This window comes from Talpa occidentalis, unplaced genomic scaffold (assembly GCF_014898055.3).
Source record: "Talpa occidentalis isolate TD23 unplaced genomic scaffold, MPIMG_talOcc4v2.1 talOcc4.11, whole genome shotgun sequence".
Lineage (NCBI taxonomy): Eukaryota > Metazoa > Chordata > Mammalia > Eulipotyphla > Talpidae > Talpa > Talpa occidentalis.
In genome coordinates this window covers 85,256,591-85,328,679 of record NW_023601104.1, presented here as the reverse complement: position 1 = coordinate 85,328,679, position 72,089 = coordinate 85,256,591, and positions in this window count along the sequence as shown.

Genomic DNA, 72,089 nt, shown 5'->3' with positions numbered 1-72,089 from the left:
TGGCAAGAAAAAAAAAAAAAGGCTGCAAAATAAGAAAGGAAAAAAAAGAAAGCGCCACAAGGGTTATAGACTAAATATTTCTGCTCTCAAAATGCATATGTTGAAATCTAATTCCCAGTGTGATGATAGGTAGAGGAAGGGTCTTTGGGAAGTATTGGATAATAAGGAAGGGGCCCTTGTGGGCAGGATTAATGCTCTTAGAAGAATAGAGATTGCCCTTTCCTCTACATGAAGACACAGCAAGAAAACTGCTCTGCAATCAGTAAGTGATTTCTCACCAGAAACCTACACAACCAGCACTTTGATCTTGGAGCTCTCAGTTTCCAGAACTCTTAGAGATAAATTTCTATTTTTGATAAGTCATCATTTCATGGTATTTTGTTATAGCAGCTGGAAATGGAAAAGATAAAAAATAATGTGTCACCAAGAAAAAATGTAGTTCAGTTTTTGTTAGACACACAAGAAAATTCAAAGTCTGGCAGTATAAAATTTACAATACCCAGCACCAACTCCCCTTTCTAAAAAAGGGGAAAAAATGATAAAACAGGTTCCAGACATGATAAAATCCATATAATCCAAGATCATTTGATAGTTTTGTTTGTTTTCCATTAATAAAAACAGAAATTCTGATTTTTTTAAAAAAAATTTGTACCTTTCTCAGGAGTTTTCTGAACTTGCATGACAGTCTTTTTTCTTGAAAGGCCAGAAATATGCTAAATCCTAAATTTGATTTAAGATTCTGAGTTTTAAAATAAAGTGTGAGACTTTTAGTGCTAGGGAGCTTCTCAGCATGATCAAAATTTAGTAATAATAACTTATAATGGATAAACCACAAAGAGTACCAAAGCTTAACATAAATAAGCATGCATGCTCTTGGATACTTATTCTAATGTCTTTATTTTGGAATTGTCCCAAAAACAGCCTCTCCTGGGAGATAACTACCATTTACTAACTCAGAAGTGGTGAGAAAAATCATGAGAATCTGATTGCCATGTGACCTTCATAGCTGTTAGCTCAAATTGTCATCACCACAAAGTTTTCCAGAGTGTTTCCAATTCCCTATAACTCAAGTTTCAAGCTCAGTTATTACTCTGGAAATGATTCGAGTATTATCTTTATAAATTTACTTTCCACTAATATGATATTTCTGAAACTACATTTCTTTTGACTGTCTGCTTTCTCAGTAGGAACTATTCTGTCAGGCATCCAACAAAATCATTTTTAATCATGTTTGTAATGCCTTCCTGTAGTTGGGGAATACCAGACTTTGGACAAAGAAAATCAACACTCTGCCTCCCTTATACCAGCCATGGGATACCTTCTTTCTATAATGATATCCAGGTTGTTCTGCCCTTGTAAATAACACCAGTTCACACCAAGAATATGCAGTAGGTAGTCTTCCTCCTACTGATGCAATGCATTTTTCCTCCACATGGCATTGAGTAATCTACAATATAAATATTTTATTTCTACTGGTAACATGTACCTCAGACTGTGAGTTAAAAAAGAAAACAAAACAGAGTATAAATTAATCTGTTCCTTTGCAAAAGATGCCCTTGATGATATAAATGAAATGTAACATATTTGTGTGTTAGATGCATAAGCTAGAAAACAGCTTAACAAGAGACAATTCATTCTATATATTAGCTTAAATTAAGAAATATGAGTGTGAGAGTGATTGAGAGGGAATGTGTTGAACAAAACTTACCTGGAAAGCTTTGGCCTGTGAAATTTAGCAAATGAACGATTTTAACTAACTGAAAACAAATTCAGAAAAATTTACCAATTCCTAGACACTCAGCTTTTACTGACATTACTATAATTTGATATTCCATGAAAGAGAACTAATAAGTTGTTCGGTTCCACATAACAGATCTTAAAGAAAATCAGTAAAAGGATGAAACTGTTTCCCATAACAGAGCTCAAGAATATTTGCAGGAGTACAAAAATATCCAATATCCAACAAAGTAAGATTCAGAATTTCTGACATCAAATAAAAATGTACCAGATTGTAGAGAAGCCAGAAATACACTCCATGTTGAGGAAAAAAATACTGTTTTTTAATATATAAACAAAATTAGTGAATTGGAAAAAGGTTAAAAAAAAAAGATACACCTAGTTAACACTAAATCAATGCTGGAGTGGTTATATTACTATCAGACAAGTAACTTTCAGCACACATAATAGAAATAGATCAGAAGAGGGCCATTTTATGAAGATAAATAGTCCAAATAAGCAAGTAGATATACAACTCTAAACAGAGCTTCAAAATGTATGAATCAAAAACTAATAAAAGTGAAAGGACCAATACAAGAATCTGTGGTGGATTTGGGTACTTTGGTGGTGAGTGTGGTTTGGTAACATCCGAAGAGTTATGAACCTATACCCATAAACCAACATTGCCTGATTAAAAAAATAATACAACTGGGCCTCCCCGGTGGCGCAGCGGTTGAGCACTGGGTTGCGAAGCTGCCTGCAGCCTCTACAGCGCCGGTTCAATCCCCGGCCGCCGGGTGAGGGTCCCACATGGTGCGCATACCTCTCCTGCTGCCCGCTGCTCCCCTCAGCAGTGTACTTCGTCAGTCTGCCTGCTCTGCTCCCCGCTCTGGCCCTGCTGAATTCTCTCACCCTCCCGCACTTCTGACTGTACCCAGATATAAATAAATAAATAAATCTTTGTATAAATAAATAAATAAATCTTAAAAAAGAAAATAAAAACCCTAAAAATAAAATATTATCAATAATTAATAAAACATATACACAGGAAATTGCTTAGGACATAGAAACTTTAATAAATATTATCAATCAAATTGACCTGATAGTTATAGTACAATATGCTTGAGATCAATATCATATATGTACTTTTCAAGTACACATGTTGCATCATTTACAAAAATAAAACATATTCTGGTGCACAATCAAATCTCAACATAGCTAAAATGGTTCAAAAAATGCAAGGAATATTTTGTAATTACATGGGAGTGAACTACAAATCAATAACAAAAAGGTATCTGGAATATGTGCAAATGTTTTAAAAGCTGACTAGCACGCAGTTATGAAATAAAGAATAAATAAAAAATGAAATTACAAAGTATTATTGGCAGAGAAGAAAAATATTAACAATAGAGAAAATTTTGAAACCAAAAGCTGATTCTTTGAAAATAATAAAGTGGACACATACTGGTAACATGACATTTTCTCTTTATATGAAATGGTCAGAATATAAAAGAATTTAGTGATGGAAAACAGGCCATCATTTGCCTAGGTATGGGGGTGTCCAGAGTGTGAGAAGAGGCATTGGAAAAGAATAGCAGGAGGCATTTTGTTATGATAGACATATTCATTATCTTAACTGCTGTGATAATTTCAAGGGTGTAGATATACATTTGAAAGTTATCAAATCCCATGTTTTAAAATGTGTGTTTCATTGCAATTCAATAATAATGGGATATCACAGTAAAAAAATTTAATTCTTTTAAACTAACTTTTTGAATAAGGAGATTTGAAAGACTCACAAATCAAGGCATACACTGTAGTCGAAAGGTCATTTTTTTCACTTTAGAAATTTTAACAGAACTAGTAAAGAGGGATAAAGACTGCATAGACAAAACCCATGCTTCTGGTGTAATTCATTTTTTAAAAGCTATTTTAGAATAAATGACACAATTGCCTTTCTCACTTAAAATTAATAATACATGAGGGAAAACTAAATGCTTGTCTGTTTGAATGTTTTATTAACTTCTTATGATCAGCGACCATACAATATTAATACGGTTGCTTGCATTGTGGGCCAAACAGGTGATATTTGTTTTGTACCTTATGGGTTGTTACTGGATATAAAAGAAACCAAACTCAATGATATGCAATTGTTTTTTACTTCTTTATAGGATTTATATACTACTGTAAAGGATTTATACAGTCACTACTGTATATAGAATCTATACAGTAGTGGGAAGATTAACTATAATACAATTCAAAAGAAAATACTAAGGGTCTCCCTGATGGCAGGGGTTAAGTCTCAGCACTATGAAGCTATCCACAGCCACTGCAGCATGAGTTTGATCCCCAGCCAGGGAGGTGACCTACATGGCACAGCAGACCTCTCCTGCCTCACCCGCTGCTCCCCTCAGCAGTATATTTCAGTAGATCTGTCTGTTCTGCTCCCCACTCTGTCTCTGGTGAATCCTCTCACTCTGGCCTGTACTCCAATTCTTGTATGCATAAATAAATCTTTAAAAATATAAAATACCAACCTATAGATTAAAAATTTATAGATTATCCTTAAAAAGCTAAAAAATATACAAATATAGGACCCACAAATTCTGAAATGAAGAAGGAATCAGGACTAGGGACACGGGAGTTTGCACAGATGGATGTGAAGGATTTATGTCCACACAGGGATGGATTCTGATGTCCACACAGTAAGGATTCCAAAAAGTCCTTGCATTTGTGTGTAACTCTTAGCTGCCTCCTCTTCAGACCACTTTCAGTCTTCATCTGTTCTTGCCTTTTGCTTTCCTAAGGAGTATTGGAGCAAAATTAGCTAGTGCTTCAACTCAAGCTGTGTGCTCTTTATTAGCTGAACTTTGGAATAAGACACAGCAGAAAAGCTGAAGTCAGGTACTTCAAGCCAAGTCCTTAAATCATATAGATATAAAATATTCCAGAGACCATAGCAGTTCAAACTACACACAGCAGTAACTCACCAAGTCAGGTTTTTAATTACCTTGAAAACTTGAATCAACACTGAATGCTATCAAAAACAAAATGAATGTACATTAATCACAGAATATTTTAATCATATGACATCTTTCAACCCAGAAAAGTTCACAACCCCTGAGTCTGTTTCTCATCACACTTAACCTGAGGAAACAGAATAGCAAGTAGCTTTGAAGACATTGAATGGGAGAAGGTTGAGTGTTACATTTAGACAGAGGTACCTTTACTGTAGAGGGCAAGTGTTTTATTTGGGGTCATTTCTGGAGATGCTGTATTATCTTCTCTCTGGTGATAAAGAAGTCTAAAATAACTCATCTATATATCTATTAGCATTCAGGGCTCAATGTGAGTCATAAGAGGAATTTCTAATATACAGATATTTGAAAAGTTACTATTGGAAAATGTGATAGTTTATGTAATGAAAGATTCATGAATGTTTATTTTGACAAAATAATTAGTTTATTAATATCTAAAAAATACAATTATGGGAAAATTATGATAACTTTATATGATCACAGTAATTTTCAAAGTATGTCCTCTGGACCCTTGTGCCTTTACAGATATATTCTAAGCTTTCTGAAGATAATGGAGATTTCCTTCCAAAAAATAAAATTCCTTGAGAACTTTCTGGAATGATTTTATCCCTTTTTTAATTGAGGGTTCTTTTAAATATATCACATAAAAATCATCTACCGGAATTTGAAAAGTGTTCTTTTAGAAGAAAGATGTGTGTGATTTTTTTTTTGGGGGGGGAAAGTGTATGTATATTTGTTTTCCATAAATTGAATGAGTTTTGAAATAAATTGTGTGCTTGTTAAATTGTCTCCAAGATGATAATTGTCTCCAAGAAAACAATTCTTCTTTAACTTTATTTTTATATGAGAGACTTAATAAATTGTTTCTTGCCTGAAAGCATGGATGAAATTATGACTCCATAGTAAATTCAGGAATGAAACAGAAGATTGACTATTAAGTGATTCTGAAATAAAGAAACTTTATTGTCATCTGAACTCCATACTAAAGCTAACATTGGTTTGGTGTCTTTCTAGTAGATTTTCTAGAGAAATATGTATAAATAAATGCAATTGTGGCATTCTCTGGCCAACACTCAGGTGTGATGAAATGTTTCTTATTTTAAGTCAAACAATTTAATTTTTATTTCAATTCCTCATTCCCCTACAGAGATGATAACATAGAAAATCTAAAATACCTTATTATTTTTTGAAAAATGTTCTCATGTATTATTCTAATGATGAGAATGATAAGCTTGATAGGATTTATAGTCAGATTCATACATATGGTGAGTTGAGTTTTTAACTAAATATTGTCTAAAACTGAAGAAACTAACATAAGTTCATAAATGTTTCTGAGATTCAACTTTTCACCTATAAAATTTGGATAAGTATAAAAAGATAGGGTAGTTGTTATAATTTCTTAAAAACCTTAATATATTACCTATCAAAGTACTAAAAATGGTAATTTTGGATAGTGATTATCATATGAAAAATAATGCCCCCCTAATCAGTGGATGTGAACCACTTTGGCTATTATGAATTTTTAAGGAAACCACAATCAATCAAATCATTTTATGGTCTCATAAATTGAAAAAAACTGGAGAGAATCCAAATTGCCCACCTTTAGTATTAATTCTAATAATTAATAGACTTTTTTCATACCTTAGAGTAATCCAAAGCTTTAAGTGCAGAATGAATTAGCTATTTTTCACTTTTGGAAAGTTGACATTTGCCTTTTAGCTGAATGATTGGTAAAAATGTATTTATGATGAATTTAGAGGGAAACATATTTCCTTTTCTGAATGATACATTAATCTTCCTCAAAATTTCTAATCATACTAATATTAAAAATCATATTAATCATACATACACTCAATTTATTTATACTAATCATACATAGATACTCAAAAATCATACATATACTATCCATTTAATAACAAAATACAAACATTACTTTGTCAATTTTCCACTTTAAAAATTTGTTTCTATTCTAAGATTAATTTATGAAAACAGGTAAAAATGCCATTTTTTACTTCTCATATATCAAATACAGTAATTATTTTGATCAGTTCTAGTATAAAACTTAAACACCATAACCTTACCACAGAGGACTATATTTTATTTCAAATTAAATGCTTTATGATGAATGGTGCCATCGACCTTGGAAGAAGATGAGGATAATCTAAAGAATTTTGTATTATTTCCAAGCCTGAGACTAATAGGTCTTGAAATAGGAAAGTGACTGTTGATATAGTTCTTCCCTTAAAGGATCCAATTTTTTATGATGTATGATATGTCTTTCAAAATATTTTCCAATCAAACTTTCATCTTTATGTTTACTTTTTCATGAATGATAAACTGAACTTGACAATCCTCTAATAAATAACAATTTCTTATGTGCTTAGTTTTCTTGGTCAAATGACATTATAATCTGTCTACAATTATGATCGATTTTCTGGTTCAATGAAGAAAACTTGGAAAACACAAACTACCAATATTAAAGTTCTATTCCTTTGAGAACATGCTATTTGCAATTGTTTTCTAGTTATACTTTGGAGGTTAGTGATGGTTCATATTTAGTTTTCATATCTGCTTTTTTTCCTAAAAGATCACCTTTATTTATATATTGGGTACCTAAATGTTGCCAAACCCATGAACTCAGGGGTCAATTCTCAGTGATTATATTTGATATTTCTTCAACATTGATTATGCATTCTTTAAATATTTATTTTTTCATTTGAATGTTACATCTCTATACTCCTAGCTTTCTTGGATTGCTGATCACTCCATAAATCAGTTTTCTTTGTGGGAATCCTCCTCTTCATGTGCAACCTTTAAATCTTTAGGTGTTTCAGAACTTAGAGCTTAAATATGTTTTTGTCTCTTTTTACTAATTCTTTATTGGATTGTTTAACTTTAAAAATGTCAATGAATTCTGATTCTAATCTGTTTGGGCATCTACAGCCAACTATCTACCTGCTTAGCATTCTTATTTAGATGTTTAATGGATTTCTTAATCTATGCATTTAGTTTATATTTTGATATTCACACTCATTCCTGTTTTTTTAAGTATTTTCATTTTTTGAAAATGACACTATTACTTATATATACTGAGAATATTTTTATTCCTTTCACTGTTCCTTTCACAGATCAAACCATCAAACATCATCTTTTCCCTTGGTTATATAAGAGTTGTTAAATTAGTTTCTTGATTATGTAATAGTCTCTTAATTTTTCCTTCTTTGTATTTTTTTTCTCAGTTTGTAGTAAGCCTGAATATCTTTTTATTTTATTTTATTTTTATATTTTTTTATTTTATATATTTTTACATTATTTTTCATTTTTGTACAATGTATGCATTTTCATCTTGGTTATAGTCCCCATAAAATTCCCACCACCCTTGTTTTTATTCTACTCCCATTTCCCCCCCGAAGTGTGTTTCTGGTTTATAGTTGCCTATTTATTTTGATTTTTACTTTATTATAAATAGTTCTTTTCCTGATCCCTTATTTAGGTTTTCTAAATTCCTGCTATGAGTGAGATCATCCGGTATTTTTCTTTCTTAAAAAGATTTATTTACTTATTGCATAGAAGACCTGGGGTGTAGTTAGCTTGTATTTTATTTTGATATTCACACTCATTCCTGTTGTTTTTTAAATATTTTCATTTTTTGAAAGTGACACTATATTACTTATATGTACTGAGGATATTTTTATTCCTTCCACTGTTACTTTGCCAGATCAAACCATCAACCTTCATTTTTTCCCTTGATTATATAGGAGTCATTTAATTAGTTTCTTGATTATGTAATAGCCTCTTAATTTGTCTTTTTTTTTTTTTTAAGATTTATTTATATATTGCCTAGAAGACCTGGGGTGTAGGTCAGAGGTGTGAGGATTCACCAGAGACAGAATGAGGAGCAGCACTGGTGGATCTACTGAAATACACTGCTGAGGGGAGCAGTGGGAGAGACAGGAGAGGTCTAGGGCACCATGTGGGTTAGCTCCCTGGCTGGGTATGGAACTCAGACCATAGCAGTAATAGCACTGATATTTAACCCCTAGGCCACAAGGGAGGTCCAATTAATTTGTCTTTCTTATGCTAATTATGTTCCTATGCATAATTCACTTTTTCATACATTAATACAATTCAGTTTGAGCACTTTAATACAAGATTGGTTTTTTTAAAAAGATTTATTTATACAAGAACCGGGGTACAGGTTGGATGCGCGGAAGGTGAGAGGATTCACCAGAGACAGAGCAGGGAACAGAGCAGGCAGACTGACGAAATACACTGCTGAGGGGAGCAGCGGGCGAGACAGGAGAGGTCCGCAGCGCCATGTGGGATTCTTGGTGGCCTGCCGGCAGGCCAAGATCAAACTGGCACTGAAGAGGCTGCTGAGAGCTTCACAGCGCTGCGCTCAAATGCCTGCGCCACCAGGGGAGGGCCAAGATTGGTTTTTAAAGCTCTTAAATTAGCTCAATTTCTTTCCATGAACTGCTCTCTTCTTTATTTCTTTCTGCTCCACTCAAGAGCCAATTTTCATTTTTCTTTGGCTCACTCTCTTTCAACACTGCCTCTTTTCTGTACCTGAAACATACTTAGTATGTTTGTAGCTCTTCATGAAAATCTCTCTCTCTAGTTAAAACATAAGCCTCACCCTCATACCTCATTATGCCTCTGTTCAAATAGCATCTAATTCTCTCATTACTCCACCCAAAATAGTCACTCCTATTTATACTCTTCTCAGAACTCAGATTTTCTTCAAGCTACTTATCACTACTTGACATCACATTTATTTACATGTTTTTTTTTTTTACTCTGTTTTTTATTGCCTGTTTTCCTCACTAAAATGTAAGTGCGCAGGGCTAAGATGGCTGCACCACACCACACACCCTTTGAAGAGTAATGGCAAATGACTGACCGACTGACAGAATGAATAGATGAATGAATGAGTGAAAGCACAATGCTGACCACTCTTGCATCATTTTTCCTTTTGACTAGTTTCCTTGGTATTAACTACACCTTTTGAAGCCTAGTCTTGGCTAATTCTTATACCTTGAGAGTCAGGAATCTTAAAAATGGGACATAACTTTTCATCACCAAAATCATTTTTATGTGACTTATAATAAATAGCACTCCTACTGCTATAAAAACAACAATATGTTTATAGATTGACTATTTAAATGTGTCTACTTTACAGGAACAGTCACCAGGCACTTATTGTCTTAAAATAGGATGGTCACAATGTAAACAAAACTTTAATGTGATAAGGTGGGTGGATAGAACTTTTTTTGAAATATTTAAGATTCTTAAAATTTAGTTATTTTCCCAGAGCACTGAGGAATATTTTCTAAGTGTTAAATAAAAGTGCTAAATGCAAACATCTAAATAAAGCAAATAGTTTATGTGTCTGGCTCGTTTTCAAGGATTTTTGTGCCTTTGGCATAAATGAACTACTGGAGAATGTTTATCATGTTACTAGTATAGAGACTTTCAATATTAAGTAAGAAACATTACTGAGGGTTAATTATCTAGAGCACAGTGTCTTATAAATGGAATTTACCTGGAGAAAAATAATATTTGGTTAGCACTCTGTGAAACTGAACTTAGAGAGATTAAGAAGATCATTTCTAGACATCCTTATAAAAAATATAGAGGAATTAGATAAACTAAATGAAAATCCCTGGTGTTCTGAAGTTCCAGGAAACAGAAACGAACACAAATATTTCTTAGACAATCTTTTTTGGATGTTGGGTGATTTCTATTCCTTAAATGAAAATTAGCTATTCTGCAAAAGTTAGAAGCGCAGATTCTTTAAAGTGCACTCTTACTGAAACTCTGGACTTCACACTTCTTTCACTCAACTGCCAGGAGGTAAGCTCACAGCTTTTACCATGGAAAACCCTTGAAAAAGTGATTGCTCAACTTCATCTCTTGACTTTGTATATTATCATGCAAAGGGTCAGAGAATATTCCAAAGTTTATATGTGCCCTTGAGGTCATATATGTTACCACACACTTTTTTTTCTTTCTAGTTACAATTGTATTATATTCACAGTTACAAATCTTAAAGTAAATTAGCTCATCAGGATGGTTTTGAAATGCCAGAAACCATATTGTGGCGAGAACAATCTTCCTGCATAAATCTGAAAAATTTTTTTTTTGTCCTTCACGTTTCATCTTTCCTAAATGATTCAAGACTAAATAGTCTGTCCTATTTTTAATCTAATTATTATGGGGGCAAAGTAGGCACAATTTTTGCTCATTAGGAAACAGATTGCATTTCTAAAATGTACAAGAGTTTGCACAGAGCTAAGAATGGAATCCTCTGACCACCTTCTGTTGGTGTGAAATACGGAAATCCTAGTATTTAAATGTTAGTGAGGAACATGGGGTACTCCAACCTGAAGTCATAGAGTACTATATAGGAGTATATGCCTTTTATAGTAGCTGCCTTTTGTCAGTAGTAGTGACTGATAAACTCTATACCTATATACCCACGTAAAATTTTAAATGTTTCCAGGTTTTTAAAAATCAAATATTTTTTTTCTAAATATGCAATTATGCACATATTCAGACATAAGACACTTATTTTCATGTAATGAAGAATTCATTTCTGTGATCTGATGTGGCTTTTATTTGAGGAATCTCAAGGGAATGCTCCTTTCTTTGCATAATGCAGTTTACTTGGCACAACCAGCCAGCTTTCACTGGCTGATCAAGCTAATTTTTTCTTCCTAGCTACCCTTGGAAGTCTTTGATATCATAGAGCCACACAAACTGATGCCATAGGGAAACTTTTGTGAATCTCTGATATAAGATGCTTGCTTTAGATAAAAGAAGATAAAATCCAGAAGTGAATTTTAAATCCCTTTTAGACATTTTCTGCCAGCTGTTAATTCTATAGCCATCATTTTACCCATGATTTATATATGATGTACATCAATACAAGTTTTATGAGTGATTTTTAACACCTGTACCATCATAAATTAAGCCCTTTTCCTGATTATTATTGCATTTCAATTATTTCTTTTTGATTGCCAGTGTTTTAGATTGGTTTGAACTTACTCATTTAGATTCTTGTCCAGCTTCCTTTTTTTTTTCCTGAACAATTATGTATTGCTACTTGCAATACAAAACATGCTATGTTTATTACTGGTAATATGATAGTGGGTATTGTATTGTATATCTTTCATTTCTACTGTAGTTGAGACAGACACTAAAAATAACGACTTTGTTTATTTAAATAAAACTATTTTAAAAATGACAAAGGGGAAATCCATTTTATAATTTCTAATTTAAGTAATGGTATATATTGCTTGTTATGGTCAAAGATGACCACTGTTGCTCACTAGAACAATAGAATTAATATTACTAATCTCTTTATAATTTATTATTTTAGGGCTTTGCTTAAAATAAGTGAAGTCCACTGAAGCATGCATATGTATATATATATATGAATATATAGATATATAATAGAATTATATATGAATATATAATAGACAGTATATATATATGAATATATATAGATATATAATAGACAGAAAATGGATAATATTTTATGCAGTGATGTTTCACTTTTGTGGGATCTTTAGGTCAATCAAAGGTAATAATTTAGTGCTAGGCTTCTGAAGAAGATAACCATAACAAAATGGTTGGCAAACATGCTAACACTTATTGACTAGTGGCGTTAAGTTGAAATTAATGGAATATCAATGCACATTAAACTAATTCCACTTTTCAATTTTTGTTTATTTGTTTGCTTTTGTTATTTTGGATGATTTCATTGCCTTCATTGCAGCTGTAATCTCTGTAGGCATTCAAATGAATATTGGAAGATCTTATTTAATTTGTTCTGTAAATGACATGTCAAAAAAAAAAAAACAAAACCCGTTCTCTGCTATTATTAGAAAGTTTTATCAGTGGAGAAATTGCATTAATTTTTAATTTTAATTTTAATTTTGTTTATTTTTTAATTTTTTTATTTATTTATGCAAGCACTGGGTACAGTCAGAAGGGCCAGAGGGCGAGAGAATTCACCAGAGCCAGAGCTGGGAGCAGAGCAGGCAGAAGGACTGAAGTACACTGCTGAGGGGAGCAGCGGGCAGCAGGAGAGGTCTGCGCGCCATGCGGACCCTCCTCAGGTGGCCGGGGAGCAGCCGGGGATAGAACCGGCGCTGCAGAGGCTGCGGGCAGCTTCGCAACCCAGAGCTCAACCGCTGCGCCACCAGGGAGGCCCAATTTTTAATTTTTATTGACTGTGACATATTGAGCCCTTAACACTGAAGATAGATCTACCACTTAGATATCAGGTAACTTTTAAAATGCAAATAAAGTAAAATAAATATGAAGACTCTTAATGACATTTAGTCTTAAAGAAATAAATTCCAATTTGAAACTTTATAACCCCAACTTAAAATAAAACCCTTTAACAGAATTTTCAAAAGAATTTAAAGCGTACTGATAATCCAAGATAAATAATTTTGTGGAGAAAAAACAACAGATACCAGGGTCCCTTCTGGTTATTTTCCAACTTTCCGTTATGTTTAAAATATATGTGGTGGAGAATGACCTCAGTAGTTGTGCCTGGCCTCTGTTTTGAACTTTCTTTATTCAAACTTGTTGGGCATACAGAGGGCAAAGAATAATTTGCCTTCCTTGTTTTTTGCATGCATTTTTAACTTTGAACTAAAACAATAATTGTAATATTGCAGCTGATTTATTAAAATGAGGTTTATTAAAATTAGAACTGCTCCATTTAACAATAAAAAGGATTGAAGTAAGAGACAAGTTAATTTCATGTGTAAATGACTTTAACCAGTTAAATTGAAATATGTTTAAATTATCTTTCACTTGTAGTTATTGTGTTACCAATAAATTGGATTCATAAACTTTATAGGAAATAGAGCCTCATAACTATAAGTATTGCATTATTTATTTATATAATTATAAATATACATCACCAACAACACTATCTCTTAAATAGTAGAGAACAAAATTCAATAGAATTTTATAAATGCAAACTAGTTTTTAAACATTATCATTAAAGCAATTGTTATGGATTACATTTTAGAAGAGGTGTGAGTTATCTATTAACTGTGTGATCTAGGTATCAAAAAATTCAACTTCCACATCTTTAAACAGAGATAACACAGATCCTGAAGTTTTCCTTAATGATTAAGTAAAGTTATAGACAGATAACAGCAAGGAGAGTGTCTCTCATTTTCAGTGAATGTTCAATAAATGGTTACTACTTTTGAAAATAGCAAGAAAAATTACTTAGATAAGGAATGACTATATTAGATAAGAATAAACAAATCATTGGCTAAGATGCTCTAATTCTAATGCTTTCCATTATAATGATTGAATTATATTATCCATCAGAATTGGGGAAGTAGGAAGTCACAGATATAATGCATACTCAGAGTAAATGTGAAATTGCTGATGAAATAATTAGGGAAAGATGAAACAGAATAAAGTGTAAACTGTGACTCCTATTTCTGATGATATAGTAGGCTAATTACCTGTGAGATTTCTGACACAAAAAACCTAACATATGAATGAAATTAGAAATAAATAGAAATTGCTGGTTTATCTTAGTAAGAAAGCAAAGCAAAAAAAGTAAGACAAACTTAAAAAAAAAAATGCTGGCAGTCATAAGGAACAAAGACACACTGCCCATGGTTAGATGGTTAGATACAGGTATTAAAAAAAAAATGCATGAAGTTCTTAGAAATACGAGCTCACAAAAAGAAATCATAAAACACACAAAAGAAACAAGCCACATGAAGTCAGAGTAAGCAAAAACAGCCAATGGATCAGACCTGCATAAAGTGCAGATATTTGAATAACCAAATGTAGAATGTAAATGACCTTAACATGCTTAAAGAAAATTTAAAAATTCGTATTGATGTCCATTTAGTACACTGTTTTATAAACTAAATTATATCTGTACATTTTGTATTTTGAAATCCTAGACTTTGCACAATAAATGTGACTCAATTTGGAGATAGCATCTACAAAGGGATAAAGTTAAAATTTTGAGATCGTTAGATGGACCTGATCCATTCTGAATGTGTCCTTAAAAGTAGAGGAGATCTAGACATAAAAAGAGACACAGAGTACACAAACGTAGAGGAAATACCACATGTGGACACAGCAAAAAAAAAGTTGTTCATCTGCCAAACAAGAATGAGACCACAGGAGAAATTCTATCTGCCAACACCTTGGCTTTAGATTTCCAGACTTCAAAACAGCGAGGAAATAATTTCCCATTGTCTAAGCCTCACAGTTGGTGATGTTTTGTTGTAGCATCCATGGCAAAATATGAACAGACATGCTAAAAAAATTAGGCTCTCAATATGAAAAGCAAATACTTAAAATCAGATAATTAATTGATGACAATAGCATTTGAATTAGACAAGATACTCCTGAAGAGGAAAAATGAGCTATCAAGATTTATTTGAAGGTATCCCTGGTGGCGCAAGGGGTTAAGCACAGCACTATGAAGCTATCAGCAGCCTCTGCAGCTTGAGTTCAATCCCTAGCCAGGGAGCTACCCACATGGTGCAGCAAACCTCTCCTGTCTCACCCGCTGCTTCCCTTAGCAGTGTATTCCAGAAGATCCACCTGTTCTGCTCCCCACTCTGTCTCTGGTGAATCCTCTCACCCCCCACACCTCTGGCCTGTACCCCAGTTCTTATATGCATAAATAAATAAATCTTTTAAAAAAAGACTTATTTGAGACCTCACTCATTCATACTGGTAGAATTTCTGCAAGCACAGGCAAGCAGGCTAAAGCAGTGGTTATATAGGGCATGACCCAGGAGTAACCATCTGTTTGCTGGGTTGAACCTGGTTCTCAACAGTTCTCAACTAAAATACTCAAAATAGTTTGCTTCATCTATCATCTGACCTCCGCACTGTGGGTCAGTAAGGAAAGGGTAAAATAGTTTATAAATAGTTAACCTTAAAGAAATAAAAATAATTAGAATCCTATCCATACCAAATTCAATCAGTACAAAGATTGTGAAAACAGTTTAAATATATAGATTAAGGGTTTAAATGGAGTAAATGATCAAGTACCCAGTTCTATGCTTTGCTCACAACTCAGAGAAGAGGGGCCTTTTAAATGGGTCTTCTGGAAAGAGCACAATGGTCTAATTGCTCAATTTTGCAATTCAACTTTCCTGGAGTCATTCTTTTTATTTTTCTTTAATTCTCACAAAAATCCTGAAGTACTGAGAATGCCACTGGCTGGCTTTCAGTTCCAGATGGTTAATGTCTGAGATCATTTTAGTTTTTGATAATACAAATCTCATTGTTGACTCAAATTTTACTTACCATTCTCTAGATCCCAAAGTCATTTTCATGTGTGCTCTTACCTAGTCATTATCTTCCACCTTATTTTAGTATTTAGAGAGACAGACCAAAATGTATGCTCTTAAGAGGGCATGTGCAAATAAATAAATAAATAAATAAATAAATAAATAAATAAATAAGAAGAAAGTTATCTTGTGTTTGAAACATGGATTTTTCACTTGAGAGAAGAAATTGCTCTTTTGAATTTTTTTTTGTAAATATTTGTTTTATTTACTTATGTATACAAGAGCTGGGGTGCAGACTAGAGGTGGTGGGGTGAGAGAATTCACCAGAGTCAGAAAAGGCAGATCTACTGAAATACACTGCTGAGGGGAGCAGAGCCATGTGCAATAGCATGATAACACTGAGACTTAACCCCTGGATCACTAGGGAGGACCTATATCCAATGATTATTCAATTGCTATTATATCATTTAAAAAATATTAGTTCTGATTAGCAGAAAAAATGGTTTAAAGAAACTTCTATTTTGTTTTAGTAATAAATCAAGCACAGACATTTAGAAAAAAATCTAAGCACATTAATAAAAAAACAATATAAAATATTCATGTGACTTCACACCAAAAAATATGCTGAGATCATGAAGATTGTGTTAAATCACCATTTTAGCTGATTTTCTAGTACTTGATGACATAATTTTTAGTGTTGTTACATTTCCTCATTAGTTTCATTTGAAGGTCTGACAAAACCTGAATTTTACTCCTTCATATTGGCAATTAGAATATATCAAAGGTATTGTGTTAATAAAACATTCTTTAATTTTTAAATATTCAGTTATAAAACTGAGTACATGTATAAGATCAGTGTTTCCAAAAGGACATGCTCCTGGGACTAATTACTTCTTCAAAGATTCCCTCAGAACTCAGAAGTGGATTAAACCCTTGGGAGCTACCTCTGAATGCTATAATTATATTGAACTTTCTCGAAAGTAACAAATACATAGAGAAAAGCAAAAGCTCCAGAACACACAGAGTGGGTGAATGTGTTGACACTATAGACTGGATTTGAATTCCATTAATCCTTTCAAAATTAGAGAAATGCAGGAACTGATATCAAGCTAGGTTGATTTTGTAAGCACATATTATAGTTATTTAAGCAAAATAAAGTACTACAAAGCAAAACTGCCAACTTGTTAACAGAGTGAACAGTTTCCCTAAGTGAAGGATTTAGCAAAAGTATGTACCTTACGGGATGTGGTTTTCCTTTAACTAAGCAAAGTAACTGCAATAGGAAACCAAGCAATTGGTGAGTATGAAAATTGGTAGCTTCTGTTGAGTCTCAGAGTGGCAAAGATCAAAACATGGAGTCAAGGGCCTAGATTAAACCAGGGACCATTGTTGCAGAAATTGACTTGCTCTATGTTGATCCAAACCTTTCTGGGTCCTTGTAGTTACTTCTTCCCATTATGATTTTCTTTATGTATCAGACAACTTTCTAGAAAGATAGTGCATCAATCACACTAAAAAAGAAAGGGGTTAAGCACAGCACTGTGAAGTTATCAGCAGCCTCTGCAGCATGAGTTCAATTCCCAGCCAGGGAGCAACCCACAAGACACAGCAGACCTCTCCTGTCTTGCCCGTTGCTCTCCTCAGCAGTGTACTTTGGTCAGTCTGCCTGTTCTGTTTCCTGCTCTGTCTCTGGTGAATCCTCTCACCCCTCTCACCTCTGGCCTTGTATGCATAAATAAATAAATCTTAAAAAAAAAGAAATTTAGAAAAATAAAATTATATATATGTAATATTACCCAAAGAGATTATATTTATTCTTATTTCTCTGGTAGACTATCTGAGTGAAAATGTAAATATTACTAAGAACATAATTTTATGTACTAAAATGTTTAGTCTAATTCATTTTCATATGTAATATGTTTTCCTGCCTATTATTTATCACATAATATTTTATTATGATGATATACTTTAATGTGTGTATATATATGTAGATATATATAAATGTAAACAAAAAAAAGAATTATAAGATAAACATATTCCTTCATGTTTAAGTCTTTGGTGTAGAATCATTTGCCTTATTATATTAGCTCATGCACTGGCATAATAAATATATTTTTGATAAAACATGATTTTCTTCTATCAAATTTTCCCTGGATTATTAGAAAAAATATCACATTGGGGATCTTTGTGTATTTTTTTTTGCAAAGGGAATAATTCAGATTTTAAAACTATCTTACAAACTGTTGTTACTTCAATTAAATAAATAAATAAATAAATAAATACATGAAAAATACTGAAAATCAGTTAACAAATTTAGTTAATAGAGCAACTAATAATATGCCTATCACTGTGCAAGGAGCCAGGGATACAAACTCAGATATAGTTCTTGCTCTAATTGTGTTTATATTCTAGTGTTGCAGGTCGACCATAAACCCCAAATGAAAAGAGCTTATCATTGTTCCAGATAATAAAAAGACATAAGATGGAAATTAAACAGACTAATGAAGGGAAAGTGTTTGAAAGAGGGTGCGAATAACACATTTAATTAGAGGCTTTCTGAGTGAGGCATGAATAATGGGAAGGAGAAAGAAGGGGGAAGAATATTCCATGGGAGAGAAGAATGCAAGAACCAGGTCTCACAACAGAGAGCTGTCTTTTGCTTAAGAAATAGGAAAACCAGTGTGAGTGAAAAAGGATAAGAGATTAGAGAGATCCTAAAGGTCTAGAACTTGGAATGCATTTTCAGTCATGTAAAAGTCATCAACAAGTGTTAACCAGGGAAGGGACAAGGATATAATTTCCTTTCTACAAAGTTCACTCTGTTGTGCTGGTAGTTTCAGATAAGAAAAAAGAAATACCTAGAGTGCCCCAATTGGAGCCAGCACAGTGATCATGAGAATGTTTACTTGAGCTGGTGCAGGTGCAGAGATTGGAGATGGAGAGAAGTGGATGGATTGGTTTAAAGTGTGCAGATAAAGTCAACTGAACTTGGTGATAAAGTAGAATTATGTGTGAAAATAAAAGGAGAAGATGCTAATGAAGTAACAATAAACCTGGATTTAGTTCCAACAACACAAGGATTTTTCACCAGTCACTAAGAAATTTTTCAGAAAAGAGAGGGAGCGGGAGGGAGGAGAGAAAGTTAAATGAACCAGGAGGAGGAGGTGGAGGAACAGGAAAAGTAGGGGAAGACGGGAAGTAAGGAAAGAAGGAAGGAAGAGAGGAAGGCAGTCAAAATAAACAAATCTCAACATTTTATTAGTCCATTTCTTCTCATGTTTTCCATATTCTACACTTAAAAAAATAAGTTCACACCATTTGCTGCACCATGGATGGGCCTGGAAAGGATAATGATAAATGAAAAAATTTAGAAAGACAAAAGAGAAACACTGGATCTTGTCACTAATATGTGGAATATAAAGTAACTATACTAAGAGTCAGACAAAAACAATCTTTAAGGGACTCCCTGGTGGTGCAAGGGGTTAAGCAGAGCACTGTGGAGTTATCCGCAGCCTCTGCACCACGAGTTCTATCCCTGGCTGGCCAGGGAGCTACCCTCATGGCACAGTAGATCTCTACTGTCTTGCCCGCTGCTCCTCTCAGCCGTGTATTTCAGTAGATCCGCCTGTTCTGCTCCCCACTCTGTCTCTGGTGAATCCTCTCACCCCACACCCCCACACTTCTGGCCTGCACCCCAGTTCTTGCATGCATAAATAGATAAATCTTTAAAAAAAATCTTAAAAACTGACCCTTAAAAGCTAATTACAGAACTGAAGCATCAAGGAAAGAGGGGGTGGTCGAGGGCTCAGAACAAACAGGCTTGGGTTGCCATCATCTGAAGGTTTGGCGAAGACTGGATGATTCCCATTCAAAATGGCACTCTTCTATCGCTGTGGCTGGAAGCTCCTTAGGGCTGCTTGGAGGTCTACATGACATGCAGCTGTCTTCCTCCAGAGGGCGTGGTCTAGCAGAGGGAATAGGAAAAGGCAATGTCTTATGTGATTTAGTTTCAGAAATCTTACATACAATCACCCCCACCATATTCTACTCTTTAGAAAGGAGTCATTAAGTATAATTCTGTTCATGGGGAGTGCGATCTGGCTCCACTTTTATAAGGGAAGAGTATCTAATACTTTGTTGGTCAATTTTAAAAGTACTACATGATCAAAAGGTCTGACTCTCCCTTGGAATTGCTTTGTGGACTATTCTTGGAGCCTGGAGGAGCTCCTTTGCTCTTAGCATTCAAAGAAGAACATTTACACACCATGACACCAATTTTAAATGCATGAGATTTATAAATTGTATGAATTTAGCAGAAGCTGTGCACAAGATTCTGTACAGAAATAAAATTTGCGTACATAACACTTTAATGTGTGCTGTTTTCAGCCCCAATAAGATATAGTTCAAAAAGTACTTGTTTTATTGTCAAAGGCAGAAATTTAAATATATGCAGCCTTTTTCTTAGTTGGGAGACTTTAGGCAGGTTACATAATGCCTTTCTATGCCAGTTGCTTCATTTTCCTAAATGAATTCTCATAAGAACTCTCAGAGGTGTGTAATAGTAGCTCCATTTCATCAAAGACTAAATTGAAGTTCAGCACCGCCGTATCTAGAATGTGGCAGAGTCCATATTACAATGAAAGTGTTATTGACTGATGCCCAAACTTCTTTGCTTTCTCCTGCACCATATGGGAAAGAGAGAAAATTTATAAATTACTTAATGATATAGCATATATAAAAGGGTTTAGCATTTTATTTTTAATAAAGCTGGCATCCAGGCAAAACAGTATTATTTATACAAATTATTACGAAGTCGTAATACAAGTGTTTCCTATTGAGACATAATAATTGCTTGTGTTAATCAACAGAATTGTAAATATCATCAGTGTCTAAAGATGTTCTTTAACTTAAAAACTTTCAGTTAGGTTAAGCGACTACACAATCTGCTACATTGCAATTATCCAATCCTCCATTTGCCTTGCTCTGTAATTTCTTATCAAAAGTGAAAGCAGGAGTTGGGGGTTGTAATTCACAGCTTAGTTCTAGTGACACGCTGCAAACAGATGTCAGATCATGGAGCTCTTGCATAGTTTATTCCTGTCTTCTTTCTTCAAAACTTAGATTTATCCAGTACCTTGATTCCTGTAGATAGGAAAAGGGATATATAAAAGTTTGCCTATATCTCTATTTCCTATAATTGTTTACTCTCTACTGCTCTAGACCAATTATTGAATACTGTCATTGAATAGTCTTAAATAAAAGCAACTAAATAAAGTCATTCTTTAAGTTTAGATGGATGGCTGATAATTCAAAATATTGATTCTGCTTTTTCTAAACCTGTGCATCCTGATTGAAGTCTCAGTTATAGAATCAAATGCTGTCATTGGAAGGGGCATTGATCAAATAAAGCCTAAGATGGTGCCATTCTGTGGATGCTGGCCTGTCTCCTTTGAATTGCAGTTAGCTTATATTGAAGCTTAACGAGTTACAGAGCTATTGAGTCTAATCTAATTTATTACATGACAACATATAGAGACTGAGAAAGTGATCAATTTCAAATTCCCCTTAATATGTAAGCAGGAGGTTGTACACTGGGCAAGTATGAATCACAAGGTAATAAATGTCCTAGAAGATTTTAACAAATGTAAATTGCTATATAAATATTAAATAAATTACACAATATTTTTAGGCTCTGAAGCATTGAATCACTTTGCAAAGGATGAAATGTCAAACTAAATAATGCATGTTTATACGTATTTCTTCTCTGGACCATTATTACAACTTGAGGAATACCATTTGCTTTAAAATTTTTATATCCAACACATATTCACTTTTGGCATTTACCCCATATGACCTTATTTTATTTGTTTCAAGCACCAACATCATTTCCCCAAGGAGCAATTTGGAGCTAAAAGTTTCTGTGGCAACTGGTCACTTCCTCTGCTTGGAGAAATTGTTGCAGAAAGCAGAGGAATGAGAGGACCTTCACAGGGATTAACAGTCCTGCAAAAACAGTGACATTCTGCTATTTCAACAAGGGTGTGAAGAAGGAATTTGATTGAACAGAAGTTCATAGCAGCCTCAGAGATTAAAAATTTATATATTGCTAAACCATGCCTTAGGGAGGAATGTGGGAGAAGACTTTCTTGGTGACGAAAGGATTTTAGGCAGATAGCAATAGACTGAGTATACAGATAGTCCTATCATCATCATCATCATCATCATCATCATCACCATCACCAATGCTTTGTGCACTTACATTGTGGCAGGTCTTTTGTATAAATTATTTCATTTGAAAACCTCATTCCCAGTGGAGTTTCTAGCCTTATTTTTACAGGTAAGGAATTACTACTCAGGGCAGGGGCAATGTGAAATGGCTGACTGCAGTCACACAGAGGTAAGTGAGGGTGGCTTCATGCAAAGTCAGGGTATCCAGCTATCCTGGCTGCATCTGTGCTTAGCCTGTTTTAGACAGAGGGCTCTTCTGAATCACTTCAGTGTCAAGACCTTTGAATGCCTTCCCTAAATGCATCCCCTGGAGGACACTGGCTTATCTCATTGGAGATTCACTGAGAGGGCAGGGAAGGCTGTTGATCACAAACACAGTGTTTAGCATCTTTGGTTGCCCTTGATCACTTAGACTGAGAAACAATTTGTTGCTTCATTCAAGGCTGCGAGGAAGTAGAGTATTTTCATTTGTGTCCATTATATCTAAATAACCACCAGGATAGAACTGTCTCTCTGAACAGACTTCAGAGAACAAGGGTTTCAGAATGAGAATGGTCTTCAGAGCATAACATGTTATCAGAAATATAATATAGGAAATGTGATATGATCTGAGGATAGAGTTCAGATAAGCAAAATGAACATCGTGAGGGTGAATTTCTGCATATTTTCTGTCTTGCAAAGAAAATCATCATAGAAGGTCTTGGGGACATACTAAAGAACTGGCCGGGATTAGTATTAGAATTCCAGAACATTCTAGCACCCAAGAGGACTAGAAAAGTAAGACAAATCTGAGCAGGAAGCAAAGTCAAGGACTGCTTCATTATTAAATCATCAGTTCATTATGAGTCAATCACAGCATGTTTATCAGCTGATGATCTTTTGTTCACATAGGTGTTATATGTCAAAATTTTCAAATTATGTGGTTTTAGAACAAATTAAACATTGTAAATGTATTACTGGGTTACAGTATGACATTTTCACTATACAAGTGTGCCTGTAAAATGGATTAGTCTTGTATAGTAGAGTATCTACCATACATTGAGCCCACCCATTAGTTCCACCAAGATAATCTCCCCATTTCTAGACTTTAACACATTCTTACAAACCCTTTGCCATATAAGGTAACATTCATTGTTTGGGGTGGATTAAGGTGTGTTCATTTTTTTCAAGGAGTGGTGGAGGGAGAATATTACTCATGATCTCTCATGATCTACTCTGAACATGATGCTTAATCTTAATTTAGTTGTGCTTTGTGAATTTCACAAGTATCAGTGTTTAAAGCTTGTTCATGACCCTTCTATAGCAACTGCTGATTCCTCCAACTACATTACTATGAATGAGTGATAGGATTTGTTGTGACAGGAATCCTTTAGGAAAAGGTCAACATTAATCCAGTAAGTCAATGTATTATGTCAACTCATTGTTAACAATCAAAATATGCTTTTAGGCTGAGGCATATGAACCTGAATGCATTTGCTCATTAGAATTTGATCATCTGAGTGTCTTTTTAATTGTTCTACATCTTCCAATTCTATGCAAACCAATTATGCTAACTAAAGTATATAGCAAATAAGTAAAAATGATAACCTTAATGAAAAATCTTAGGACAGGCTTGATATTTCATAACCAAGTATCTTCCAATGCATATATTTCATGTACCGATGTTATTCCTAGAGAAGTATTATTACAATTTGATTATCACTGTTTTCTATCCTCTTCATTTACTGTATTAATGTAGATTCAAGTCTAGCATATGACAAGTATAATTGTTTCTTCAATTTTTTGTGGTTGTTTTAAACACAGGCATCTTAGCACAGAGAACATTTGTTGATTACATTTAGTGTTATGTTTTCTTACAACAATATGAAATAATATATTTATGAGTATGTTCTGTGTGAATTTGTCACAGACTGTCTTATATGCATAAAGCTACATGAGGATTTTTGAGAGAAGTAGGTCTTCAAAAATACATTGAAGTGGAGGCCTCGCTGATGACCCAGGGGTTCAGTCTCAGTGCTAGCAAGCTATCACCAGCCACTGCAGCCTGATTTCAATCTCTGGGTGACACGCATGGTGCAGCAGACATCTCCTGTCTTGCCCGCTGCTCCACTAACCAGTGTATTTTAGTAGATTTGCCTGTTCTGCTCCCTACTGTGTCTCTGGTGAATCCTCTCAGCCCCTGGCTTACACCCTAGTTCTTGTATGCATAAATAAATAAAAATAAATGTCATAAATAAATAAAAATAAGTAAAAATTAATGTAAACAAATACATTGAAGTATTGTCACACACATTCTTCTACTCATGGAACAAAGTACCTTGTTGCAGTAAGTCTTATAAAAATAATAGCAGGTCATGAATCACCAATGAGAATATAAGGGATACAGGGAGAGAAAATGGGGAAGGAGAGGATGGAGGAAAACCACAGTTTTAACCAATACTATTATGAGCTGCGTTATTGCAATAACATTAAATGTGTTAAAGTTCACCTTTAAGTACATGTTAGCAAAAGAGACCACTACTTACCCGAGGACAGCATTGTACACTGGAAGGAAAGTCAAGTGCCCTGAAATCTCAGGCAGCCAGCATGTATGACAGCAGACTATCCTTTGTCCAGAAAACTCATTCAATTTAAATTATTTTAAGACATTAAAAACTGAAGGAGGGACTGAATGCAGAGTGGTAGAGCTTGTTTTATTTAAAACAAACAAACAAAGCAGTCATGGTTTCTAGGAATATCAACATAAAGATAACATCATTACCAAAGGTATATTAGGGAATGGTTTTTGCTATTAAGAAGGTTCACAGAATTTTCAAACTCAAGAGTCACTGATCTAAGAAGTTTGAAGATATCCGGATCTCTCTAGTGGCACAGGGATTAAAGACAACACTATCAAACTATCGCCAGCCACTGCACCACGAGTTCGATCCCCAGCTGGCCAGGGAGCAACCCACATGGCACAGCAGACCTCTCCTGACTTGCCCGCTGCTCCCTTCAGCAGTGTATTTCAGTAGATCTTCCTGTTCTGCTCCCCACTCTCTCTGGTGAATCCTCTCACACCCACACCTCTGGCCTGTACCCCAGTTCTTGGATGCATAAATAAATAAATCTAAAAAGAAAAAAGAGAAGTTTGAAGAAAAGCAGAGAGAGGTGTGGGGATGATGGGTGGCCCTACAATCCTGCTTGACTGGTAACACTAAGTTCCATGACTTTGTTCCTCTGTTTTAAGACAATAGGTATTGCTGTAGGGATAAAACAAAGCAGCACCATTTGCCAATCTGTAACAATCACCGCAACATTGTAGGGTCCAATTTCACTGTGACTTAGTCCATTATCTCGCTGACTTTAGACATGAGCTGTGTGAAATGGATAATTGCTTCAACTCTTTACACAATTCAGAAGGATAGCTCCTCTCAATAAATACTTTTGCAACAAAGAAAGGATTATTTTAAGGCTAAATTGACTTCCTTAATGTAAACTGACTAAACAATTTGGATTTTCTAGGCAATTTCTAATTTCTTGCAAGATTTTATTCAATAATTCAAACAACAAATTGAAATCTATATGTTAGGCCCTATGATACGTTGATAACAAATTGAACTCAGCATTGTCCTTACACATCTTACACATGATAAGCTGATGTTATAGTTACAGAAAAAAATGTAATAAAGGTGATTTTTTAATTGTTCAATTCACAGTGATATAATTCTTTAAGATTACAAACTTCTTATAATTCCTTCTCCTGGAATAAGTTGTTTGTTCAACCATATGCCCTAATTTTTGTCTAAAGAAGTAATTTCACCAGTCAATTTATAAATATTATTTTGGGGGAGAACAAAATTTGTGCACATTAGTGTCAGTTTCTTTATTTCCCAACATAAAATTCTTTGGATTTTTTTTAAGTTTGTTTTTAAGCCAACATGACTGAATTTTGAATACTCCTGTGGCCCCTGTAGTACCACTAATATCTTCTGTAGTTCCAGATACTAATCAAACAGAGGGAATAAAAAATTTAAAGTCAAACTATACAGTGGACTTTAGAAAAGGATAAGTAACAATCCAAACTACAGATAATTATCAAAAAAAAATAAATAAAAAAACAACTACCTTTCATTCTGTCTGTTGATTCAATTTCAAAGACTGGAAAGGAACCAGAATTTAGTCCAGTCTAAATAAAGTTTTTCCAAACTCTTACCAACTTAAGAAGCTAAGCTTCCACGTTTATTTTTCTTGGTTTATATATAAGTATTTTCACATTATGTTATTACTCATTACTAATGAGCTAAGTTTTCATTAGCACAGCTCCCCTTTCTTAATCTCCCACTTACTTAGATATTATCCTGCTCAATTTTGCTTTCCAGTGACAGTTACTAACACAGCATATAATTAAATAGATCCTAGTTTATTATTTTTAATAAGGTCACTCTTTAAGCTGCTGGGGTTTTGACTGCTTTTAGAAAGTTAAGAGTTTAACCGACATGGATAGAAAATTGTTTCAAAACTATTTAGAGTTATTCTTTACCTTCCCACTGATGTGAAAATTCAAAGCTTTACTGTGTCAAGTTTAGCTATTTGAGTGCTTTGGTTTCTGAGATATTGACCCTAGTTTTTTTTTTTTTTTTTAATTTACTTCTTCTCAGTATTACTTACTTACTGAGATATAACTTACACATATACAGTTCACTGAAAACATAAAAATGCAAAGACTTTTTAGTTTATTCACAGGGCTGTGCAATAATCACCATGATTTATTTAAGAACATTTTAATCTTTCCTAAAATAAATCATATGCCCATTAACAGTCACTCCCTGATTTTTCCTACCCAATATACCCCACTCTCTTGGCCTAAGAAATCAACAGTTTTCTTTTTTTTTTTAAATTAATTTATTTATTTGTTTGTTTTGTTTATACATGCACTGGGTACAGTCAGTAGCGCGGGAGGGTGAGAGAATTCACCAGAGCCAGAGCAGGGAGCAGAGCAGGCAGAAGGACCGAAGCACACTGCTGAGGGGAGCAGCGGGCGGCAGGAGTGGTCTGCGCGCCATGTGGGACCCTCCTCCGGTGGCCGGGGAACAGCCGGGATCGAACCGGTGCTGCAGAGGCTGCGGGCAGCTTCGCAACCCAGCGCCCAACCGCTGCGCCACCAGGGAGGCCCCAGTTTTCTTTATAATTTTCTCTCTTCCCTTTAAAAAAAAAAAAAATGAGGGCCTCCCTGGTGGCACAGGCGGTTCAGCGCTGTGCTGTGAAGCTGTCCACAGTCTCTGCAGCTCAGGTTCGATCCTGGCCAGCCAGTGAGGGTCCCACATGGCACAGCAGACCTCTCCTGCCTCACCTGCTGCTCCCCTCAGCAGTGTATTTCTTCGGTCTGTCTGTTCAGTTCCCCTCTCTGTCCCCAGTGAATCCTCTCACCCTCCCACGCATCTGGGCTGTACCCTGCTTCAAAAAAAAAAAAAAAAAGAGTCAGGCCTCCCTGGTGGCACAAGGGGTTAAGTGTCAGCACTATGAAGCTATCCGCAGCTACTGTAGCATGAGTTCGATCCCCGGCCAACCAGGGAGGTGACCCACTTGGCACAACAGACCTCTCCTGTCTCACCCACTGTTCTCCTCAACAGTGTATTTCAGTCATTTTGACTGTTCTACTTCTCATTCTGTCTCTGGTGAATCCTCTCACCCCCATACCTCTGGCCTACACCCCAGCTCTTGTATGCATAAATAAATAAAAATCATAATATATGGTCATTTATGACAGACTTCTTTCACTAAGGGTAACATATTCAAAGTTGATCCACGTTCTGGCATTTGGCAACATTTCATACATTTTAAGCCTATGAATAGTGGTGATAATGGACATAAGGCCTTTTTTTTTTAAAGATTTATTTATTCATATAAGAGCTAGGGTACAGGCTAGAGGTGTGGTGGGGGGGTGAGAGGATTCACCAGAGACAGAGTGGGGAATAGAACAGGCAGATTGACCGAAGTATACTGCTGAGGGGAGCAGCGGGCGAGTCAGGAGAGGTCTCCTGCGCCATGTGGGTTGCTCCCTGGCTGGCTGGGAACCGAACTTGTGCTCCATTCACTGTGAATTGCTTCATAGGTTGCCTCTAACCCTTGCGCCACCAGGGAGGCCCCAAGGTCTTTTATTTATCCATTCATCAATTTGTAGATGGTTGGCTTATTTCCACTTTTTGGCTATTATAAATGATGTGACTATGGATACTAATGTACAAGTTTTGTGTGGGCCTTACTTTGGCATATGTAAGTAGGCATTGAATTCTTGAGTCATTTGATAATTTTATGTTTAACTTTTTGAAGAACTACCAAATTGTGTTTCCAACGTGACCATATCATTCAACATACCCACAGGCGATGCATAATGGGAAGATTTCTGTAATTACTATAAGCTTATAATATGCTTTGTCATCAATCAGGACTGTCCCTGAGATTGTTCTTTTTTTAGTAATATCTTTGCTATTTTTGAATGTTTCTGTCCAATCTAAGTTTTAGAATTAGCTTTACTGTTTCCATAGGAATTCCTATCGGGATTTTGTCTAGAATTAGATTATTTAATATTTTGATAGGAAGGAAGATCATTATCATATCATGTTTTCAAATTTTTTTTAGAGATTTATTTATTTATATAATAACTGAGGTACAGGCCAGATGCTAGGGAGAGTGAGAGGATTCACCAGAGACAGAATGGGGAACAGAACAGGCAGACTGATGGAATACACTGCTGAGGGGAGCAGCAGGCGAGACAGGAGAAGTCTGCTGTACCATGTGGGATTCTCGCTGGCCGGCCGAGATCAAACCTGTGCTGCACAGGCTGCGGACAGCTTCACAGTGCAGTGCTCAACCACCTGCACCCAGGGAGGCCCCAAATTCTTTTTTTAAAGATTTATTTATTTATGCATACGAGAACTGGGGTACATTCTAGATGTGTGTGGGGTAAGAGGATTCACCAGAGAGAGTGAGACACAGAACAGGCAGATTTACTGAAATACACTGCTGAGGGGAGCAACAGATGAGACAGGAGAGGTCTGCTGCACCAAGTGGGTGCTCCCTGGCCGGTCAGGGATCAAATTCATGCTACAATGGCTGCCGGTACCTTGGTAGTGCTGTCTTTAACCCTTGTGCCACTAGGGAGGCCCTATGTTTTCAAATTCTTAAAGATACTTTATCTCTCATTGCACTTAAGTGTGTGTTAATTGCTACAAGTAAAATTATATAACTGTCTGCTGGTTATTTTGCATCTTTTATGGGATTCATTCCTAATGTATTTTATTTTTATTTCTTTTAAGTGCTATATTTTAAAATTATTTATCTACATACCTGAAAATATTGAAATAGCACTTACTATAGGACAAGTAGATGGAATGTGGGGTGGGGGGGGCGGGGGGCAGGGTTGTGTAACTTCCCACTGAGGATTTAAGTTGGGATCAACTTTATCTTATTCACTGGTGCTATTTTCTATGTTTTATCCTCACAATAACTTTAATATAAGTACTGAGAAAACTGACTTATAAAATGGTAAATATTTGATCAAGGTATGCAAGGAAGAGATGATACTCTGACTCAAATGAATCTGACTGAAAAGTTCAACCTTGTTAACTCAATTTAAAGTAATTATATATATATATATATATATATATATATATATATATATATATATATTTCTTGGTTCTACAGACTGTCAACTCCATACTAGAGTAAACTTCCTCAAATTGCTTTGCTTTATTTACATTTCAACCATGAAGAGAATTTTCTTAGGGAAGTTTATTTTCACTTACTTTTACCCAAAAGCAGTTTGACTCATTTCTACTGTTGAAAGACCTTGTGAATGTGGCAGTGGTTAATGCAATGGGGCAGAAATGAATAGGGACTGGAATACTAAGTCCCACTGGGTATTTCACATCACAAACTTAGAAATTCATATGACTGAATATGACTTTTAAATGATCTTTGTTTGGGTGGAAAGCCACAAAAAAGTAGATAAAGTAAAAGAACCAAAGCAACAGGAAATACAAAACACATCTGCATTTGCTTCCTGAGTCTGTCATAACAAACTCATACCAATCTGGTGGTTTAGAAGAAGAGAAATATATTCTTTTACTATTCTGGAGGCCAGAAATCCCACATTCAGCAAAACCATGCTCCTGCCAGGAGATCTAGGAGATGAACTGTTCCCTGCTTCTTCCATCTTTTAGTGTGATGACTTTTTGATGTGTCATCTAGTGCCCAGATTTGCTCAAACTCTATGCTGGATGTTTCAGTGAGGGTTTGTTTATTTGTTTTTAAGATGAGATTTACATTTAAACTGATGAACGTCTAGTAAAGCAGATTGTCCTCCATGATGTAAGTTGGTCTCCCCTAACAGCCCCAAATTTCCAGAGGATATTTGCCTTCAAACTTCATTTGCCATATCAGTTCTTCTCCATTCTACAATCTGCCTTTGGATTTAATCTTTCCTGATTGCCTAGATTGCTGACTTCCCCCCACCAGTAAGATTTTGGACTCAAGCTTCTCCAGTCATGTGAGTCGATTCCTTAAAATAAATCTTTCTACATACATATCTTAATGGTTCTGTTTTGCTGCAGAACCCACATATACCTGACTTGTGACAGTGTCCCCTGACCTTCTTCCTGTATCACTGTCCCCTTTGTGTCTGATCCCCTGCCTCTTTTTTATAAGGGTCATCATGACAACCTTTAGGGTACAACTAATATTCCAGGGCAATTTCCTCATTGCAGGATTCTTAATTATATCAGCATGACCCTTTTCCTAAATAAGGCAAAATCTGCAAATTACAGAGATTATTTGGTATTTTTGGCTGGTCACTATTCAATGTGCTACCACTTTAAAGCACCAGAAGCCTACACTGTCAAAAAAAAAAAATGAAATGGGATTTTAGCTCATCCAGATATCTACTGCTGTCTGTTGCTGAGATTAGCTACAGCTTTACAGTTAACTTTGTCAGAATATTTTTTGATTTATTTTATTTGGAAAGTTAGTATCTCAGAGAAACTGTGTGTGTATATGTTTTGTTGTTCATTTTTTTCTGAGAAAAAATAAATTGTTATTAGAAGAATCATACTTTTGGGATATTTTTACAACATATTTTCATACAGATAGTAATGCATAGTAGAGGATACCTTGGATAGAAAAACAGACTTGGATTCTAAGCTGACTGTGTGACATTGGGTGAGTCATTATCTTGGCCACATTTTCCTCATCTACAAAATACATCAGCTTGGGTTGAGACTTGGTGGTACATTTTTATTCTAACTTTTTATAAATTTGCATCTCTAAACCTCTCTCCTTTATAATGATATCTCATGAGGCAGAATAGCTGGCCCAGCTGTTTCTTATTATCCATTCACCTACAACCCAGGTTGTCTAAGTGAATTACTAGAATATTCTAAAAATGACTCAACAATTTGACATTTTAAAGGAAGCCAAATCATTTTGAAATACAACCAACATATGTTAAGCAATGTTAACTTATTTAACATAACAATTTTATGTCAAACTGAAATACAATATATTTTATATCAGTATTAAAATACCAAATCACAGATGATAAATTCTTCAAACTAGACATATTATAAATAGTAGAAAAAGTAATCAGATTCTAGTAACAACATGCCAAAGTTTAGTTGTTTTCTTATGAAATCTTGTACACAAAAGTTAGTTTTCAAAACAATGTACAGAAATTCTCATGAATCAGTTAAAATTTCTACAATTTTTCTTTTGTCTAATTTCTACCATAAAAAATTTAAAAGTGAAGGGCCATCCTTATTATATATGTCAGATGCAAAATGTCTCTTGTGAAATAATTTTTATGATAATGATGGCTACAATTTTGAAAAATGGGGACATTAACATTACTTTGTAATGATGTCAATTATCCAGATTTTATTAGTCTTAATAGAGTAGCTCTTTGAAATTATATTAGTGCTTTGATAAAGAATAATCTCATGAAGCTAGAATTTTTTAAACAAGTGTTTGCATTTGAGACCGCCATTATTAAATAGAAAATTTGACCATTTGAAGCTTTCATAATCAATATTTCAAGAAGAGATTCTGAGGCCATTTTAATGAAGAAGGGGATATAGTTTATCTCCTTCAAATATGCCCGTACTTCTCTCTTGTATATGCTGTTATTTTCATATAGATCCTGGTCAGTTATGGAGAAAAGAATTTAAATCAGTTGTGATAAAATAGCTTTGAATTTTTTAGGAATACATTTCAAATATATATATCATACTTTTTCTTTACATCTTGCTTTTAAGTATTGATGAACTATAAGTTTGTTTGCTGCTAATTCTTCCTAAGGACTGGTAGTCTATTTGTCAAAATGCATGAAATTCAGTTTCTTAATGACCATATTATCAGTGCAATCAAATTAATTCCCTCCCTTTCCCTCACCTCTTCCTCTCTTCCATTCTTTCTCCTGGATGTTTATCCTTGCAATACAATCTTCTGAAACATGCAAATGGAAAGCATGTATATGGAAGGAAAGTTCAAACTGTCAACATAGTTTGTAGCATAAGAAAAAAATCTATTTCATCTATGGCTCCTTTTAGAAAGACAGTGAAGTGTAGTACCAAAGAGTGGAAGTGGATTTTCTGAGCTGACTTCTCCATGGCTGGCTAGATGTGTATCACTGCACAAGTTACTGCCTCTTTTTATACAACCTTAAAACAAAGACAATACCTCACACCTTTAGAATGAGAATTCAGTACTAGCATGGAGTCAATGATGAATAAACCTGTGATTGGTATTATCAGTGATTAAAAAGAAATTAATTTTCCATTACTATAAATTATCTACATTCCATTTTCTTTTTAAAAAAAGATTTATTTATTTATTTACACAAGAACTGGGGTACAGTCCAGATGCGTGGGAGGGTGAGAGGATTCACCAGAGACAGAGTAGGGAACAGAACAGGCAGACTGACTGAAATACACTGCTGAGGGGAGCAGCGGGAGAGACAGGAGAGGTCTGCTGCATCATGTGGGACACTCGCTGGCCAGCCGGGATTGAATTGGTGCAGCATAGGCTGCGGAGCTTCACAGTGTGGCACTCAACTGCCTGCGCCACCAGGGGAGGCCTTCTACATTCCATTTTCTAATGGACTGTCCTAACAGTGTAGTGGTTGGTGGGACAGATTGTGTTTTTCAAAAATATCAGCAGAATTGTTTCTGTTCTTCTAAAACTTTGACTTCTCAGTCAAAAGATGGAGTCTAATTACCCTTTGAACACTGACTGGTATTAATGATCCAGTGTAATGAATAGAATTGGGCAGAAGAGATGCTGTTCAGTTCCTGATGTAGGTTATACAAGGTGATATTGTTTCCTTCTCCACACTCCCCACCCCTCTTCTCCTTTGTTTCTCCTCTACCCTCCACTCTCCTCTTCTATCCCATGCCTCTACTCCCTACTTCCCTCCCTTTCCCTCACCTCTTCCTCTCTTTCATTCTTTCCCCTGGTTGTTTATCCTTGCAATACAATCTTCGTGCTATGTGTATCACTGCACACGTGCTTGTTCCCCTGACTGTCTAAGCTCAGGACTCACTTCTAGTCAGATATGAGAGTGAACAATGTTTCAGAAAACCTCAGAATCACAACTGATGCCAAATGAATCTGAGAGATATTATCCTTGCCAATCTATACCCAAACTGTAGACTAGTGAATAAAATAAATTATGTCATTGCTTTAAATCCTGCATTTTGTGATAATTTGTTCCACTGCATTGATAATTATTATAGTAAGAAATACATGTAAGTTGTAAATTGGAAACTACCTACAAAACTGCAGGGAATATGAGGGTTAATTTTATGTGTGAACTTGACTAGTCTAAGGGGTACCCAGAGAACTGATGTGGTTTTGTGTCATCATATCCATTAGTCACAGAATGCATCTCAGTGAAAGGGAGATGCATTTATACGCAAATGCTGGACTGCAATTCCCAGCATGCCATTATGAATGAGGGGTAGCTGGGAAGGAGAGACTCTTAGAGGAAAAACCTTGGAACACACGTGAGACACACCTGGGGAGGCTGCCTTGGCAGAGGCAATAACAGTCATTATTTTGGCTTTGTGGTATATTTTATGAATTTTGAATTTTGGGTTTCTCCTTCTGTCACAGTTATCTAGAACCTGCATAAGCCCTTTCTTATGATAACTCCCCAAGACTTGTGGCAAATCTTTGGGGCCTTAGACTTGTGGCTATCTTTTGGGTCTCAACTGCACTGATATGGGCTGAGTATTTTGGCTGGACTTAGTGGCCATTAGGGGAAGGGAATGGGTGATTTTCAGAGATTATTAGGAATATCATTCTCTCTCTCTCTCTCTCTCTCTCTCTGTCTCTCTGTCTCTCCACACTAACTCCAATTAAAGATCTTTCACACTGAAAGTGTCTGCTCTCTTTGCAATTGTATGTACAAATGGCCAGGCCCTTTTTAGAATGTGCACTCCATAGCAGTTGTGGTCCCTGGGTAACCCTTGGCCATGCACTTATACTTTGAGGGCCTGAATAGGACAAAAAGGCAGAAGAAAGGTAAATTTGCTATTTTTACTTGAGCTTAGTCATCATCTTCTCCTATACCTTTAGACTCAGATTGGTCTTTTTTCATTTGCTATCCTGGTTCCAGACCTCAGACTGGCACTGGAACTACAGAAGATTAACTAACACTGATCTTCTGAATTTTCTGTTCAACTCTGTAACTTAATTTAGATGTTTTCGGCTTATCCTTGTGCACATCATGTTAATAAGTACATCATATATGTCACCACATGAGCTGCTGGGATAAGCTACATTTATTTATGTCTCCAATATTCTTCTGTGTGTTCTATAGGGTAGTATTTTTGTTGTATTTATCTCTGTACTCCTGCTGTTGACTATGGAACACAGTAAGTTCTCATTAGAAGATTTTTAAAATGAATAAATGCTTAATTTCCCCAAATTAAATTTAATGCTGAATAGCCAAATTGAGTTTGTCTTCCTCATAAATGATTCACTTACTCAAGTTCCCTATAGAATGGAGCAAATATAAAAGAAACACTTAACGACATCCTTCATAACACAGAATGACATTAACTCATATACTCAGACATTGTAATTTATAATCTATTTTCTTTTCATAGTAACAGTGCTTAGACATAAAAGATGGTGAAAGTAACCATCTAAAGCAAAATAATTCCAAACATTTCGCTTGGGAATGAAACATGTATAAGGAAAATTGACTAGCTGGAAAAACGGGTATTTCATTGATTGTGCAATCAAAATAAGTGGCTTTTTCGAGGTGAGTAGGAGGGAAGGGAAATCACTTTTCCTTAATGTGGTCTTGTCAGAATTTTCTGTACTTTTATGTATGTTTTACCAGTTTAAGGTGACAGGCGAGTAGGGATGAAAAGGTCAAAATCACAAAATTTGCTACAATTTGATTTGCAACTATTTTTTTTTTAAATTGCCAACTGTTCATGTTTTTCTGTGAACTTTTTTATAAAGAAAAATATAATTTTTCACAGCTGTCATTGGATAATTTGATTTATTAAAACCATTGAATAATAAGGGACTAGATTCACACTGAGCTTTCTGTTGCGATTAGGGTTTTGGTGAAAATGGCCTGTGTCTGGTCCTAGACACCCCTACTAATTGCTGACAAGTCCCTCTCAAAGTATTCTGGTTGGTTAATTTATGCTGTCTTCCAAGAATATTTGTTAATTTAATTTTTAGACTATTTTTAGGCTCAAAGTACAATTGGGATAGGAAAATACAGAAATTTCCCAAATGTTTTCTTCCACTACACAGGTACAGTCTCCCTACTGTTAATGATCCCCACTAGCAACATGTTTGTTACAATTAATGAACCTTCATTGATACGTCCTAATCAACCAAGTCCAAGGTAACATTAAGATTCACTCTTGGGGGACCTTCCTGTTGGCACAAGGGGTTAAGTCTCAGCACTGTGAAGTTACCAGCAACCACTGCAGCATGAGTTCAATCCCAGCCAGGAAGCTAACCTACATGGTGCAGCAAACCTCTCCTGTCTCTCCTGCTGCACCCCTCATTAGTGTATTTCAGTAGATCCACCTGTTCTGCTCCCTACTCTGTCTCTGGTGAATCCTTTCACATACACACACACCCGCCCCCCATACCTCTGGCCTACACCCCAGCTCTTATATGCATAAATAAAATGAATCTTAAAGAAAAAAAAAAGATTCACTCTCGTTGTACACTCCAAGGGTTTGCACAAAATGTATAACATGCTTCATTTTGATACCAGAGCAATTTCACTTTATTAAAAAATGTTCTCTATTTATTCTCTGCCTCCCTCCACAACCCCTGGTGACCACTGATCTTTTTATTGTATCTGTATTTTTGCCTTTTCTAGAATGTCATATAGTTGGAATCATAAAGTAGGTAGCATTTTTCAGGTTGGCTTTCTCTTAGTAATATATGTTTAAGTGACCTCCCCATATTTACATTGATAATTCATTTCTACCTAGTGCTGTAACCACAGTTTATTTATCCATATATCTACTGAAGGACACCTTATGTTTATTGTTCCTATATATCATATATATCTTGAACCTCAGCAAATTTAGAATGATACTAACTTTAATGTGAATCCTGATTCTGTGGATTACTCTTAAGACAATTCTTCTTTTATTTCATCAACAAGTAGGTTATATGTTTTATGCTATTGTTGGATATCTTTTATTGGTTTAAAGTGTTACCTTTAATAAAAGTTTTATACAAATTTTCTTTGTTTCAAATCAAACTCACAAAACAATTCTCTGTAGCTATTGGGAACATGATTTTCTCTTTTAATATGTTAATGCCATGATGTGCACTGATAGATTATCTAGTTCATAAACTTAACATCTTTGGGACATATTTCTACTCTTTAGCAACCTTAATTGTGTAAATATAAGGCGTTAACTCTACTCATTCATACCCCTTTCAAGTTTTCTTTCCCCTGCAGTTCTCCTGGAAACCTTCTGGGGGTGCTGAGGATGTGCTTTTTGACACCTGGGGCTTTATATATACCCACATCATTGTTCTCTGTCAGTGAGATTTCAGTGAGGTGGTATAGTATTCAACCCCTGTATACTGTACTACCTTGACTTCCTACTGTTCCTACTATCTGACACTCAGGGATTCTTCTCTTGCTTGATTTCAGACCCCCTGAAGGCCTTGTACAGCCTTATCAAGGCCAGTTAACTGCTCAAACTTTTTTCTTCCTTGATGCTCCTTGCAGGTTGATCTATATACCCCAGTCATCAAAGAATCCTTTTCTCTGCTAGCAGAAATATCTTCCTTTTTTCTGTGATTGGTTTAGGTGAACTTTCACCAAATAAACATTTTAAGCTTAAAGAATTAAAAATCTTTTAGTGCATGTACACTTTCCCCTTGAGGATATATGAAGCTCTCCAGTGTATCTGGGCCATGGAGGAGTTCAAATATTTTGCTCAGAGCATCAGTGTTCTTGCATAGTCTAATTCACAGATTACTCCTTCTATTCTACTTGTGATGTAATTCTGCCACCCATTTCTTTAGGAATTTTTGTATAACTAATAAAAGTTTCCTGGATGAGGAAAAGGAAAGAGTTATCTAATGCAAAAGTTCTTTGTTCTCAATTGAGGATGATTTTATCTATCATCTACTCTTCCACCCTCCCTGTAAATAAGGGACATTTAGCAATGTATGGAGATAGTTTTAAGTTTGTGACCTATGAAGGTGATTCTGGTACGGTTGGCAGTGGTAAGGTATACTGACTGATAAACATGCTTCAAGACACAGGACAGTCCTCCAGGACAAAGAATTATCCATTCCAAAACTCCAGAACAACAAAGGTAGAATAACCCTACTCTAAATGAATCATGGACATTTTCTCACTTTCTTAGGATTTTGTATTCCTCAACTATATAAAGAATAGTAATGATATACTGAGATGTATGTATGGCTCCTAGTCTGATGGAGCTTATTGTCTGGAATGAGAGAGGTCCCTCAAAAATTCAGTGATATTTGCAATAACAGAACTTATAATTTGTTATGATACATTGTGCACCGGCAAAGTAAAGGAGGAAATAAATATACAACAGTCCTAAGCAAGAGTTAAATAGCATTTTTAATTCATTCTTTATATCAATATTTTATAGCAAATATCATTAAGGTAATGTTGTTTTATTCTAAATAGCATGATTCAAAGAAAATTGTACTCCTGAACCAACTAAATGTAACATTGTTATCTAATAAATAGATGAAATAATCCAAATATCCCCTCTTTCCATCCCTCCAACACTATCTTATGTCTTTGTTCTTAAAGTTTATAATGAGTTTTCAGTTTTAATACAGAAAAAATTAAAAATAGTTTTAGAGGAGAAAATATGCTTTCTGTAAATGTAAGCTGTAAGATTTTCTTATTAAACATTTTTCTACTTTATCTTGAGAAAAATTTGCTTTCTCTCTTTCTTTCTCAAAAGCTCTTACAATGTCATTAACATCTGTTTACATTGACAATAAATAAAAGGCGTCTGCAAGGATGAAGATACACTGATATGTTTTCAAACTTTATGACTTTTCTCCTAGTATTTGATCTTCATAATGTGCACTTTCTGCTATGATCCAATTAATCTTAAACACGATACCAGGCATGTAGACTGTTTGGTTTTAATTTACTAGGTTATAACTAGTGGTTTTTTCTCCTTGGGTATTGCTCTGCACCCATAAATTATTTGGTAGCAATTATCTCTTAAAATGCATCCAAATGCTTTTCACTTGCTTCTTGAATTCCAAGTAAGCCTTCAGTTAAGATATTCCTTAAAACTTATTATAATGTTCTTTTTGTTTCTTCTTCTAACAGAAAGATATATGGATTTTTTTTTTTTCTGGCTTTCATTGTGTGCAATTTGAGGAATGCTAGGTGTTACTCTTACCAAAAATAACTCCTTCTATACACAATTCAAAATACCTCATTGCTTTGTAAATTCAAAAGAAAAAATGGGTTTAAACTCCCAAATTCTCTGATAACAGTTATCAGGAAATTGCTTAAAAAATCAGGAGCCTTATGAATCAAATTTGGGGGTGTTGGAAACTTTTAGACACTATAAGTCTTTGATGTGGGCTACAAACATTACTAATTACACAAATGTATAATTTTTTAAATTTTACAAGTGTATAATTTTTAAAAGAGTTGATGGACTGAAAGGGGAAGAACAAAAGAGATTTTATTCAGATAATATTGCCCTTGACTTTTTGATGTGTTTCATAAACTGTGTTAATATATGTAGTTGCCTTGAGGGCTTCCCTGGTGACACAAGGTGTTCAGCCTCAGCACTATGATGCTATCTGCAGCCATTGCAGCACGAGTTCCATCCCCACCAAGGAGCTAACCCACATGGTGCAGCAGACCTCTCCTGTCTCCCCCTGGCCCCTCAGCAGTGCATTTCAGTAGATCTGCCTGTTTTGCTCCCCACTGTCCACCTCGCACCTCTGAATACACTCCAGCTCTTGTATGCAAAAATAAACTAATCTTTTAAAAAAAAAAAGAGTAGTTGCCTTGCTTTTCTATTTTTTTTTTTTTTTTAAATATTAAATTTTATTTTTATATTCCCCCATACAATTGCAAACGCCCCATTCTGACCCCAATCCTTCCCCTCCCGCCCCCCCCCCCAAAAAGTGTCTCTGGTTCATAGTTTTTTGTTGATTTTGATTTTCACTTTCTTATATTCATTTTCCTGGTCTCTTATTTAAGTTTTCTAGATTCCTGCTATGAGTGAGACCATCCGGTATTTTTCTTTTAATTTTTGGCTTATTTCGCTGAGCATGATCCCTTCCAGTGCCATCCATGTTGCTGCAAATTGCATGTGTTTATCTTTTTTGAATGCTGAGTAATATTCCATGGTATATATGTACCACATCTTCTTGATCCAGTCATCTATTTTTGGGCATTTGGGTTGTTTCCAAAGCTTAGCTATTGTAAACAGTGCTGCTATAAACATAGGGTGCAGGTGCTCTTTGGAATTGATGTTTCTGTGTCCTTTGGGTAAATACCTAGGAGTGGAATTGCTGGATCATATGGAAGCTCTATGTTTAGTAGGTCCAGAAATCGCCACACAGCTCTCCATAGTGGTTGGACCAGTTTGCACTCCCACCAACAGTGCACAAGAGTTCCTTTTTCTCCACATCCTCGCCAACATTTGTTGTTGCTAGTTTTTTTAATATGTGCCATTCTCACTGGTGTAAGATGGTATCTCATGGTAGTTTTGATTTGCATTTCCCTGATTACAAGTGATGTTGAACATTTTTTCATATGTCTGTTGGCCATTTGCATTTCCTCTTCAGAGAAGTTTCTTTTTAGCTCTTCTGCCCATTTTTTGACTGGATTATTTTCTTTGTTGTTGCTGTCTCATCAGCTCTTTGCAGATTTTTGTGATCAGTCCTTTATCATTAGTGTTGGGTGCAAAAATGTTCTCCCAGTTGGTGGGGTTTCTCTTTGTTTTTGTTATTGTCTCTTTTGCTGTGCAGAAGCTCTTTAATTTGATGGAGTCCCAGCTGTTTATCTTTGTCTTCACTATCACTGCTTTGGGTGATGTGTCTGTAAAGATGTCTTTGATGTGCAAATCCCGTAGTGTTTCGCCTATATTTCCTTCTATGTATTTTATGGTTTCAGGTCTTATGTCTAGTTCTTTAATCCATTTTGAGTTGATTTTTGTGTATGGTGTGAGGTAGTGGTCAAGCTTCATTCTTTTGCATGTAGCGACCCAGTTTTCCCAGCACCATTTATTGAACAAACTTTCTTTGCTCCAATGCATAGTCTTTGCTCCTTTGTCAAAGATTAGTTGACCATAAATCTGTGGGTTTATTTCTGGATTTTCTATTCGATTCCATTGGTCTGTATGTCTGTTCTTGTTCCAATACCATGCAGTTTTGATGATTATGGCTTTGTAGTATAGTTTGAAGTCTGGGAGTGTGATGCCTCCATTTCCTTCTTTTTTTTTCAGTAGAGCTTTGGCTATTCGGGGTTTTTGGTGATTCCATATGAATTTCATCAATAATTGTTCTATTTCTTTGAAGAATGCCATTGAGATTTTGATTGGAATAGCATTGAATCTGTATATTGCTTTTGGTAGGATGGCCATTTTAATAATGTTTATTCTTCCAATCCATGAGCAGGGGATGTCTTTCCATTTCTTTGTGTCTTCTTCTATATCTTTTAACAGTGTTTTATAGTTTTCTTTGTATAGGTCCTTTACCTCTTTTGTTAGATTTATTCCCAAATATTTGATTTTTTTTGTTTCGATAATAAAAGGGGTGGTTTTTTTGATTTCTTCTTCTTCAGATTTATTGTTTGTGTATAGGAAGGCTACTGACTTTTGCGTGTTGATTTTGTATCCTGCCACTTTACTGAATTGATTGATGAGTTGAATTAGTTTTTCTGTGGAGATTTTGGGGTTCTCTATGTATATTATCATATCATCTGCAAATAGTGATAGTTTGACTTCTTCTTTTCCTATTTGGATTCCTTGGATGTCTTTCTCTTGTCTTATTGCTCTGGCTAGGACTTCCAGTATTATATTGAAAAGCAGTGGTGAGAGTGGACATCCTTGTCTTGTTCCAGATCTTAATGGAATTGCTTTCAGCTTTTCACCATTGAGAATGATACTGGCTGTTGGCTTGTCATAGATGGCCTTTATGATGTTGAGGTATGTTCCTTGTATCCCAAGAATTTCAAGGGCTTTTATCATGAATGGGTGTTGCACTTTGTCAAAAGCTTTCTCAGCATCTATTGATATTATCATATGGTTTTTATATTTCTTTTTGTTGATGTGTTGGATAACGTTGATTGATTTTCGGATGTTAAACCATCCTTGTGCCCCTGGAATGAATCCAACTTGGTCGTGGTGAATTATCTTATGGATACATTGTTGGATTCTGATAGCTAAAATTTTATTGAGGATTTTTGCATCAGTGTTCATTAGGGAGATTGGCCTATAGTTTTCCTTTTTTGTGTTGTCCTTATTCGGTTTTGGTATTAGTGTAATATTGGCTTCATAGAACGTGTTTGGTATTGTCCCTTCCTTCTCAATTTTTTGGAAGAGTTTGTGAAGGATAGGCACTAATTCGTCTCTGAATGTTTGGTAGAATTCATTTGTAAATCCATCAGGTCCTGGGCTTTTGTTTTTGGGGAGGTTTTTAATTACCATTTCAATTTCGCTGCTTGTAATTGGTCTGTTTAGGTGCTCTATTTCTTCTTTATCTAGCTTTGGGTGATTGTAGAGTTGTAGGAATTTGTCCATCTCCTCTAGATTGTTGAACTTGTTTCCATATAACTGTTCATAGTAGTTACTGATTATTCTTTTGATTTCTGCTGTGTCCGTTGTGATTTCTCCTCTTTCATTTATGATTCTGTGTATTTGTGCTTTCTCCCTTTTTTCCTTTGTGAGCCTGGCTAGGGGTTTGTCTATTTTATTATTTTTTCAAAGAACCAGCTCTTGGTTTCATTGATCTTTTGGATTGTTTTTTTAGTTTCAATTTCATTTATTTCTGCTTTGGTTTTTATTATTTCTTTTCTTCTACTGGTTCTGGGGTTTTTTTGTTGTTCTTTTTCTAGATCTTTGAGCTTCGAGATTAGGTTGTTTCTTTGAGTTCTTTCTTGTTTTTTGATGTGAGCTTCTATTGCTATATATTTTCCTCTTATTACTGCTTTTGCTGCATCCCATACATTTAGGATATTGGTGTCCTCCTTGTCATTCAATTCAAAGAATTTTTTAATTTCTTCTTTGATCTCCTCGTTAGTCCAGTGGTCTTCCAGTAGTGTGGCTTTTAATCTCCATGAGGTAGGATAGTTCCTTGCCTTCTTTTTATGATTTATTTCTAGTTTGATGCCTTCGTGGTCAGAAAAGATGGTTGGTATGATTTCAATCTTGGTGTATCTGTTGATGTTTGTCTTGTGCCCCAGTATGTGATCGATCCTGGAGAATGATCCGTGTGCGCTTGAGAAAAATGTGTACTCCGTTTTTTTTTGGGTTTAGTGTTCTATAGATGTCTGTTAAGCCCAAATGCTCTAGGTCCTTATTTAGAGCTTTAGTTTCTTTACTTATTTTTTGTCTTGTTGATCTATCCATTGTTGATAGTGGTGTGTTGAAGTCTCCCACTACATATGTGTTTTCTCTGATGTCTGTTTTCAGAGAGGACAACAGTTGTCTGATATATTTTGGTGCTCTTTCGTTTGGTGAGTATATGTTAATGAGTGTTATTTCTTCTTGAAGTATTGTCCCCTTAATCATAATGTAGTGACCATTGGGGTCTCTTTTTATTTTTTTGAGTTTGAAGTCTGTTTTATCTGATATGAGTATAGCTGTTCCTGCTTTCTTTTTTGGCCCATTTGCTTGTAGGATTGTTTTCCATCCTTTGACTTTGAGCCTATTTTTATCTTTTGTAGCTAAATGTGTTTCCTGGAGACAGCAAAAGGTTGGGTTTTGTTTCTTAATCCAGGCTGCAACTCTTTGTCTTTTATTGAAGAGTTTAGTCCATTTACATTTAGAGTTAATATTGATATGTTAGCATCTGTATTTGCCATTATGTTTGTCTTTCCTTTGATTTTATTTATTTATTCTTTTAATAACTTTTTTTTTTTTTTGGTCTTCTTTCGTTGTTATTCGTCCCTCTGAGGTTCTGGCTTTAGGATTCCTTGTAGTATTTTTTGGAGTGGGGGTTTAGTCGCAATGAAATTCCGGAGTTTCTCTTTGTCTGGGAAGGTCCATATTCTTTCTTCATGGAGGAAAGAGAGCTTTGCGGGATAGAGTATTCTTGGTTGGCATCTGTTTTCTTGGAGTCTGTTGACTATGTCCCTCCACTCTCTCCTTGCCCGTAGTGTTTCTTCAGAGAAGTCTGATGTCAGCCTGATTGGTTTTCCTTTGAATGTTATCTGTTTCTTCCCTCTTGTCAGCTTCATTATTTTTTCCTTGTCCTGGATTCTTGGGAGCTTTACTATTATGTGTCTTGCTGTGTTTTTCCTTTCGTCGTGGAAGTTTGGTGTTCTTCTTGCTTCTTGTATATCAATTTTCAGCTCCTTCTTCTCATTTGGGAAGTTCTCTTCAATTATATCCATGAATATTTTCTCTGTTCCTACATCTCTCTCCTCTCCTTCTGGAATTCCTATAACTCTTATATTTCCTTTCCTCATGGAGTCAGATAGTTCCCGAAGTCTTTCTTCATTCTTTTTCCTTCGTACTTCTCTTTCCTTTTCTGTTTTGGTTCTTTTTATTTCTGTGTCTTCAAGATTACTTATTCGTTCTTCCATTTCATCTATTCTGCTTTCATTGCTTTTCCCAGAGTTCTTTAGTTCCTCCATTAATTCTTTGATCTCCTGCATTTCTCTTACTTCCCTCTTTAGGGACTCAATTTCCTTCTTCTGATCTATCACTTTTTTAATCATGGCAATTTTAAATTCTCTTTCTGGAAGGCTCAGAAGTTCTTCCAAGTTGCTGTCGTTGCAATCTGGGGAGTGGTTTTCTTTTTGTGGTGTGCTTCTTTCCTGAGGAGTTTTTAGGTTGCGTGTGGTTCTTCTACTCCCTACTGTCTGTTTTCTAATTTGTCGTATGCGTTGGGACACTGTGTTGCTCGGACTGACTGACATCTTGGGTGAACTTCTCCGCTCCCCTCTGGCTCTTCCAGGAGCCATCTCTGTCTTCTGGGGGAGCTTTCTGCTGGTTTTAGGCAGTTTTTACTGAAGAAATGTCCCTGTTCTCAAATGGCGAAGCGGGATGCAGTCCCTGCGCCTCCGGTTTCAGGCACACTCTTCTGCGCACCCGGTCTGCCCCGGACGTGGGTGCCTGCTCCCTCTGTGGGCTCAGACTGCTGGTTGGAAGGGGCCTGGCGTGGAATAACTTCCCGGCTGGCCACTGGGTCCTCCAGAAACCTTCTGCCCTTTTCAAGCAGTCTTAAGAAATGTCCTGTTTTATAGGGTGTTAGTGACTTTTTTTTTTCCTGGTCGCTAGGTGGCGCCAGAGATCTCTCCTATTGTCCTTGGGGGGCTGTTTTTCGCCTCCCCCCACCCCGTGGGACAGAGAACAGAGCGGGAATGGTAGGGCACACCTCAACAGCTTTGGGGTGCTGTGTCTGCCCTGTGCCCCACCGTCGCGGAGAACCCACGCCCCGAATTTTCGCGCCCCGGGTCTCAGTTCAAAGCCCTCAGTTCCAGGACGCGGGCTGTAGCCCAGTTCAGTGGCGCGGGAATGGCGCCTTTTGCACAGCTCCCGTGCCTGGGCGCCTGGTTCCTGCTCACTCAGGGAGGGACCTTCACCTCAGTGAGGACCTCCGCGCGTCTCCCAGCAAGCCTAGGTTGTCTCCCCGCAAGCCTAGGTTGCAGGCGCGGGGACCCGGGCAGCCGCGATCCAGGTCTGCACCTGCTTTTCAAGCTCCCCGAGCGCGCCGCGTTTCCGCGCCAGCTTACCGGCAGCCCGGGCTGTGTGCGCGTCTCCCGGGGTCTTTGTTCTTCTCTAATGGCGCCAGGAGCCGTTTGCTCACCGCCGCGGCGAATCCTGCAGGGTTCGCCTCAGCTCCCGTTCACGGGGTGAGGTGGCTGCAATAGTTCCTTTCCACTCCCAGTCCCGCTTGCTGCGTCGTTTGTTCTTGTGGGCCGTTTTGGTTTGTTGTTTCCTCCTCTCTGCCGGTCGGAGAGTGCCGCCTCTGTGGGCGGGGGAGGGGAGCAGGGTTCTGTGCTTCCCTCCCTTCTGGTCCTCTTTTATGGCCACTTTCTTCTTCGGGCAGTTTGCTGGCGTCACCCGTTTATCTTCCGTGTCCCAGTTCTCACTGGGACCTGCCGCTTTTCCTCCCTATTAACTTTTTTTAATGGGAGATCTTACTCGCAGCGTCTCCTCGCCGCCATGTTGCTCCGCCCCCTTCTGCCTTGCTTTTCTAATCATGAGTTTCCTCCCTTGCAAAAATGGATGATGTGCCTACCTTGAATGATTGTTATGCAGCTCAGAAGTAAAGTAATGATGATGTCACATTTTTCTTAGCTTTTTCCATTATATTATCTAATTTAATACTCACACTATTAATGTGTAAAAAAATGAAGATAGGAAGTAATTAAGTAATTTGCACAGCTATTAAGCAGTAGATTTAGGAACAAATCCAGGTAACACGAGTCAGGACTTATGTTTGTAGTGCCTGCATCAATAATTAACACTAAATGTATAAAGCTATAATTATTGAAAGAATGCAACATGCATAATTTTCATATGTCAGAATTACACTGGGCATATTACTCAAAGTAACCAAACAGTCTGGAATGCTGCAGTCAACTTAACCTCTTTTCTTTTTGTGTATTATGAGCAAAAACAATAGAAAAATCAAACCTAGTTTCCACCATCCCCTGGAATTGCTAACTATAGAATATACATTACAGCTGAACCTGTGTTAGCCTGGATACCTAAAGTGAGTCCTGATTCAGTTTTTCTCTATATACTGGGCTTTAGCATTAGTTTCCAAACTAAATTTGCTTTCCTTAATTCTCTAAACCAATTGTTTGAATGGTGCCATATCTACACAACAACAGCACAACTTCACACTTAATTTTAATTAGCTAAGCATAAAGTAGCTGTGATGGTAATCAAGCAGATGGAAAATTGATATTATTGCACCCTCAGTGGCCCAAATGTTGAAGACCATCACACTAAGAAGTCTGTTCTTTTTTCTCCCCTACATCTGACAATAAAAGAAAAAAAAAAAACATTTCTCTATAAAATGCTTAGTAGATCTTGTTGATCTACTCTTATTTTAAATAATGCATGAATAATGGCACTTAAGAAAGTTTGCCGTAGTATATATAACACCTGTTCACAAGCTTGGCAATATAACATGCCTGTCATCCTAAGTAATTTCAAAGCTGCGAGTTTCTAAATAGATAATGAACCATGGAATATTTCTGTAAATAGTGTAATTGAAAAATGGCAAATTAAAGACATGATAAAAGGCATCGTTGGATGATATAGAGAAATGTCTATTCTACAATGCCCCAAGAAGACTTACCAGATGGCACTCATTAACTTGGTAAATCTACCAAGAGCCAGATTCTGGTTCTCATATTTGCCTCAGGAATTTTAGGTTTTAGCACCAAGTTTATGAAACAAGAATTTAATTAAATAATATCACATGGATAATACAGGTAACTACCTGTTAATGCATAGTAAATGATCATTCTTACAGGAAAACACTATTGCAGAAGGGCTTACACACTCTTTTCTAAGGCCTCAGATAGGTGCTGAATGTTTTAGTCTTTAAAGCTACATCCTCCCTAGTAAACTACTCAAGCCTGTATTTGTAGTAGGAAAATAGTCATAAACAATATAAAAACCAATGATTGAGGCTCTATTCTAATAAAAGTTTATTAATGGGCATTGAAGTGTAAATTTTATGCAATTTTACTTGCTATGCAATAGCTGTCTGTTTCTGTTTTCCAACCAGTTGAAAAAAATAATAATTATTCATAGATCATGGATTTATACAATAAAAAACAATGAGGTAAGCCTTACTTTGGCCCACAAATGGGGTAACCATAGAATTTACTGTTCAAATCTAGGTACTTTAGAGTGAAAAAATGCTCTTAAATAATTAAAATTACATACATTTTGAAATGTTGTTATTAATTACTACTTTATAGAAATTCTGTTACTGTTTGTAGAGTCATTACAGGCTATTTGGCTGTATGGTTATCTTAAAGAATAGAAAATGTTAAAAAAAATTGTGCATTACAAAAGTTCATCCAAAACAAATGGAAAAATAACAAAATAACAAGTAAAGAAATATCTCCTTTATTTTATGATGTTGATCAGTTTCTTAGTCAACTATATATCATGTAATAGATCTTCCTTTCATCAGCAAATGTTGTCAAGCCTGGTCTTGTTATTCACTTGCATTTAGAAAGGGTTGGGAAAAGGAGAGAGAGGTAACTGTAACTCCCATCCTTAATACTTACTTATCCTCATGCCAAATTAAAGACTGTTCACTGCTCATGAGTCTCATACTATCCTCCAAGAAGACAAAGGATGGTCCTCCCTGGTGGCACACGGGTTAAAGTCTCAGCACTGTCAAGCTATCCACAGCCACTGCAGCATGAGTTTGATCCCAGGCCAGTTAAGGAACTGACCCACATGGCTCAGCAGACCTCTCCTGTCTCGCCCACTGCTCCCCTCAGCAGTGTATTTCAGTAGCTCTGCCTGTTCTGCTCCCCATTCTGTCTCTGGTGAATCCTTTCACCTCCACACCTCTGGCCAGCACCCCAGATCTTGTATGCATACCTGCACCCCTATGTTTATAGCAGCACTGTTTACAATAGCTAAGCTTTGGAAACAACCCAAATGCCCAAAAATAGATGACTGGATCAAGAAGATGTGGTACATATATACCATGGAATATTACTCAGCATTCAAAAAAGATAAACACATGCAATTTGCAGCAACATGGATGGCGCTGGAAGGGATCATGCTCAGCGAAATAAGCCAAAAAGAAAAAGAAAAATACCGGATGGTCTCACTCATAGCAGGAATCTAGAAAACTTAAATAAGGGACCAGGAAAATGAATATAAGAAAGTGAAAATCAAAATCAACAAAAAACTATGGACCAGAGACACTTTTTGGGGGGTGGGGAGCGGGAGGGGAAGGATTGGGGTCAGAATGGGGCGTTTGCAATTGTATGGGGGAATATAAAAATAAAATTTAATATTAAAAAAAAAAATTAAAAATAAATCTTAAAGAAAAAAAGCCAAGGGAAGTGCTGGAAGTACAAAGGGAAGGTCTACTAAATGAATCCTTGTCATTTTAATGCCATCACTAATAGTAACACATCAGTATAAAATGAACTATTTGAGTCAAATGTAAACTGGGGACAAAGGACACTAATTTGTTTACCTTTCCCAAATTGAATGTCATCAGGATTCACCTTCATTCTCAATATCAGGGAATTTTGTGTATTTTGTTCTCTTTATTCAAAGCAACTGGAGTATGTATGATATGTTAAAAACAAGCAAAAACCTATAAATTTGTTTAACATTTCATAATAATAAAGATTACAGTTTTTGAGGACAGATTCATATCACTGTTTGAAGCACTTTTGAAGCACTTTTCACAGATTCACTATATAGTTCACTCCACGACTCTTTTAGGTGAGAGATATTACCTTTACTTACCAATTAGGGAACCAAGGCACAGAGGGGTTTAATAACTGGTAATATAGTTAGTAAGTATCAGAAGGAGTTTGGACCTAGCAATTCATCCAGAGCTTATTCTCTGAACTTATGAGTTAATTTTCATGAGATTAAAAATTTAATTGACAATTATTTTCAATTAATATAAGGGTTTAAAGAAAAAGTCTTTCAAAATCCAAAAAGTAAAACAAAATTAAGGAACACAAAATACCAGCAAAAATAAAGATATAGAAGATAAATCTAAGGTCAAGTAACTGAATATAACATTTCTGAGAAGAGTATTACAAAATCAAACAAAAGGGCATAAAAAGTACATCATGGTATACATTTCCAAGAGCAGAAAGACATAGCTTCAGCTGGAACAGATCTTTGAATTTCCAACAAAATGGATTAAAAAATTCCATGCAACAACAACAACAACAAAAATGAACTATTTTGGAATCCAAAGAATTAAACAAAAAGGACAAGTTTTCAGGAATATGAATATGTCCAAAGGAACAGTCATGACATTGGCATCAGATTTAATATCTGAGAGCTGCCCTCGTGTTTCAAGTATCCAGTTTAAGGAAAATACATTTTCGCCAGGAATTTTGGATCAAGTAAAATTGTGAATCCCAGTGTGAAGGCACAGAAAGACATAGCCATGGTTATATAACTCAGTAAACTTGACTTCTAAATTAAATTTTTAGAAGAAGCTATTTGATGATACAATTAAGACAAAAGAAGGTTTAGTTGAGACTGAAAGATTGGAGTTCAAGAAAAGAGTAGAAGAAAACAAGGATAGAAAGGAAGAGAGGAAAGACCCCACATGTCTTTGGAACAAAACAACAGGGCACATGTACAGAATGAAGAAGGAAGAAACAGGACTAAAGTTGGGAGATAAAATGGAGGAATGCAGGGTTAGCTCTCTCAGTTTATACACTTGATGGAAACAAAATTAATTAAAATGAAGGAAATGAAGACACATTATTTTAGAATTAAAAAAAAAAAGACATTGGGTTCTGAGAAATGGAGATGTGGAAGGAATCCAGAGATGAAAGAAAATGTAATCATCAGAGAGGAATATTTACATAATAAACTATGTTTATTGATTTCAAAATTAATTGCAGTCACAGACATACATGTAAATGTTACCAGCCTTGAAAATATAAAAGTAAAAATATAGAGGATCTTAAGGTGGAAGTTTCTGTTAGGTGGGAGATCTAGCAGAGAATAAATGCTTCTCATAAGCCAGATTTTCAGAATGGGGACTCAAGAATAATGTTAATTATTGGAGGAAAAAAAATAAAGATGTATAATTTATATTTTATTTAAATATCTAATGAAAAGTGTGGCCTAGGGGTTAAGTCTCAGCTTTATCAGCCTGAGTTGAATCCTGGGCCAGGTAACTGACCCATATATGGTGCAGCAGACCACTCATGTCTCGCAGCTGCTCACCTTAGCAATGTATTTCAGTAAATCCAGTTTTTTGCTATCCGCTCTGTCTCTGGTGAATCCTTTCACCCACCTGCACTTCTGGCCTGCACCTCAGTTCTTTTATGCAAAAAAAAAAAAAATCTAATAAAGAAAGGTATAAAAGAAAGTGATCCAAGTATTTGGGGGTAGATGGAAAGCAGAAGCAGAAAAAGAGCCCTAACTTCATCTAATCCAGCATAAATCAAGGATCAATATGGACAACTGAGGAATCATACAGAAATTGTTTTAGATTGTCATTTAGTGAAGAAAGAATAGAGTTTTCTGGAAATGGGGATTAGTAGCAATTAGTAGTAGAAAAGGGAACCCCCTTTTATCCCATTTGTGGTTTTCAAAATAATATAAAACTATTAAATATTTGAATAATAAAAACTGATGTTAGAAAATGAAGGCAGAACAAGCATGAGTAGCGGTCTCATGTTTAAAGACATTAGCATTTTTGTCTCTAGGTAGCCTTCAATGACTATATAACCTCTAGGTTCTCATGACCCATTCCTCACCCCACTCTTATGCCTCCTTAATTCTGTGAGCTCACTGGGTCATCTATTGCCCCCATTATTATCATACATCATGCCTTTACCTGGAAGAGCTTCAGCCAATATTGGCAGGGTTCATGCACATATTTTCAAGCCTTGCGCAAGGGTTAAGTCTCAGGGCTATCAAGGTATCGCCAGCCACTGCAGCATGAATTTGATCCCTGCCAGGTAGTCAAACCACATGTGTCCTTCCCAGACACATGCAGATTCCTGAATGTCATATAGTCTTGCAGCCTCTTCTCCATGAGATGTTGACTGCTGGATTATACACTATTACTTAGTACAATAGCAAATGTCCCCATCCAACAGCCTCTACCTAGAAGAAAAGATTTTTTTTTTTTTTATAGAGGCATGCTTTTATTTATTTATTTGTTTGCTGTTTGTTTTTTGTTTATACATGCACTGGGTACAGTCAGAAGCACGGGAGGGTGGGAGAATTCACCAGAGCCAGAGCGGGGAGCAGAGCAGGCAGAAGGACCGAAGTACACTGCTGAGGGGAGCAGGGGCGGCAGGAGAGGTCTGCGCGCCATGTGGGACCCTCCTCCGGTGGCCAGGGAGCAGCCGGGGATCGAACTGGCGCCGCAGAGGCCGCGGGCAGCTTCGCAACCCAGCGCTCAACCGCTGTGCCACCGGGGAGGCCCAAGAAAAGAAAAAAAAAAAAAAAAAAAAAAACAAAAAAAAAATAAACCACATGTTGCAGCAGACCTCTTCCTGATGAGGTTAAAAATGATTCTTCCCCTCAAACTACCCTATCCTCCCTGCTTAATTTTTCTGGTCTTCATCACCATTGAACATATTGTCCATGTTTTACTGACTACCAGCCTTCTGAATCCAGATAATGCTGTCACTGTGCTCACCGCCCTATTCTAACACCTTGAATGGTGGGTAGCCCCTAGTAAATTTGCAATAAATATTGTTCAGGGGTTCTTCCTAAGGGGGCAGAATTGCTGGTAGTCAACTGGCAAAGACCCCTTTCCTTCGGCTGCTGTTTAAGCAGTGCTGTCAGTGTTCCCCATTGTTCTGTTTTCATGAAAAGCTGAGCCCAAATTTTTTTTATGCTGATATTGCTTATTTTTTAAAGGTTTATTTATTTATGCCTACTAGATCTGGGGTACAGGCCAGAGATGTAGGGGGCAGTGAGAGGATCCACCAAAGACAGAGTGGGGAACAGAACAGGCAGACTGACTGAAATACACTGCTGAGGGGAGCTTCATGTGAGACAGGAGAGATCTGCTGCGCCATGTGGGTTGCTCCCTGGCCTGCCGGGGATCGAACTCCTGCTGCAGAGGCTGCAGATTTCTTCACAGTGTGGTGCTTAACCTCTTGCACCACCACGGAGGTCCCTGATATTGCTTATTAATGTGTTTTATATGGTTTCTAATTGCCTGCGTATTTTATCAAAGAATCCAACATATATAAAATAGATACAATAAAATATCCATTTTCACAGAAGAAAAAACTCAAGCTATGAGATTGTAAGTAACTTACTTTAAGTCACTTAACTAGTAAGTGCCAGAATTGTTATATTCAGCAAAGCCATAGTCAAACTTTACAGACATAGGAGGCATTTAGAAAAAAAAAAAATAAATGACTTTACATTGAAAGTGAATCAATTAATTGTCTGCAAATTACAGAAACTCCAACTGGCTTAAATAATAAAAGCTACTTATTGTCCCATGTAATAAAAACATATGGGTGCAGATGAGGGTTTATCTCTGAGTTTATAATGCCTTCCAGATTTCAGTTCTATTTCATTTTAATTCCTTCACTCTGTCCCATCATATGTGTTTGCTTTAGCCCCAACAGGTCAAAGTATTGGCACCACCAGATCCCTGGCTTTGTCTCTTTTTTCATTACAGATTTTTTCTCTGACTAGTTAATTCAATTTTAGCTTTTTCTTCTGATGTGTATTCTTGGGAACCAATACTAGGATTTATTAAAAAGTCAAGATGTTATCCAAATTATACAGTGGTGGCTTGGGGATGCTTATTCCAGAGGCTGTAACTAATTCTTTACCCAAATTCTCTATATTTCAAGTTAAAATCTTCCCTGGAAGCCCTATGAATAGTGACAACATGTGGATATATGATAGAAAAGACTTCTTTCATAAATATTACTACCTTAACAAACAACATAAAACTCTAAAAATAGTCAAATGAAAGGTATAGAGGGAGAATGGTAAGGACAAAAGAGAAAGCAAGTAGATAAAGAAGAAATGAAAGAGCAGCCCTTGGGCCTCCCAGGTGGCACAAGGGGTTAAGACACAACCTATAAAGCTATTCCCAGCCACTGCAGCATGAGTTTGATCCCCAGCTAGGGAGCTACCCTCATGGTGCAGCAGACCTCACCTGACTTACCCACTGTTCCCCTCAGCAGTGTATTTCAGTCAATCTGACTGTTCTGTTCCCCTTTCTGTGTCTGGTGAATCCTCTTATGCCCCGCAGCTCTGGCCTGTACCCCAGTTTCTGTATGCATAAATAAATAAATCTCTTCAAAAAAAAAAAAAAAAAGAAGAAAGAGCAGCCTTTAGGGATTTACAGATGTAGGTTTTTAGCAGAGACGTAACAGAAAAGGAGAATCAATCCTCAGCAGAAGCTATAAAAATACGCAGGGAAAAATTTTTGTTTTGGTTAAAGTTTTATTTAGATACCTATTTAGTGTTATCTTTTGTTGTATCTTTAGCTTGGTGATTAAGCACAGTGTAAAATGTTTAACACAAAGGAAACCAAGCTTTCTAGATTTTGTTAAATCTAATCAAACTAATAATCTATAGTAACACTGTTGCAGTGACACTGTAACTCTCTGCAACCAGAATGTTGTCTGTTTTGCATAATGTTTCAGTTTATTCAGACAAATAATCCATGCCTTGGAAACAGATTGTTTTTCAAATGAATTTAGTAGGACTGAAAGGTAATCGACAGTCCCCGAGATAGAATTCCTTCATTAGTTTACAGAACAGGTATTTTGTATGTGTTATTCTGACTACAACACTGTCTCATGCAGAGGATGCAACAGTGAGCTTAGCAATTTATTTTAAATAACAGAAAATGCTTTTCTCATTCTGACTGTTTATAATCCAGGACTCTGAAATAGACACACCATTGTCATTCACAAGTGTTAGAATAAGGGAGGAAACTTGGTGTGTGTGTGTGTGTGTGCTTATATAGTACTTAAAGTTTTTGATAACATCTATATAGAGAGTAGATTATGTGTATATGGGACTGAATGTTTTCGTGTGTGTATTTATGAGCGAGTATGAGGGCGGGGAAGTGAAGGAGACAAGGAGAGATACTGGAGTCAAAATAGTTCAAAAGACTATAATTCTTGTGTGTAAATTATCCATTTTTGACATTTCCTGTGTGGGCTCTATCTCTTTTGGTCTATTTCTTATCTTTTTAAAAAAAAAGTATTTATAATCTACTATTAATGTAGAGAGCTTCAGTAATTAAAAAGAACAGTTAGGAATGTTGTTAACACACAAAAGTCAAGGTGTCAAATAGTCATTTGGGAACATTAAAAAAATTGGGTTCAGTTTCACTTTCTAAGGTGTTTGGTGTAGGTTTTATAATTTATTCAGATTTTTCTGGTCTCCCAAATTTAGCTTGAAAACATGCTGAAAGGGATATAATTTTTCCCCATACGTTTCTGCTTCTATTTGGAATGCAAATTATTTCAGAGCAACATCTTGCATGATATTGTAACTCTTTTCTTTCTGCCTGTTTGAAATGCAGAGAATAGAAACCCATGTCACTAGTTAATATTTGTTAACTTTTTCCATGTTTGGGGTGATGTGGATTTTTAAAAAGACCAGTGCAAAATAGCAGAACCACAGGATGCTTGTCTGAATTTCTATTTTCTGAGTTTGTTTTCAGGTCCCAGGATTTTATTACTCATCTTTCTTCTTGATGGAGGGGTGGATTGAGTGACAGGCCTACATCAGATGCATGTCTCCTAACTTACAAGATGTCATTTCTATTTTCTAAGTAGCACCTATTGTTAGGGATGATAAAACAAATCCTTCTGAAATTTGATTTTTTTTTTTTTAATTCAAAACTGGGGGAGTGAAGTGTTCCCATAGTTACAGCTATTGTTATCATTTTTTTTTCTAATGCCATTTTTTTTCTTTGGTAAAGTGTTTATTTCCTAGGAGGATAGTTGAGAGGTCAATATCACAATCTGTCACTGTGCAATAACCTCAGCCTGTTCTTTATTAAAAATCAGAAAGAGATTTTTCTTTCCTGTCCATTGAATTGCTTCAAGAAAGTCCTGCATATTTTTCTGCATATTTCCTAGTAGAATAAACTCCATAGTCTCCTGCCCCCCAGTACTTAGAAATTCTAAGAAAAAGAAATACTCACTAGAATAAGAGCAGCATTTATTAAGAACATTACTTTTGATAAGAGAGATAAAAAGATTATCACTACTTGTAGAGAGAAAAAATTACTTTCACTCAAATAAATGAAAAAGGAAGCTAAGGCAAAATGTTATTAATAATGAAACTTTCTGAGCACCAAATATTTGTCAATTATTATGCTAAAGTTTGAGAATATGTAAATAAATATAGACCATCTTATATCATCTAGAATTTATTATTTGGATTAAAAAGTAGAAGAAGGGACCTCCCTGGATGCGCAAGGGGTTAAGCACCACACTATGAAGCAATCCGCACCTTCTGCAGCACAAGCTCCATCCCCAGCCGGCCAGGGAGCTACCCACATTGCACAGCAGACCTCTCCTGTCTCGCCCACTGCTCCCCTCAGCAGTGTATTTCAGAACATCTGCCTGTTCTGCTCCCCACTCTGTCTCTGGTGAATCCTCTCACCTGCCTGCATCTCTGGACTGTACCTAGCTCTTATTTGCATAAATAAATAAATCTGAAAAAAAAGAAGAAGAAGATGATGGTTTCTGGGTGGTGGGTGTGATGTGAGATTATACATCTGAAGAAGTGTGAACCTATATCCTAATACAGAGTGTTATAAATCAGTGTTATCTCAATAAATATAATTATTTATTTATTTTTGTTCTTTTTTATAAATTCCCTCCACTAATTCCCACCTATGGTCATACCCCATGTGTCTCCTTCCCTCACCCCTCCACGCTTTCTCCTATTCCTTCTGGTAACCTCATATTTTTTTTTTGTAAAGGAGAAGATATAAACATGTAAACTCTGTACAGAACTATGCAAAATCTAAGATAATGTATCATGATTGATGTAATACAGATGAGAGGAAACACAATTCTTCCTGAGGTTTATCTTGAGGAAATCTTGGGGGAATGAAATCAGTAAATTGGGCTTTAAGGGGTGTGTAGGAGTTTGCTAGACAAAGAAGATGATGGGAAATAGAAGATCCACCCAGCCAGGTGATGGTCATTACAGCACAGCTGAGGTACAGGTAAGTGTGGCACAGCTTTTGAAGAAGTCTGCCCTTCTGTTTATATTTGGAGAGGTGTGGACAAATAAGATTAGGAAGGACACTTTTTCAAGGGGGAGCTTAAGGGGTCTGGTATGACATAGTTTGAGTCTTAAAAATGGCATAAGATTGGAAAAAGCAAGGAGATTCTCTCCACTATATAAGGAAAATAATTTTCTGTATTTTTACAAAGGAAAAAAGACCCAAAAGGCTAGATTTGAATAGAGAGCTCACCTTACTTAAGAGAGCAAGGATAGAAAAAATCAGAATGTGTCAAATGCTATGATTAAGTCATATGAACTCAATCTTCCAGGGAGTAAAGAGGGGTCAATTGCAGGCACTAAAGCAGAGGGAGGGCACATGCACCTTTGTAGGAAGATTAATCTGTCAGAGTGAAGTGGTTTGAAGGGCTAAGCAGAAGTAGGCCAGTGGCTCAGAACAAATTATTTAGTTCAAAGTTAAAGTGATAAGGGTTGCCATGACGTGGGATCAGGGAAAATGAGATCATGCAGTGGCTGTAAGGAAAAATGGGCATTTTTATTCTTTCTTATTATCTTCTGATTCTTCAGCTCCACTAAACCAAGTTGTTCTCTCCTGTTCTATGAATGCCAGGCCAAGGTGGATCTCCAGCATGGCTGGCAATTATTTTACAGATGAGGACCATTCTATTTGTGGTTACTTTTGCCAGCACAGTCTTCCACCAGATCTGCTTTTTAAGAAAGATTTATTTATTTATGCATACAAAAACTGGGGTATTGGCTAGAGGTGTGGGGGTTGAGAGGATTCACCAGAGACAGAGTGGGGAACACAAAAGGCAGACTGACTGAAATACACTGCTGAGGGAGTAGCAGGCGAGTCAGGAAAGGTCTGCTGTGCCATGTGGGTAGCTCCCTTGCTGAGGATTGGCTGTGGATTGCTCAATAGGTTGCATCTTGCATCACCAGGGATGCCCCAGATCTTCTGCTTTGAAGAAAGAAATAAAAAGAGACAAGAGGAACAGCTCATACAACCTACAGTTGTGATTATGGAGACCATGAACACTTTTACATTCATATACTTGGCAGCGGAAAGCTCGCTCCTTTCCTCTCCTCGCTTGAGACACCAAGTCAGGAGAAAACAGATGAGTGTGGCTGTCTTTGTTATTCCAGTGGTCACGTTAAACACAGGCCCTCTTTCCACCACACAGAGCCTGAGAAAAATGGGACCCTGCTTCCTCTGGGCTTCAGCTTTCTCGGCTCCTCTAGATGCAGAACTAAGGAGGACTAGAACATCAGGGGGTGATGGGAAAAGCAGGGCTCATATTCTGAGCACGGTGGGGGAGAATACTGCTGAATAATTCACTGATAATGCAAACAGGCTCCAACTGGCAGACAATTCCCTTTCATCCAAATGATTTATCTGAAAATTAAAAAGTCTAACTGAAATCAAAATAGCAGTATTAATTTACAGAATTCAGAGTGTGAATTAAAGGAAAACATTTAATATGTGTACCAGGAGAGCATTATGGGTAAGGAACTAAAATAGTATGACTTAAACTTAAAAAAAAAAAATCTATGGGCAACTGCCATTTACATTGAGTTCCAGTTGGAAATTAGATTGCAATGATATATAGATGCTATTAAGGTGTAGATAGTAGGGCTATATTCTGGTCCCAGGAGCCACTAATTGAATTGTTTCTATGATAATGGATAAATGTTGAATAGCTCTGTGCAGAAAAAAGAATAGATTTCCTGTGATCCATTTTATACTCAACCCATAGGCAAAGGCAACTGAAGACATTCAGCATTTATGCAGTTTCTGCAAGTCCCCATCCTAAAGATAACATTTCAAGCACTTTTCTAAATGATGATAAATACATGAAGTCAAGGTATCCAAAGGACAGAATTATTTTATCAAAGCTAATTCCTCCACAGAATCACCACCTTAACGTTTTCTGTCAAAGGTGAGTGGCCAAGGCAGAATTGAATTATGTTTCCTAGGCAAGAGAGGGAAAAGTGATAAAGTGTGGAAGGGGTGCTGCTATCTGTAATAACCTTTTTCCTTTCTGACACAGTTGGTTTATCTGTTTTCCAGAAATCAGTTGGAGGGGCCTGTGTGTGTTCATGTGTGTGAGAGAAATTCATACATATGCCATATGCATAGCATACCCAAAAATCACTTAAGATTTTTAAATTTGGATAATTAGTTTCTAATAAAAGTCTAGTTTCCTTCCAGTTTACCACAGGGCTGAGAAAAATAAGTAAATATGTATTATAAGAGGCAATGCAAATTTATGTGATATGTGTGTATGTGTGTAGCAATGAAATCAATTCAAATGGAAAAAAAAATAAATTCAAATGGTTGCAGGTTTCATTTGAGCAGCCATATAAAAATTCAATAGCTTTCATGAAACCTTTTCCATCCATATCTGAATGCAAAATTGGCTCTAGAATTCTCATTCGAAACAAGGTCCCAACTGAAATTCTTGGCACTTAGACATTTAGCACCTAATGGAATCCAAAATTGAGACAACTCATGGAAGTTTGAAAGTATAGTAAAATAGATTCAAATAATGGCCAAACAACTGAAAATCACAAATGCTGACTATTATGTTGACATTGATGGTTGGGTAGTTGTCTATATTAGATAAAAAATTATTTTTCTAATTAATCATTCTCCTTTCATTCTCTTTGTATCTCTTATTATCAAAAAAAGTTTCCTTCTCTTATTGTATTTATCTACAGTCATTTACCTACCTAACTCCTTTCACCTTATTTTTACTCAAGCTTCACTTTGCAGTCTCTGACCAGCATCGCCATTCCCATATGTTGGCAAGAACAGGTGACTTGTTTTATTTTTCCTCTCTCTCTCTCTCTCTCTCTCTCTCTTTCTCTCTCATATAAATACACACACATCTCTCATAATTTTGTATTTATTCACTAATTCTTTCCTACCTCAAGTACAGTCTATAAGAATGGCATTTAAAAATGTTTCCTGGACATAATTGGTACTAAATAAATACTTGCTACACATTTGTTTTTCTTAGAACTGACCCCAGAACGTTTTTATAATCTTTCTTAATGATTCGCCCAAATGTCAGGTTTTGTTTTTTTTTTTTTTGTGGGACCCTCGCAGGCAGCCGGAGAACGAACCAGCGCAACCGCTGCGCCACCAGGGGAGGCCCCCAAATGTCAGTTCTAGCAGCAAACAAATATAAGAATTAAGCACAATATCAGAAGTCAGGAGGGAGGGATGAAAGGTTAAATTTTCTAATATTCTGGTCTCTAATTTTAAAGGAAAAAAGGCAAAATGTATGCTTACTGTAATTTAATATAATTGGAGAACACCATTATATATAAATTATATAATACTTATAAATACATATTTCAAGACCTACATACTGATAGAAATGAAGAAATGGATATTGTTTTTAATGCCATGTTTACTGGAATCTGTGACCTTGAATGAGCCAGGAAAAATTAATAGTGTAGAGCCAGGAAGATGTGAAAACTAACAGTGTAGCTGTTGTCCTCTTTACCAGTTTATACCTGTAGACCATAATTTTTATGCATGAGGACAAAGAGCTCCAGATCAGATAAAAATAATTACAGTATTTTAAAGTTGTTAATGGCCAAGGGTACTATGAGATATAAGAAAGGTGTAAGCATAATTTCTCTTTTTCAAAACATACACACTTACACACACTCACAGTTGCATGCATTTAAGTAAGTCCATGGATGAACAAACAGGATGGTCAGATGAATAACAATTGAAGGCTGGATGTGAACTCAAGGACTTTTTAACTCTTCTTAACCAATTTCATGATTATCAAGAATGATAAGAAGGAGGTTGTTTTCTGTTGTTTTACTCAGTCAATAAGCATACTTATTTTGTCCACCGGCCTTTCTTATATAAAAGATGTGGGTAAATGATGCACAAGACAAACACACCTTCCTTCAGGAAGCCTACATTCCTGTGGGATTAGAGCAAAGCAAGAGGACAAATTAGGGCTAGTATGTACAATTATGGGGCGGAATAACAGCTTATGGAGGCAATATGATCTTCAGAAATGCAGTCTATCTCTTGTGAAGTACTGAGTTCTTTATCTTAAGTAATATTTAAGTGGAAGATTCTCAGTAACTTTGACAATGCTTGACATATTAGGGGAAAGATATATTAGACAATTCCTAAGGTACTTTCCAACTCATAAATTCTATGATTCGGTATTCAAGGGCTCAATACCCATGATAGGAATATTCAGTTTATTAAGCGTGTTATGCAGTGGTGGAAGAAATTTATAATCAAATTAATTACCTAACTAGCACCTAGAAATTCTGCAGCCTAATCTCAATTCCATTATTATAGCAGAATATATAATATGATCTGCAAATTGTTAAGTCTCGTTTTTGATTGGCTTTGCAACAGTTTAATCAGTAGCCGACATCTCTTCATCACAATTCTTTAACAAATATTCCCCACTTTGTGGCTGGAAACAAAAAAAAAAGAACATTAGTAAGAACATTTTTCATTAGTGTCTTAAAACCGTTAGAATTGAATAGTTTGCGGAAATCATTTTGGGTTATGGCTCTGGAGGATTTTCCTTAACTCTGTTCATATAACCGATTTTTTTTCATTTGATATGATTTCTGATTTACATTGTGTTTTGGAATCTACTTAATTGCTTTGTTTGTAACAATTGCCAGAGGGATAATCTGCCTGATCCGCTGTGATAACTCTAAATAAGTGATGAATGTGGCCTTGAGTTGCGTTTACACAGCACACCTGGTGCCACAAACCCACACAGCTGTTGACAGGTGTGAACACTTGTTTACCACCATTACTGGAGGTTGTTCACTTGAGTCAGCTTCCCAGGTTTACAACTGCTGCTAAATGAGTCAAACTTGTTTCATAGCAGTTTGCCAGTGTCTGGCTCTCCAGTACTGCTTCATTTAAAAGAAATCAGCATGATCAAAAAGTGACTTGCTTGTGATTCACCTCAGTTTGACCTTCCAGGATTGGGAACAGAGTTTCCTGGTCACCTATCTGTTAATTCTGGGGTTTGGGCCAAAAAAAGAGAGTCTGTTGTCCCAAGATGCATTTGCAATGATCAGACCTTGCTGTAGGCAAATATTCATGAATTGGAAAACTGCCTGAAGTATCCAGGAAGAAAATGCAGAGAGTGGAAACAAAAGGGACTTTTTTCCCTGGAGCATTTTTGAGCATTTATGCACTCGATTCATCTGGCAAGGTTCAAAATCGATCCTTTCTCCTGGGTAGATATTTTCTTTGCAACAACTCTACCTCCATACCCAGGAGGATCAGAGTTTCTTGTTGGTTATAAGAGTTAAACTTTACCTAAGCTCTTAGGGAAAAAATATACTCAAAGGGCTTTGGATACTAATTCCTATAGCTGTACTATAAATGTTGTAGATACTGAGATGATTTGACAGTGTTTGGGTTCTCTCTGACAATTACACAACCAGTCCATGTTGCTTTATTGCTAAGGAGGGTTTCTCAGACCTGACTGTGAATTGCAGGTAGTAAGGACTTTCCCTGCAAAGATGGCATGCGGAAACTAACCTAGTATGTCCTCAATTGGAAGGGGGCTGTTTATTGGATTCAAATGGAATTTGGGTTTGTGAAGTTATGAAGCAGGAAGGGATGAGGGAGTAGAGAGCGCTGTCTCCATTCAGGCATAATGAAGGAACAAAGCAGCAGTGCAGAATGAGAACAAGCCCTCAGCATGGGACACTCTTGGGTACATTATATTTAATCATGTAAGTTTTCACTAAAAGAAAAAGAACATACCCCCCACCAAGCAAAAAAAAAAAAAGTTACAAAGCAATTTTGTCCCTATGATTAAGGATAATTATTAATGAATAATTAAAATAGGTGATGAATTTTCAAACCAGAGTTGTCTTCTGTAAGAGGTACAAAAAGGTTGAATAGATAAGGAGGGAAGTCTTGATAGGGAACCAGGTTTCTTAAGCAAATAAAACTGTATTATCTTGGGGCTAATTCATTCTTAGCAATGTTTACTAATCCTGTAGGCAGTGTTATTGTCTGATGTTAGTACCACCACATAGATGATTAAGAAGATCAAATGTGAGAACTGATTTTTAAAAGAACAGTCACTTACTTTTGTTCTCAAACCAAATTTAGCATCCTTTCATGTTCTTTATAATTAGTATCTTGGCTGAGATTATAGCTTCGCCTCCCCTGAATGTGTCAGATGCTGGTGTCACTGTGCAAGAGACAGGCAGGCCTCAGCTTGAACAAACTATACTTGGAGATGCAAGGATCTAGGTAAGAAGTGACACCGTAGTCTCACTTTTAATTGCAAAACTACTTACTGGATTTATTGCCCCTTTGTCTTTTGGTTAAATCTGAATGCATACACAAAGAGTATCGATAGCTTTGTCAGTAGAGCACCCCTTTTTCCTTCATGAAATGACTGTAGTCTCTCTCAGCGAGTGGCAGAGCAATTACTGAAACCCCAGCATGGCTTTTCCAGGTACAAATTAATCCCTGTTGGAAGGTCACAGTAGAAAGATCCCTGGGGGTGGCTTAGGTTGAGATTCTGTTGAGCTGAGAAACTAAAAATGAGAACAGTTTATAGAAATACAGAACTTTTAGAGGATAGAACAGCTGTATATTATATAAAATGTGCATTTGTTGTATTAACTTGCCAATATACATGTTCAGGAATCTTCCATTGATTTATTTCTTCCTTCCAAAGTATTATTATACCTTTACAGCAAGGAGGGCAATGCCTAAAGAAAATTAAATGACCTACATTGCACAGCACCCCAGCTAGAGCTGATAAAGCCCAGAGGGAGAAAGACAGTCCACCAACCTCAACCAACAGGCAAGAGATAAAACCCAAGGAGAGCAAAAGCACCCAGAGGGGCTGATTCCTGAAACTGGCTAGTTTACAGACAATAAGGCAATTATCCTAAACAGATCGAACAATAGCCTGACCCCCAAGGGAAGAGCAGAGCTGGTTGACACCATCACAACTGAGATCTAAAGCTTTTTCTTGCCCCAACCTGCTGTCTGGGCTGATAGAACTACAACCCTGGAACACAGTAGAAGGGAGAGAGATGTGGAAACTGCATTCTGGACCTTAAAACTACACCCCAGAGTACCTGCAGAATGGACCTCAGGAGGGGATGGAGTGAACAGTTCCTGCACCCCTCTTAAGGCCAGAGCCCCCACAATTCCCTCACAGTTATTCTTATCAAGGACACAGCCCAACCAAGGACACCTTTCCCTGGGTTTCCTTTTATTCTATCACTACATATAGTTTATTTTGCCACTGCTGAAGATGTGACTGTCAGTTCCTCTCATACCATAGTCAAGAAACAGGGAACTACTAAATCTGGGAACAATGAAACCTGGCAACAATATTAAATGAAGAAAGAACTATGGTCAACTTAAGCATATTTCTTCAACTTAAGCCAGAATTTAAGAACCAAAATATAGAGTACCCCTGAGTATACAAGAAAGATGCTTTTGCTGTTAAAGGATACATGCATATATATGTAATATAATATAACATGTAAGGAATACATATAATGTGTATGTTACTGTGATATATATATATAGAATAGGTTAATATATTATTATATACAGAATTTTCTTTAATATCAAAAACATTTTTCTTCTGTGGTCAAGTATACTCTATAATTTGCACCCTAAAATATCTGGTTTCAAGAAAAAAGATCTTTTGTGTTAAATGCAGAGTTAGATAATGTTTTATCTATCAAGAGAATGAGAATTGGGTTTCCCTGTGACATTTTTCTATAAGAATTCTCAGTTAATTTCTATAACTTTTATCATACTTGCTTCTTCTTCTGTTTAAATATCCATCTGATTACTGTGTTCTCTTAAAACAACTAAGAGAGGCTAGGATTCAACAAAACCCTCATTTGTTGTCACTTAATGAGGTTTCCACCCTCCAATTTCCTATTTTTCTAGTTTCCTGGAAGCAGACTATGGATCATTTGGATTCCAGCCACCATCAAGACATGGAAACCCATTCCAGTAGTTATGTGGTTCTAGATCAGTTTCCAGATGAGGAACAGGTCTCATTTATGTATGATGGTAATTGAGAAATGAAGTTTCATGAGCTTGAGATGTCTTGCCCTTACTGAAAAGGAAAGTGACTTTATTAAAGAGTTCTTTCATTAAAGTATGACTTCAACCATAAAATAATCATAAAGGAATCATGGCAATGTGCCAAAATAGTCCCTTGTTTGCTAACATTCAACCAATACCGGCTCACTCTGAAGAGGACATGAGATCAGACTCTGTGGGGAGATAAATATGGGGGAAGACATTTAGAAATAACCTAAAGATCTTGATTGATTATACAATTTCTGAGTACATTAAGCAAGCATAATCTTTGCCAAGCTCAAATTAGGTCACTCATGTGGAGAACTTAGCTGAATTGTCCTGGTAAGGTATGAACAAACATTTCTGAAAACATATATTCTTTTATCTGAAACATATTAAAAAATCACTGTTATTTATTGAGTGACTACTACATATCAGACAGAATTCTAATCATTCATGTATATTGTCAAAATTTAATTTGCACATTAACCTTATGAGATGGGTCCTGTTATTATTATTATTGCCATATTATAAATCAAGACTATTATTACAAAAAGGTTAGGTAATGTATTCAGGATTACAAAGCTGTTAAGAACACATATTTTTAACCACTATCCTACAAGATTTAGAGGTTTTCAAAATATTAAGACTAGGATATATTTTTTTCATATTACACAAACATTACAAATTACACTAAACTGAAATTGACATGTTAATGACTTGTCTAAGGTCATAGAAACAGCTATATTTCCTGTCTCCTAAACCAAAGTAAAAGCTTTAGCAACAGGATTTCACTAATTTACCTATAGCCATGATTCAGTGTTGTAATATGGCTGGGTCATATACGATTTGCTCTCCAAGTAAAGTTTCCAATGGCACTTTCTATGTATGTTTTTAGAAAAGGCAACTCTTTGACTAATTTTTTTTTCAGTTTGAACAAATGAACCTTGTTATATCAGTGAGACATATTTTGTAGAGACTACTTTTACTTGCAACTCTTACTCCTGTTTGTCTCTATATACAAGATAAGACACCTGACAGCTATTTGTGAGACTGGTTCTTTTTCCTATCCGACCCTACAAGCCCCAGCATCTGAACCTTTCTCTCCCTAATTTTTGTGGACTTCAGGCAAACCTGACTTAGTAGTAGCTTACAATCAGATAGAATAAATATTATTGACTGAAGAATAAAAAGCTCCACAATATTATATTAGCTCCCCCACCTAAAGTTCAAAGTTCAATAACATTTGCCCTTTTCTATTAAGGAAAAATAAACTGCTTGAACAGATGCTTTTGAAAAGTTAACACTGGCAGTTTTACTGCATCCTCTTTTTTCTTTCTTTTTTTTTTTTTCTATTCTTCCACCAAGCCTTCAGTTTTCATTATCACAGCTTAAATGTCCATGTGTGATATGTCATGCCATCTGCTGACAGTCATGGAAAGTATGTATTTGAATATTACATACACTCATGGGCCTCTCTGGTGGCTCAAGGTGTTAAGACGCAACCCATGAAGCTATCCACAGCCACTGCAGCACCAGCTCGATTCCAGGCCTGGGAGAAACCCACATGGTGCAGCAGTCCTCTCCTGCCTCACCCGCTGCTCCTCTCAGTGTATTTCAGTCAGTACACCTGTTCTGTTCCCCACTCTGTTTCTGGTGAATCCTCTTACCCCCTGCATCTCTGGCCTGTACCCCAGCTCTTTTATGCATAAATAAAAAATCTTTTTTAAAGAATATTACATACACTCACTCAGAAACAAGGAAATCAGTCATTGACTCAGTAACTAAATAATTCCTTTTTTTTTCCTCATAGTACACTATATTAATCAGAAAAAAGATGCATTTTCTGAGGTAACACATTAACCCCCAAATATCATCGTATCCTTATTAGTATCTAAAGCATATTTGGGAAGAAGAAAATGAGTCTGTTCCACAGAGACAGAAATATGGGCACTCAGAAGCATGTAGCCTTAGGATACCACCCTGTGTGGCTTCCAGAGTTCCTATGGCAGGAGAGAAGAAATTGCAAAATACACACCTACTGTAAATAACCTTCTACTGAAAATAATGTGCAGTATGATGCTTATATCCTATTGGCTAGAATGACTCACATCATCTCAAGCTCACTCTGAAAACTAGAAGATTTGAGGGATTCATGTGCCATATTTTTGTACATTTAGAGACATTTCCATTGGTGGTTGAGTAATAGTTAATTTCTGGACATTAGAACTGACACATTTAATTAGATGGGGTCTGGGCTCTGCTATTTACTTACTTACAAATTTCTAACCCTTTATTTTAAATCTAAAAATGGAGATAATAATTTTATGTTCATCATAGGGGTTTTGTGACCTTTAATGGAATGGTACACATAAAAGTGTTTAGCACAGGATCTGTTAAATATTACATAAATTTCACTTGACAAATATTCATGTCCATTCACTAGAGAGTGAAGGACTGAGAGAGGAAGACAAAGAAATGTGTCCCCTTCCTGTGTGGAATGTTTGGTTAATTAGAGAAGAAAATCATTCTTACAGATTTAAACATTGCATATGAATGCTTATTATGCTCCACTCATTTCTGATGTTTTCCTATCAGAAGATTAAGATGATATATAAACTTGATTTAAAGGAAGAACATAACAAAATAAAGCAAAAAAAAAAAAAAAACCTCCTTAAGCATGTTTTAAAGGGAAACAGATTGAAACAAGGATTCTCATTCTCTTAAAATGAAAGATGTGAAAGGAACATTTCTGTAACTGAACTGAGTTTATATAGGGATTGTGAGTTGGGTTGGTATGCTTGGGGAAAAAAAGAGCATTTCATTTGTGTGAGCTATGTTTGTCTCACATGTTAATAAATTCCATAGTCATGAGTAATAAAATTTAATGTTGTCAGAGATCTGCTTATAATGATGGGACTTCTTTTTTGTTTCTCATAATAATTCAAAGCAAGGCTCTTGACCTTGAGCTACACTCCCCCATCCTAGAAAACAAAACAAAACTGAACATGATAATAATGAGTAAAAATAGGTGAAAGAAAACTGTTTTCTATGACTATAAATTGAGTTATACCAACTTTATAATTAGCCTTTAGAAGAAAATCCAGGTCAAAATTTAGTTCAATTAACCTCTTGAGAGTCTCATTAATCACAACCTGCTTAAAGTGATTTTCTTATCCTAAGCACAACATGATATGATCTACACTATGTTTATAAATTCCCACTGTTTGCTGTAACTGTATCTTGCAGGTAGATTTTTATTTGTTTCTGTCTTTGTTTGTCTTTATTTGGCTGGTTTTGTTTATCTCTTTGCTTTATCATTCAAGATGTTTATGAGGAAAGAATTACCTGCCCATTTCATGGTGTGTACCTTCGCGTTTGCTAGTCCACTGCTTTAGGAAATAGAGATACATACAAAAAGCGAAGTTAGTTTAAATTTAAAATGTGTAAGTCATGGTAGACAAGCAGCTCAGAGATTGTATCAATGCTATTACACTCACTGACAGATTTGGAGAAAGAAAAAAAAAATAAGATCAGGACAGTTGAAATCTCCTGCCCTCCATTCTCCCCAACATATACTATGCTAGATATGACTGAAACAGTAATTGCAGAACTTTCTCGACCTGTCCATCACTTCCACAAGGATAAAAATGACACATCTATAGGTCATGATAACTTCAAATGAAAATGTGTTATTGGAACATTCTGGTTACAATATGTAAATTACAAAGACTGCAGAGATAATTTTTTTTCTCCAAATCAGAATTAAATGACCTGCTTTGATTGAACCCCACTTTCTGGGGCAGGCACAAATTCACTGCATTCACTGTTGTAAGAGTATGTCTTGTAATAAAGTCAAGTTTGACAGATGAGGAGATTAGGAAGCCTGAGAATTTACAAAAGGAAAAAAAAATGAACAAATAAATGGATGCAAAGAAGAAAGAAGATTCATGATATATGCCACATTTCCCTCTATGTTATTTCAGTTGTTTTGATAATTCATAGATGCTGTCAATTAAATCTAAAAGAAAATAGCATGAACTTTAGAAAAGTTAGATTAAAAGCACTTGATAATGATTTTTAACCAGAGGTGAAACAGTGATGGTATTTACAACTTTAATGAAAATAGGTGTACAAATTTGATTATTTTTCCAATTTACATTTTCATTAATACCTAGTAAAATGTTTAGAAATTCAAAGGGGTTCAAATATCTGTTGAATTGATGACTAAATGAACTAGTAAAATTGTCACTATGGTATGTTGGTTCTATTTCCCATTTCTGAGTTAACATAAATGTCTACTTGGTATTAGTACCAAACAACCATACAAATTGTTATTTTCCCCCTAATTAAGTAGATTTGTTAGTGAGCTATTGGACTTATTTGGATTAAAATGAAGATTCAAGGTCTTATTTGACCACATTTTTGTACTAAATATTTTTAATCAGTCATCTACATACTAATCCACTGTGCTTATTCCATTTTAAGTTATAACTAGAAGTGGGGTGCTTTCACATGCATGAACATGCATGTGTGCACTTACTTACATGATTTCCCTAATTATTGGACATCTTTTGACTTGGCCACACTCCTACCTATGCTGTAATCAAGAGATTCATTTGGCTGTTCCCCCCACCCCAGGTCTTAATTTTGCCTTTAATGTCAGCAATATGACTGTGATATGAACTCTATATTATAAATCAATTCATATTAAAAAATGCCAATGAGATCTGTGCCTTTTTCACAGTAAATTCATTTCTCTGGCCTTTTTTTTTTTCTTGTCAAAAATAACGAAGTAATCTATATTTTCTTTCAATACTGTCACAGCCATTCTGAAATGCAAAGAAATTTTAGACATTAAAGGGCTAAAGACATTTTATTAGTCATTAAGATATCAATGAACTTATTTGAAGAATAATTTTACTGAATCTAATAGAAAGTCTAGCACTTTCAAATAGGGAGAAAGACAGTGTAGTGGTTGCTGAACAAAGAACAGGATATGTCCCATTTGGTGATGTACTTACCTTTTATCCAATTCTTCTCCAAATGTTTATATTCTAGGAACTGTAGGGGCACAGGGAAACTTCTCCTACCCCTCTGAAATTCTTCATGGATTGGTCTAGCAAACAAATTAACATCAAACAGATTAGTAGGAACAAAAGAATACATTTAATTATATAGTGAATTTAATTACATATGCATATTATATAAGACTGCAATTTTAGAATAAAATAAGCAGATCAAAAGTTTCTATTCTTGAGCAAATGAATGGTATGGGTTCTTAGGACATCCAAGGCAGAGGACTGACATGGCAGGGAAAGGCTGATTCAGTTGACAATACCAGATGCTGTAGATATTTCTCCCAACATATGATAAGTTACTCTGATAGAAAGGTTAATTTTCATTCTTTAAAGAGTGGTAACAGTTTCTCCCAGGGCCCACAGGGAATCCACTGGCATTAGCTCCATGTGTCAAGGTGATACATATTGGAAGAAGCCTGTTCTATACATCCTGGAGAGGCTTGTCTGAAGATTTTGGGTAGGCCTACCCTTCAGAATCCAAATTTTAATTAATCCTAATCTAGGGGAAAGAGTTTCCTCAGAATCTGAGAATGTAAAGTATATGTCAAGACCAATTAAGAAACAGTTAGGAGAAGGTTCTGTTTAACAAGGACATTCCAATGTCTTTTCTCCACAATGTCTTTTTTCCTTTCTGTTTTCTTCCTATGGCTGTCATGCCTCTGAAGGCATAGTCTCAGTTGGTCATCTCTGTTTGTGTTGCGTTCTCACTTATCTACCATTTTGTTTCAACCTTGACTAGGTCACTCCTTTGTAGATCCCTTAGCCAGGAGTAAACACTGAATTGCACTGTGAGCAGAATTAATTCCAGTTAAACTGGGTGCCCCTGACATGATACACAGACATCCTCAGTGCTAGGATGTTATTATTTTCTAAACACAGTATCTTGCTAGATAATACCTACCAACTTCACTCTATCCACTAATAGACCTGTATTCCTTGTCTCCATTTTCAAATGGGCATGACTTTCTCTTAAGCTAATTTGCTTTTCATTCTCTAGTCTCAATCACATCATGCTTAGTTAACGCATTTTACTGGAACCCTATTTCATCTCTATCTTAAATTACTATTTAAGTACTATTACTCTATCTTAAATTTATCTTCTTAAATTACTCTATTATGCCCATTTTGTCCTTGTCACATTTTATTCTTTCTTGTCCCTTTCTTGATCTGTATTGCAAATCCCAAATATTTACTGACTGCATCCTAAGTCAAATCAATTCTACCTAACTTGGGTTTTTTTTTAAGATTATGAGATATTTTATTTATTTTTGTCTTTTCCTTTGCTGGTTTATTCCCCCCCCACCCCCTCAACTGTAGTCCCCATAGAGTTTCCTTCTCCAATGCACCTGTGCACCATCACCTCAGTCCCCTGTGCTCCTCCCTCCCTCCCTCTGATCCCTCTCCCTCCTCCTCCCCTGCAGGATGTCTCTGGATTATAATTGTTGGTTTTTGCTTTGTTATGTTTTGTACTGTTATTATTTTTTTTACACTGATGTCTTATTTGGTTCCCCTATATTCCTGCTGTAAGTGAAGCCATCCAATATTTTTTCTTTTTTCCTTCTGGCTTATTTCACTGAGCCTAATTCCTTCTAGTTCCATCCACATTGCTGTGAATGGCTTGAGTTTATCTCTTTTGATTGCTGAGTAATATTCCATTGTGTACATGTACCACATCTTCTTGATCCAGTCATCGCTTTTTGGGCATTTGGGTTGTTTCCAGGTTTTACCTATTGTAAATACTGCTGCAATAAACATAGGGGTACAGGTATTCTTTTGAATCAATGTTTTTGTGTCCTTTGGGTAGATCCCTAGTAGTGGAATTGCTGGGTCATATGGTCATTCCATTTTCAGTAGACTGAGGAACCTCCAAACAGCTTTCCATAGTGGTTGGGCCAGTTTGCACTCCCACTAGCAATGCAGGAGGGTTCATTTTTCACCACATCCTCGCCAACATTTGTTGTTGTTTGTTTTTTTGATATGTG